General features: G+C 39.3%; 1 protein-coding gene and 1 long non-coding RNA gene across 2 annotated transcripts in view; one reads left to right on the top strand and one right to left on the bottom strand.

Annotated features, from left to right (window-relative positions):
* LOC120358939 overlaps positions 1 to 3,428 on the top strand; it is a 6,381-nt gene extending 2,953 nt beyond the window's left edge. Inside the window, exon 2 of the mRNA XM_039454834.1 lies at positions 1 to 3,428. This exon is cut by the window's left edge and continues 802 nt beyond it. The gene's annotated coding sequence lies outside the window, so the exon portion shown is untranslated.
* A 25,964-nt stretch (positions 3,429 to 29,392) lies between these two features.
* On the bottom strand, positions 29,393 to 71,649 carry LOC120358983. Its single transcript, XR_005575879.1, has 3 exons — positions 69,702 to 71,649; positions 69,341 to 69,473; positions 29,393 to 30,102 (listed from the first exon to the last, which is right to left on the bottom strand). It is a non-coding gene; the product is annotated as an uncharacterized LOC120358983 (long non-coding RNA).
* Positions 71,650 to 72,089: the final 440 nt, after the last annotated feature.

Raw genomic sequence — 72,089 nt, 5'->3', positions numbered from 1 at the left:
GAAATTCCGTGCTCGATTTAATGACCGTCTCCGTCATTGAGACGCTACGAATAAACCGCGAACAAGTTCGAACTCACGTCGTTTCGTAGAAGCTCAGATCTACGATCTATAATGATATGCATATGAATCAACCATATGTTCGCAGCCTCATTTGTGTCAGTCCTCGCATATGTTGGCGCACGCATCGTTTTCTTTAGGCGTAAGAGTCACGCATGCAGCCAGTCAGCGCGGTCGGACTTCCAGCTCGCCGATCTCGCAGATTTAAAACCAAGCCCTCAAGGTAAAACCCTTCAAAAATGCCCCGCTTTCTTTCTCGAAGAAATGTGCTGGTCGACCGTTCATTATACCTTCTGCTATTTGACAGTTCGCCAATAAATCCTGTTTCGTTCCTCAAGATAATAGAGTTCTGGATGTATGCACGAGACACGTGTGCATACTCTTATTACATCTGCATAAATATTAACATTGTAACGATTAAAGACACCAGAAAGAAAGATGCTAATGGAAGATATGGTTGTTAAGAATACTGTTAGCCATGCGATTGAGCACAATGATAAGCAAAAGTGGCGTGAAATTTTCCTCGGAACCATACATCGCGAAATGATCTCCCCTTAACGAGGGGGTCGACACGTATCGAATACCTTTAACTTTCAATTTTGTATCGCGTATGCTCATCGACTTCATTTACTCAAATAACCGGCGGCACGATCAGCGATCTTTTCGATAATCTGCAACTTGCGTTGCTGTGAAGCGCGGAACGATCAACGGTACCACCTGCGCGGTGGAATTAACTTCAGTGGCAAATTTTGCAACACTTTGGCCGAGCTTCGACGTGTGCCGTCTCTCCCTTTCAACTCGATTTTCTCATTAAACGTAATCGGATATATTCACGCGCGCAAGCTCGCGCACGGGACACCGGTTCGTTACGACGACTATTTCCTTTCATGCCCCGAAGCAAACACGCGATAAAGTATAAAAAAAAAACAACGAAATATCGCGCAATTTGTGCGGAAACTGAGTGGGATAATTACGCAGTGCTGATAATACAAATGACTTTTTTTTCCTCTACTCTCGTCGAGAACGACAAGACAGCTGCCATCCTTGCGCAGCAAAAGAAGCGAGCGAGTGCTGCGCTCACGCACGCACACGACGCGACGTCGTGTGCATTCCATTTGATCGATCGATTCGCGGATCGATGGATCTTACGTACGCGAGAAACCATATTTACAAGCGCGCCTCGGCTTCGGCGCGCGTTGACGATAGGACTCGCGATAATTAATTACGTCGCCCTGAAAGAAAATGAATTGCTACGGGTAGCAATAACAATGCTTAATGCCGCGGTTCGGTTATCGATGATGCTGCAAAATAAATACCACTTGTCAAAAAGATCATTTATCGGAGATTGATAATTGGCAGATCCATTCGAGCTTGTCCTAGGCTCCTTAATTATCACGACCTCGCCGGGATATCTCATTAACATGTTATATTTTCGCTCGTTTATAATCTATTATTATCCCGCCGACAATGCAGATATTCTCAATCTTCCTTCCCCCATAAGGAGATTATATATTTTAAGATTAATATAATACTGAGGAGATATTATTCGCACAAGTCATATAAATATCGTTTAAGATGTAATTTTGAGATAAATTTGGGAATATAATTAAAACTATAGAAATAATTAAATTATATAAAAATACAAGTGTATAAGTATATATACATATGTAATTAGTCGTACGTAAATGACCAAGACAAATGCTTGCTCACGTAGGATGCGGGATCGTCCTGGCAATAATGCAAAACAACGGCACAAACGAACTGGCTGCCCACGCTATAAACGTCACTGCTAACCGCGTCAGACGGAGTAAGACGCGCGAGTAAGCCGCTAATTAATACGTGAAAGTCACATAAGCCGTGGGCAGATAGAAGAGAGATCCTACGGATAAACCGTCTGATTAAGATACTAGCGGCTAGCGTTCCTAGAAATCCAGGAAGGTAGAAGGAAAGAGACGAGAAAGACGGTGGCGTTACGCTTTTCTTCACGACGATAGAGAATGACGCGTGAGCTTAGAGAGAGAGTAGATTAGATCTCGCGTCGAATCATTATCAGGGATCCCAGGATGAGCTTCCGCCTCGGCGACACGCGACGTTCTTTCGGTTCGCGCCGCGTCTCTCCAATTGGCCTTTGACATTAATTTGTCGACCGGCTGACCAACGGTGGCCGCGTGCTGCAGCGTCATGGTGCGAGAAGAGGGACGACGATCGTTCGTTAACCAGGAAATGGAGACGTCCACGCGTGTGCCCGCGTCGACCCAGGTATATCCGTGCGCGGCGGCGCGCGTTTATCACAGTCGGAGAAGAATAACCGACATTTTTCTCGGTGACAGACTTACGCGGTGGCGACGGCGGCGACGGCGGCGAAGAAGTTTCCTTGTCCATCGGGGAATTGCCGTCGAAACGCCCTGTGCGAGCCGCGGTCGGCTCGTAATCCCCGGTGATATACGAGGGGACCTCCTCGCGCAACGGGACCAACTTTTACCAAGAAACTTGGATTTTGAGGCGAGACGCGACGCGATGCGATATGTGCGGCGATGCGTTTAAAGCGCGGCTCTCTTTCTCTCGAGGAACGGTACGTGTCAGTGCTCAGTGTTCACTTTTCATTGTCAGCCATTTCGGTTGTAAGAGGCATGCCTATGTTTATATCTGCAGATATAAACACCACGCAAAAATATCACTTCTCTCTTGATTTGCATCTCACACAATTTCAGCTTTACGCCAAATAAATATCATTTTCTTAAATGTCATACAGCGAATTATTTCAATAGTACAAAGTCTATATAATTGTATAAAGAATTAAGCAGGCATCATTTAGATTTAGAATAACGTAATTTTATATATAAAATTTAAATTTCTTAAAAAAAGATCTCTAATGCATTGTATTTCTCTAATTTATTCTTCTACAATTCTATGATATTTGTAATTATATCAAAATTAATACATTATGTTGACGTGTGGATTCTTCGTGTAATTTCTCTAATAAAAGTATGTTGATAAAATCGAGAGATTACATTACAGAAATTATGTTTTTGTCTTACAATCCTGATCTCCACGATACTTCGATCAAGCGATACTCGCGCCGCGTATATGTTGTTGAAGATGGAAAAAAACGCGTGTGCGTGTACACGCGATAGTATACGAGCTAACGAGCGCATCATGCCATTCACGCCGAGTAAGATCAAAATAAGATGAAAAAGGATAAATTGGTAAAAGGAGAAAAAACAAGATAAAAAAGTGATAAAGTTTCTTTTTTTTTCATGCCTGAGGTATCCATTGACAGAATATAATGTAAGATGTCAAATAATGATAAAAAGTAAAATAAAATTTATTTAAAAATAAAGAGAGATAAAAACATTAATTTCAACATGCATATCAATAAAATAATTTCAGTTTGCATTGAAATATTTTTATTGGTTATTTTATGCTTATTTTTTTAATAAATATTTTTCTTAATTCTATTTTTTAACTCAAAATTAAAATAATAATAACGTGACATAATAAAGTATTTATCTTTCAAGCGGTACGTGGCAAACAGATCAATAATTTGTGACCGGTCCAACCATGTAGAAAAATAATTGGCGCGAAAGCTCAATGTAATTGGCGATCGATCGACTATCGATGATTTGACGATAGAGTGGTTTACTGAGCGCTGCCGATCGTTCCTTTCCACTCATCGCGGTTGCAACTTTCATGCAACTGCGTGCGCGTTTCTTCTTACCTTTTAGGTCGGGAGCAGGAATATACCCTGCGGTTCGCCGCAGTATCCAATAGTTATATACGAGCGCGTCATTATATCCAATCGATATCGAAAGTTTTGATCGGCTCGGCAGCTGGGAAGATCGCGAGAGCAACCAATGCGCGGCTTTGGTCTCTCGCGCGTAAGATACGTGTATATATATATATATATATTATATACGTATTATACGTATATATATATATATATATATTATATACGTATTATACGTAGAAGAGATGTATCCATCATACGCGAGGAGACGCATGTGGCGATTGAGAGACATGTGGCGTCGAGATACCTCCGCTTCGCATGATTATCTGCCCACATCATTCAGCCAGGACCCAGCTGGACTTATCCTTGCGTGGGATATTGGTTTTGAATCTGATAACTGCCATTAAAGCGGCTTTCCACCCGTCGTCCCCGAGCTTGTCCGCGTAATGGAATGTAAGATAAGACGAAAACCGTCTCGCGCGCGGCCTGCCACGGATGCTTTTTGATCGCTTATTTCGTGACGACTACACGCGAATGGCCATTAAACGTTGTTCGACTCGATCGACCCTGTATCTTTCATCTCTCGCGTCGAGAGAGGATTCTCAGTTGACTCTGTGGAATAATCGATTACACGCGCGCGACAATATTTTGCATTCGATACAGACATCATTCCTTTATACTATGATAAAGGTGTGATAATAATAGAATCATATTGCGTCAAGTAAGTCATTAAAAGATGCCTGTAAGCATGATCTATTACAAATAATCTATTCTCAGTCTGTTTGTTGTTAAAGAATGAAGTTTGAAATTTATCTTATCGTTATCTCGGTTTCAGTAAAAAAATTTATTTTTTAATTTTTAATTTGATTAAAAAGAAAAAAAGGGATAAATATTAAATAACTGATATAGTGTTTTATTAGCACTGATATTATGCTGTGTGTGTGTGTGTGTTAAAAATAATTTTAATTTTTTTATTTCTTTCCGTATCTTCAAAATTATTTTATTTTATTTTAAATTATTATTTTGTATCTTATATTCTATCGATTGAAAGATTATTCGCTATTTTGAATAATGACGAGATAAAATATTTACTCATCTTTATTTTTATAAGAGAAAGATATATGATAATTTATTGTTGATTGTCAACATTTGTCAACGACTCTTTTCTATGACGTCTATATAACTCTGTTGGAATTTTTTTGTATAAATCTCGAGATTTACGAGTATAATCGTTTCATTAACATAATCAGATAAATAGAAACACATATGTAGGTGTCAAAGTACTATATCTTTGAAAGCTAAAATTTTCATCGCAATAAATTTTAAATCATAGTAATTTATTAACAATTCCTTTAAAGATAAGACTTTCGTTAACTCTCGATCATTTTTTTCCATCGATATGTTCGTGTTCTTATTATTATACTATATCATCAACGATTTCTACATAGACTGTACTTATTGCGACTCAACTCTTTTATTTCTCATTACGAAATACCTTAAGTCACTACTGTCCAAAATCGTCTATGCCCGAAGGGCCGGCAAGTCATCTAAAAAGAGATTCTTTCAGACTTGAAACTTCGAGTTGTGACAATCTATATGATGGATGGTTGGTCAATCTTCAGTCCAATCTAAATGTATTGGCTCGAGCTGGATTTACGCATTAATGTGTTGACATGTTTTTCTCTATTAAAGTCCGCGATTACATATCGAGTGCGCTATATGTGACGCAACAGAAATGGATCCCATTTAATCGATGTATAGCGAAATAAATTCAATCAAAATTAGTTATCGCTACAAAGATCGTGAAATCTAAAGATATAAAAACATCGCGAATTTTTAACAGTCATCCATGATCTTCATTATAAATGGCCTGTCGGGACTAGCTTGAAGTTGAAGTGTCTCTGTACACGCGGCAATCGCGAGAACGGATCTCGAAGAGCGGGAGCGGTGGGACGAGAGCAGACCACGAGACAAAATTCGACGAGCGTTTCGCGATCTCGGGCGGACCGTACGAGAAGCAAGTGGGCGGAATGTTCAGTCGTCGTGTCGAATCGCGTATATGAGACTCGAGATCCTATCGAGATGACGCACTGCGTACGCACCTGATACCCGACCGCGTGCGCGCGTACGTAAAACGACAGTCGTGCGAGAAGAGAGTTATTTATCGGTTTAGAATACCATTTTAGAATACCACGAGACAAAACTAGCTACTCCGAAGTACTCTGTACAGAATATAAAGAGGTAGAAAGTTGTTTTGAAAAAATTAAAGCTTTGTATTTAAAAATCAAAAAGCTGAATTTTTTACATATTTATACATATTTAGTTTTCCTTAAAAATTAACTGATACTAACTCTTATAAAAAAACAATGTTTTATATTCAACGATCCTATATCTAAAGAAATAAAAATTACACGTAATAAATTAAAATAGCATAGTGGAAAATATATGTATATAATATTTCATATGAAACTAATTTTGATAAATAAAATACACGTTTGACAAAATTAAAGAGAAATGATATCTCAATTTACAGGAATATGACGTTTTGATTAATTTTATCAATGAGTTCTTTCCTTATATTCTCGGCTTCATTAATTCTGCGGTATGTCTGTTCGTAAAAATATGCGTTCTACCAAGCCATTCGTATAATTAGCAACATATTCACAACTTTATCACAGTTTATTACGTCGACGTGCGTACAAAGTCCGCTCCACGCGCTAATTAGGACTTAATACTCGATGAGTTTCTTCCGAATGGGGATTTATGTGCGGCACCAGAATAAATTCACGATTCGTTAGGAAATGCTAATCGTCTCGAGTATATGTACGTGGTAACATCGTGCGTAACCGGTATATACGCTTTGTAGAATTCATCGCTGGTGGTAAGTTTGCAGTGAAAATTCCGTATACCTCCCACAGACATCGTCCAAAATGATCTTAATGTAAAATGCAACTTAATCGTGACAACTTTAAAAGTTTTGTCAACTTAGCAATAAAATTATCGTCAAATCTGTATTACATTCGAGTAAACCAATCGTAAAAGTGATTATAAAAAAATTTTATCAGTCGCATTGTCACATTATACTTATTCTTTAATAATAATAAAAAAATCATTCGATATTGGTACGCTTGCGACTGATTTCCCCGAAATGGAATCTGCTTCTCGGCAATTTATCTGAGGTTGATTTATTCACCGTTGATACCGCGACATTAATCCAACCGAAGTGCGCAAGATTTATGTGCACGCCGCCGGTTCGGTCGTTGCAGCAGCCGAGTGCTGCCAACGCGCGAACAGGAGGATTAAACAAAAACGGGACAGGCTAGCAAAAAAATTGTACAGGTAAGGAAAGGAATCGGTGGTCGGTAGCACGGAGCGCTCGTTACCGAAACGAAGCGGCCACTTGTAATTGAGAATAACGCCGGGCGCAGCTCGGCAGGAGAGGGCGGGAGGGAAATATCAGTGATGGGATTTAGTGCCTTCCTCGAGCAAAGGGGGAGGGTTGATTATTATTTACGCCCGACAGGAGAGCGTAAATCGTTGTACGAAGAAACCCGCAAAACATAAGAAATTCTGCGCCAATCGGCGCGCGAGGCAAGGCTCTCGCGAGCCGACTCCAGGAAGTATCTTCCAATGCAAAAAAAAAGCGAATTCCTTTTTACGGCATCTGCTAATGAAAAATTTGTTCTGCCTCCGGAAAGAGAAAGAGAGAGAAAGAGGACGTTCGATTTTTGCTTCTACGTAATTCTTTGCATGCGTACACGTGTTACTGCATTTCCACAATCAAACAAAAAGTTATGAATTTGCTGAAACTCGATAAAAGTTACGAAAATTTCCACATTGCTCATTTGAATAATTATGATTTATGTCCTGTATGTAATTACCTCCCAACTTTGTGATATTTATCAAAGAATAAAAAAGGCAATGCTATTTCAAAGTTTGACAACTATCAAGTTGCCGTTCAGAAATTATTGTACACTATCACTTTTTTTTATTTATTTCTCGTATCACACTATCACCGTTCGAATTCCGCAGAGCACAACTTCATTAAATGAACTCAGCGTAATAAATCACATGATAAATAGACTTTGTAAGAGACGTTTCCATAGTAAAGTAATTACGTATTAACGTGGCTTCTCCGCGGTCGTGTGTAATTTTCTAATCAGTCGTTACAAATCTCTCGGACACTTCTCTCTACTTTTCTTTATCTTTCTCATTCAACGCACCTTATATCGACGCAATTAAAAAGTGGTGGGCCAATTTTTACCGCTCGTCGACGCATTCCTACTAACTTTCTCGTTAAGTCTTCAGGAGTATGTGCTTAACACTCTACCGGCGATCGCCGTCGATCGATCGTTTCGTAAACCAACCGGGGATCGTATTTCCGCGTACCGCTGAGTTCTCGCGTTCTTATCTGCCGATCCGATCGCGCAAAATTTATCCTTTATCAGCCGGTTACCGCGCCGCGCATCACGCTCTTTTTCGCTTCGCGATAACAGATCGGGATAACGCATCCCGGCAACCGATATAACCGGATGCCTTCCACGCGCCCGAATGACGCGCCTACCACGCGATGTTCTGGCCGATATCAAACGTCGGACTAAATATGGACTGCGGATCACGGTCATTTTTTCCCGTTGCAGATTTACTGAAATGCACCCGCCGCCGTTGTTCACGGCACGGCCGAACGACGCCATTAATTTTATGATATTACCACGTAAAGTCACACCGCCAGTCCGACTGGCCGGTCAACAATGTTAACTTTCGCACGTGGTGACGTGGCGCGCTCGACGAATGATGGAATGTGAGATGTACGATAGATCAAGATACAAGACACGGCAACAGCCATGTGTCCTTGCCACCTGCGCCATTGCTGATTAATTGCCACTGACGCGCGCTCGTTAACCCATCGGTTCTCGTTGCTTTACCTTGATGCTTTGCCTCCTCGGGTATGACAAGCGACAGCTTAGCGAACTCGAATTGCGGTTTGTACAACGCGCCGATAGCAATTATTGATACGTCTCTAAATATCATCGCCGTAACGATCTCCCGGAGTATTCAGACGATGGAAATGACCGAGACAACGACTCGACGCGAACGTTTCGATATCGATCCGTCCGTCAACAGACATCCTCTTTCTTTTACCGAGACTGACGGCACGTCTCGAGTTTTAAGGTAACACAGCTAAGATAGATGATTCATTATAATAATATTCACCTGTCCGCGGCAAAAGGGCGCGCACACGAACGACGGCGAGTTTCCTAAGGCGAAGAAACAGTCTCAGAATGAAGGTGAACAAAGAAAGGCGCGACGGCGGCGGTGCAATAACGTACCCGACTTTAGGGTCGACCTTTATAAAATAATTATGACAATGTAAGCGTAAATACGCATTTAAAGTACCTACACCTGTATGGAAAAAAGAAGCCGATCTAAAGGAGTTGGGGAACGTTAATTACCAGGGTTAATCGAGCTTACCCTTCCTCTTTACCTCTAGTCATGAGCAATCATCCGCTCGCGACGTGCTTCTTTAATGATCGAAGTCGCTCGAATATCACTTGGCGTTCAGTCCGCGATAAGAATCGTTTTGCCATGCGGCGGCGGCGACAGCACGTCAACGGATAAACATACGAGATATTCTGCGTTCTGAAAATAGAAGTCGCCTGTCGCCGTCGATCGAATAAACATTTTACAGAATCGACATTGAGCACTAAACTCAACGCGCACATCCTACATTTTCTTACGTTAGGTTACGTATGTTGACGTAATTCTAGTTGATACGTTCTCACGTAAACATGTTGGAACTTTTTAATACCTAATGTATTATCATGTTAGCTTCCACTATACATACATACATACATACATACATACATATATATATATATATACATATATACATATATATATATATATATAAAACACACGCGCGCGCGCACACGCACACACACACACACACACACACACACACACACACACACACACACACACACACACACACACACACACACACACATATATATATATATACACACATACACAATGGAGAGGATCACTGTCGTTTCTTTTTATAATTGTCAAGGTGAACATCGACCGATCGTTCGATAACCGTGCATACGGCAGGTGTTTCGCGATCTTACAGACGTCAAACCCACCGCGATCGAACTATGAACGTCGAGGGTGGTTGAGAGCTGTCACAATGTAATATAGTCTATTGTCTTTCATTGTAACGCGGTCAGTGGTCGAACCTTGGAGAGCTCGAGTGCACCTGCTGCCTACGAATGATATTTAAAAGCTTATCCAACTATAAATCCCCTGTGTGGTAACCAAAGCATCTCTATATTCCTATTTTAAATTATTCATTTTTCTGCCCGGTTTATATTAAAATTGTACGCGATCCTTAATAATTCAAATTTCTTTTCGAGCTCACTGGCTTGGAACATGAAATGTAGATACATCAATTAAAACAAGATTGCTAGATAATTTAATCTTTGTTAAATAAGAACTCTACTCGCCATACACATTTCAAATATGACAAATATAATTTAAATTAAAATTTGCGTCGTTGAATTTGTAAAAGGTACTACTTAAGGAATAAAAATATCCAGAATAATATATTTGGAAGTTAAGTTTCTTTAAATGTTACGTTATCGCGCATTTTCTAAATGTAATCCCGCGTGTAATATATCAAATGACGTGTGATAGATCAACTAAATTGATAAACGAATGAAGATGTACTAATATCATCATTGCCATTGATATATGCTGTAGATTTGTTAGAAAAGTCGCTAGCAAAAAATCGCAAGAAATTCACTCAAAAGGCCGCTCAATCGACAGGCGCGAGGGCCTGGGTTAATGAACCAACGATCCCACGGGACCTGTGTCTTTCGCAACGTTGCTCGTCCCAGAGTACGCCGAGGCCCACGGCCAACGAGCGGCGCCATTATTAATATTTCATACAGTTTATGGGCCGCTGAGTGGCAGCGCCCGCTCCGTTCTCCGTCTCCCCCTTTTCTCTCCGTCTTGCCTTTCACATCATCCCGTTTTTCTTTTTATCTTATACGTTCCTACTGCTGCCGTGTGTCATCCACGTGAACCTTGCGCATCTGCTGACCCTGGACTCTACGATAAAACTGCATAATGCACATTAGACGGAAACAAATTTGCAGTATCAAATCAGAAGAATCGAATGAATTATTAATATATTTCACCAAGCCGGGTGCGCGCGTTGTGTGTATTAATCGTGTTATTTGCTTCTATGCACTTTTGTCTGCCCGCAATGCTTATTAGTCGCTTAGCACCTTGTTGCTTCCTCCATCTCTTTTGAATGTCTGTATGCGTCACCCCGCGGATTTTTATAATCAATAATGTCTAAGTGAGAAAGATCATAATAAGTGGCGCTTTTGCGGTCATCTCATGCGTGAAGGTAGTGCACTTTGTACCTTGTTATTTTTGTAAAACAATTGTTATTCTGATGTGATCAATTCGCGTATCAAATAGAGCTCCTTCACGAGATTCAATTGCTACCAAGTGAAAAGCCAAAAGACTATCCAGACTGGACTTTCAATTTATATTATGTAATATAATGTGTTGAGCAAAAAACGTATTATTAAAGATAAAAATTATGTCATGTAAAAATTCTTACATTAATTTCCAATGATAATCTTATTCGAACGCAAGCATTCCTGAATCAATATTCGAAACATATATATAGAAACGTATAGCTAAGTTATTTGTTCAATGTTTGTATGTTAAAGATTGATGCAGATAATAATTAAATATATTAATCATATTAATATGTATTAAGAGTAACTAATATAATAATAAATTATAATACAATATATAAATATAGAATAAGTTTAAATGAGTACTGTAAATTCTTACGGATACAAAAATGTCTAATACAAAGTTCGTATATAAAAACGAATACAATAAAAACGAATACAGTAAATAATCTTTTAATCGTTTTCATAATTAAAATGATAAAATTCGTACATCTTTTTATGATCCAAATGAATGTTAAATGCTTCATCTGACAATTATTCAAATATTCATTCATCAGCTCTGAGTGAAAATTTTAATATCTTATTATTATTCAACTTTATTATTATTTCATACAATTTATTTCACGTCCAAGATAAAAAAAAATGTTGAAGCATCATTAATCTTTCACACACTGAGAAAGCGAGAAATCGAAAAATAGGTGTGAATACTTAATTTTATCGTGCGAACGTTTTGGTGAATTATCGAGAAACGAAAATCTTTCACCTCGAATTTACGACACTCTGGATGAATCGATTATATCAGTACTGGATACACTTTCACCAAGATACAAATATTAATCACCCACGATATTTATCAAAGAATTTTTTTCTCTTTGTTTCGACCAAAAAAAAGTAGAAAATCTTAAAAGTCCAATAAAAGCAATACTTCAGCATTAACGTACCATTAGTAAATTCAACACGAGTAATAAAAATTATCGCAAGATTATTAATGTATTGTAATACCACGTTTTAGTGCTGTTGGAAACATAAACGATAATCTCCATGAAGTCGATACAACTGACATCAGCCCATTAAGAACAGTCACAAAAATGTACCGCATTAATTGAATCAGCTGATCGCTACAGTTACAAAGCCATATAAAACCTATTCGCAAGTTGTTTACGAAAGCGGTAAAAGGCTGACGACGAGAGATCTAACGGATCGGTCTGTGAAACGTGGGTGATCTCTGAGAATTACTTGATACGAGCGTTTTGCGGAAGCCGGTCGCTCGCAAAACTGAAAATTTACGTCTCCGCGATTATGCGCCGTAGCTCGTTAAAACGCTCGTGTCCCGCGAGGTCAAAAGTGCAGTTTGAGAGCGCACGTGGAAGATGCGAGTTACCTCGGTAGAGAATGAGAGAGAGAACAAAAACAAGGCGGAAGAGTGGGTAGAGGGGAACGACGACGACGTTGCGCGCGAGAGACCGACAGATGGACCTGCATCGATATGCGTTTTAAGGTGCATGCTCGTGCTGGCTCGCCGCTCGCAGGAGGAGAGGGCGGTTCGTCCCATTTACATTGAAGGCGGCACGCGGAATGGCAGTCGAAGGCACGAAGGCCGGCAGCAATAAATAACGTAACTCCGCCCAAAATATAAATTGAACGCTACCAGTGTGTGGTCCCCCGTACATGGGTGCTTCCATACGTACGTGGAAATACTGCGCCGCATTATGCGTCCGCGGCAGCTACCGATCTCCTTTGGTACCGGCGCGCACTACCGGTACATGCTCCCGACGCGTACGCGCGATCGTGAACGACTTTAAATGCACCAATCTGAGTAACATAGGAGCGCCGCGCTTGTACATAATCGGCAAAATGGAATCTCACAAATTGCCATAATAATAGCTTAGTGTCAATTTCCATGTAGTGGAAATCTTTCTGATCTATCACATTATAACTTATAATTAATAGACTGAATATTAGAAAGAGAGAGAAGTACATAGTAATTATGTCATCACATCTTTACGATTTCATTGTCATCGTCAATTGAAGATATATATTATTATGTATAGCATTGTCTTCTATTACGCTTTATCGATTAATTGGATACGGTATCAAAATTTAATTATCATTTCATGTAATCCTAGTTGCACAATTTACGTAGCTCTTCCGTTAATTATAGAATAGCATTATAGAAATTGCGTTACGCAGAGCTACATTCTGTATAATACAAAGGAAGCTGAAGGGCAATCCTAGTAGTACGCTCGTACGCTCGTCGTATAGAAAACTGACGCGGCGCGGCGGCGACCGCGCTCGTATAGTATCGCGCGATCTATGAAAGAAGAGACAATGTGCTTCAGATCCCATCTGCGTTTCCCAGTTAAATCACTGATCCGTAACCTCCGCGGGGTACACAGAACCAACCATGAAGAACCTTCGGTACTCCTGTCGATCTGATTTTAAGTTCCCGCTGCATCTCGTCCGCCGTACGTAACAACGATATGTAACGGCTAACAATGAGGGCGCATTAAGACGTATAAGACCATATCCTGACTCCCCGCCGGCTTATTGTCTCGGTACAGTTATCGCGACTGTATGCATATGGTTGTATACGCGTGCGTTTGTATCGCCGCTCAGCAAGATGATACGAGTAACAAGACCGCGCGGGAAGAAAAGTAACAACGCGGTACTGTATTCCCTCGCACTCGCGAGTATACATTCGGTATTTAAGTGTAATTTAAGCATATTAATTTATGCGCGTCTGCCGTATAAATTTCTTTGGGACAAAGAGAGAGAGAGAGAGAGAGAATGTTTTATTATTACATCATATTACGCCGGTAATCGAAAGAAGTCTCTATTAGAAGAAATAATAGCTCTAGAGATTACAATTCCAAGAAAAAAATAGAAACTTGTTAAGTCACAGAAATAATTATTTAAACTAACATTGCTTTTGTCTAGCTTGTAATAGTGGCTTTATTATGACTTTAGGTCATTTTTTAGTCACAATCATTATGATATGCTGTAACTCAAAATAACTTGTCAGTGTATGCGAGTTAATCTAAAACTCGTTTCTAGATCGATAATATTAAATAGCAAATTTCTACGAGCAACGATAAACGTGGCATAAAAAAAAAACAATGACGCGATAAGTACAACCCAGAGTAATTAATCCGTCGAAAGTCAGTGAAAAAAAAGCGCGACGCGGCGGATTTACGATGCCGCAAACGACGTCTAATGGACGTTCGATTAAGATGGTCAGTAATTTGCGCCACTCATGGAAAAGAAGGATAAAAGAAAGGGTGCTGCGATCTCTTTTTTTCCACGTACGCAAGTCTATGATCTGGAAAGTGTGGTATTATCCAGTGATAACGACGCAGATGCCTCGTTACAGCGCGCGGTAGCACCGCATTAACCGCGATGGTTTCTCTATCGATGGTTTTCTAAATTACTGTACGCCTTATCCATAACCGAAGCTCCGATTTCCCGAGTCGCGTTAGATGAAGGCTGAAGGACGGTACCACGTCTTACAGGAAATAGTGTGGGCGCCGGGATACGGGCACGTCGAAGGAAGGTGCGGGGCAGAGAATCGTGAATGAAAAAGGGAAGAAATGCAACCGCGAGTTCCCCCAGCGTCCGTTGGCTTCGCCTTAATTGCCTTTCCCGGTTATTAGTCCTCGGACGTGTGTATGTATGTATGTATGTGGTGTGTGTGTGTGTGTGTGTGTGTGTGTGTGTGTGTGTGTGTGTGTGTGTGTGTGTGTGTGTGTGTGTGTATGTATGTATATAATATATAAAGCGTATATATTCGATATCGCGCGTGTACGCACCGTATCTGCGGCAACCGATAAGTGATTCGTATTAAGATCTCGCTGGGCGTGGTGATAAATTACACGGTGACTTACACGCATGCAACGCAACGGCGCGGCGCGGCGCGGCGCATGGCAGCGCGCGCGGCGCAACGCCGGCGCCGTACATGCGCAGCCTTCGGCGAAAAAGCGTCCGCATGAACGTACATACATACATACATACACACACCGTGGACATAAGTGGAGGCTCGCAGATAATTGGATAATCGATTCCACCCGATCCTTTCCAGAAAGCAGCGCGAGAGGGAAAACGCTGATCGGCACGCGGCTACCAATAGCTCGACGAGATTATCGACGATCTTTGTGTTCAGCGAGACAAAGCACGGAAGAAAGAACAAATCGCAGTTGCGAGTTTATTCTCTCAAACGTCCGATGAGAATATTAGCAGCGCGAATAATTGAATGATCAAGTGATTTCTCTCCTACGACTTATATTACTCATTGAAGATTGGAATATCATTAACGAGAGCGAAATGAAAAGAAGTAGTCGCTTGCGCCGCATGAATAACGTGAATAAGTTTGTTGGATCGCCGCGGCTCGGGCATGACAAAGCGACGATCGAGCGCAAAAAATCGCTGCCATTATCGCGTAGCATCGCATTGTCGCAAGAACAAACACGGCGCCATGACTGCACATGACTCGCATCATGACTCGTCCGATTCGCTCTCTCGGCCGCAGGATGTTTAATTAGTTTGGGCGACGAGGAAGACAATGTGAAGGGGAGTCAAGAAGAAGATGGAGAAAGAGAGAGAGAGAGAAAGAGAAAGTGGACTCTTCAGTGTCGTGTACTGCCCACGTCGTGGAGCGCCGAGCTCATTAATAAATAAATTGCCGATGACCGATCGTAAGATGGCGTCATTGCATCGCAAGAAGCGGCACCATCAAGCTGACGCCAAGGCGAGCGGCGGCGATGGTTTTCATATGGCAGGTGCACCGCGTCATAACTTGACGAGGCCTCGACCGGCAGGAGGTACCAGCTGATTACCAGAGAAAGACATAAGCGCCGTACTCGGCAGCGCTATTCCTCCTCTTAACCATCGTCCACCACCATCATCACCGGCACTACCACCTAGTGCGAGACTCGTACTTCACGCGGCACTGCCTGCTGCACAGGCAGCTAAACGTCGGCTAATATTAGATAGCTTTTCGCAAATTTATACTGCTATCTAGCGAAATTGTGTCCTCGTCCCCAGATAGCTTTCGTTCCTACGACTAGAAAATACGACTGGCGACACGTCGACTGCGCGTTAAAACTGACAGTAAACCAATGTACCTTCTAAGAGATATAGTAAAATCGTAACAGTAACCTGCTAATAAAGTTAATCCGTCCCGAATTAATCTCAACCCGTGATTTCTAATTGCATTAGAAAAAGACTTTACTTTAAATTTATAATTAAGTCGTGTATTTCAATTAAATAATTCAAAATTAATATATACATTTAACATTTATGCTCTGAAATATGCGATCGTATATTTTAGATGTAAGTAATAAAAATGTTAGTTATAAAAGTTTCTTTATAAATAACGTATAATATTCTTACGAATAAAATAAGTTTCTGTAAATTCATAGATTTTTACGTTACTATTGTCTGATATCAAGACATCACGATATATTGTAAGAGATTGTAGATACTTCAGATGATTTTGCTATCTTTCTACATTAATAAAGCTCTTGATACAGGATAAATAATTTAATACTTCGATGTAGCTTCACAAAGTTATGTCTGTTGCAAAGCGACATTGTGTCTCGTAAGAAAATATTCAGTTATTGTCACACAGCATATACATGGACAGCCTGCTATTTGCGTAAAATATTTTGTACTGTTTGCCACTAATGTAAGACGGCCTGTTCGGAAGGCGCGACACTGTCGCGTTGTCTCGTAACTCGGAGTTCAGTGCGGTTATATCCGTAACTTGTGAAATTAATGACAGATTTCCTGTTACAAACTGAGAATAATAACTATAGCGACGACTCGTTGTTAAACGAGCGCTATTGGCACCCGGAGCGAGGCTGGCTATCTCGAGGGATCGTGGCATACCTTTTACCGACGCGATAACGCGAGAGATAGCCTCTTTCTCTCGTACGTTTCCGGAAATGCCCGTTTCTTGTATCGGTGGTTTCGTGTTACAACGGGGAGATATGAGCGCCGCCGTAGCGCTGCTCTCTTTTAACGAGGCACCACCCGAAGCGAGACTTACGCTTTACATAGTGTACTCGAGCGCAGGAACGATGTCCCCATCGTTTATAGAGACTGGTATCCCGAGACTGCCGAGAACATCGTTTGAAAATGCTAACCAGACAAGACGCAGGAGCTATGAGTCTTTATGCGATCGTCGCCGCTGGGGTGTATAATTTTTAACGCTGTAATATTTTTAAACTCGAAACTGTGTATTCCTCTAACGTCGTACAGATTGCGTCTTATGGCACATGTATCGTAGTACAAGTGTAAAATTGTCAAATAAAAATTAAATATATAAATGCCAATTAAATTCTATGACATGAAAAGGATATATATAATATTTTATGAAACGAGTTGATTTTAATTTTCTCCGAAAAATGAATCATAAATGTATGCAAAAGAAAAAGTAATATCTTTATACGAAATAATTTAAGATGGAGAAACTAAATCTTTATATAATATATTACGCCCAAAAGTATGTATTTCAATAAATATAAAGTGAAATAAATATATAGAATAAGAAATATACATATACAAAGTATTATAAGTTTTAAGATTAAAAAAAGCGCATCTCGGAAGATTAATCTTTTCAGGATATTAAATAACCTCTACCTTTCTGCTGGAATATTAAATAACCGCAGTGCTTTCTAGATACACTCTTGTCAAACCTTCAAGAGAAAATTATTAAACGTCAAAGCAATAAGCCGTCCGTTCATTATTTCACCGGCGTGCAATGTGCAAATGGAAAGCGACATCGATCGATCTCTCTGCCGATTTCCAATCCAATCACGTAATTTGCCGATCAAGTTGGTGCGCTTTTCGGTGCACGCTCGTAGATCTCGTATCCGCCCGATTTCTAAAGCCGCAGCAAGATTTATGTCATGCGTAAATGGTAATAATTCCCCGCGGAGATTAATTATTCGCGACGCCGAAACATAAGGAGACTTTTCGCGTGTTGCTCACGCGCACCGATCGAACAATCCGGTCGTAGATTACTACCGCGACTGGCGGCGGGCGGTTGCTCAATTACCAGCCCGTCCGTTACTTTATTCGGCGCGATAACATCGACCGAGCGGCCGAGCGGCGAGAATTTAACGGGCGCACGATGGAAAGCCGCGTGATAACCGGCGATTTTCGTACTGAGGAAGCGCGTAGGCGACGCACTTCATGGGCGGAGTAGACGAAGGGTTTTCAATTTGGAGCACCTGCCGGCAAATTGTGGCCTGAACACGCTTCGAAGCCAGCATGAGGAAGGAGAAAGAGAGAGAGAGAGAGAAAGAGAGAGAGAAGAGTGAGGGAGAAAAAAAAAACGGTCGCATTGAAACACGCAGGTACATGGTTCATATACTACAGCGTTCTTTTTTTTACCGAGCGCAAATGATTTCGACCTTATCTCCGAAATAATATTGTTATGTCCCAAAATTGCTCAGAAACGCAGGCAGCCGGTAAATTGTAAAGGGTAATTAGATCTGTTTATTACGTGACATTTTTCCTTGATGTTCTTTTTCCCCCGATGTGTACGGCAATATATAGAAATGCGCGAATGCGTACGTTCTTTATTAGGTGATTTCTGTCGAAGATTCAGATCTTCTGAGTACGATTCGAATAAAGTTCTCTTCGCGGCGATTCGTGCCGCCCACGGATCCTGCGCGCACGCAATTAAAAAGGCCGTATAAATCTGAGAGATTCATCGCGCGAACGCCCTTAAAATTGGATCCAAAGGCCACCTGCTGTTTCGAGGCGAGCACGATGCGCGAGAAAATCGAAAATTTATTTGTAGACAACGAGCAAACATTTATCACAGCCACCGTTCAACGCGACGAAGTAATATTGGCTTCATTTAAAATAGCAAACGTATGGGATATACATAACTGGATATTTTTCCAACAACTCAATCTATAAAATGACAAGAAAAATATTAAGACATCTTTACTAACGAAACAGTTACATTGAAAAATAACAAAACGAAGTGAACTGTAATTTACGATTTCCGGTCAAAAAGAACGTGGTTTTAAAATATCCTATTCATATATAATATCGTTTAAACAATTTATACTTATATTTGTGCTTATGTTTATAAGAAATAAAAATTAATTAATTGAAAACAATAATATTGTGATCGATGGATAAAAAAAATAGTTTTGTTCGTGAGCGCAGCGCTCTCAATTGTGAATTGTGTTCGTGGAAAACCGCATGCTATGAGAGAGAAGGCAAAAGCGACATGTACCATCGCGCAAGAAATATTCACTGCAAGTTTATGCCGCGTCGAATTGGAATCATGCAAACTGGATATTTAATTAACGCCTATAAATCAGCACGTTATATAAAACCAGCTACTCGTTTAGCCGTTCTGTTGCGAATCAAGACGGTGTCACGCGATCAAACCGAACGTACTTAATGAAAATTGCATTTAGCAAGAAAGTTATTTCCGGACGATTAAATAAATTCGATGAAAACGAATACGATGCAACGGTGTTACGTGAAACTTCCGTGGGGATTCATCATTAATTCATTATTTCTTGACCAAAGAGAAGCCATCAATCTAACGATCAATCGAGAATAATTATATTAATGTCGAGGTGACTAATAATTTTATTAATACCGGTCATATTAATAGACACGTTTCCATTGGCATTTTAATTAAATAAGACACGTTATCCGTAATTTAGTAAAAATCATCCAATTCAGTTACTACATTTTTAAATAACTAATAACTTTATTATAAGAGAATTATTAAAAAAAAAATTATAATTAATTTTGTGTAAGTCAAAATCTCACAAGTAGTTCAATAAAAAAAATACAATTAATTTATTAATATTAAATATTACAGCATATCCTTTCTTAGTCCTGCTACGACTATTGTCTGTCTAAGGCCGAAATAACGTACTTATCGTAGGAGGTATATGATATCGCGAACATTTGCGAAGCACGTCCGTTGTCGGCTTTATACGCCGGCGGTAGAAAATGAAACTCGTCATAAAGGAGGTTTAACGGAATCAAGCGCGATTGTGGCGGCGATATATAAATCCTTTTATGTACACACGGCGCGAGTGAAAAACACACGCGCTTAGCCTCTATGAGAGCTACAGAGCATTGGACATTAACGAGAATCGCTCGCGATCGCCGTCGGCTGGGAACGGTACGGGTAATTACATTGAATGACGGTGGTACGCACGTTTCAATGAATTCCGCGCGGCAGTAAACCCGGCGTTAATACGGGACTAAGAGCTCGCTATTTTAATTAACGAGTATCGCGCGACCTCAAAGGATCTATACGTTCTCGATACGCGGACAAAATGTGAATCGTGCGCGTCCAGGGGGGAGGGAGGGGGTATATTTTCCGTCATTACACCTGTACGCACGTACTTGTCGTGTAAGAAACGCCGACGTAAAACCATATATAAGCATTACACCGTGTAGGTACATAGACCGTGTATTCAAGAACCACTCGATATGTCACTGCTAATTCTAAATTGCCAATTACGAAACTCACTCTCGTTTTGTCGATTCATGGAAACTGTAAGTGAAGCTAATAGACGATTCATGTTCGAATTAAATTGAAAGAAAGAACGCTTGTTCAATAATATTTCACAGAAGCTGTAAAACTTAGTTGATCAAATTTAGTATTCGGGATATGCAAGAAGTGTCTTATTTTCCTGCTGTTATATAAAAAAATTTCAAAGTACACATTTTATTTATTATACTTAAATTGTACTTGAGTCAGAATACTTTAGAGCCCCTAAGGATTCTAGAGGTTTCAAATACATTTGACTCCGAGAATGCTCCATATCTATAGAAAATCTTTGCGAAACATCTTTACGTGGTCGGTTACTTCAAAAGCGTCGGTCGGAGAAAACGAGATGCATTATGCCGAGCGCAACATGTAGAAATACCGAATGCATTCCTGTCGCGGCATTAACCCGTCGTGCAACGGTGGATATTTCTATAAATTATCCTGCATGTATGGCGGGTTGGAGCTGGGATATTGGCCCGAGGCTTATTCCTTCCTGGATCAACGCGAAAGCTCTCTTTCCTGAAAGGGCTATGATAATTTAATTGTGCAACCGATAAATGTATACCGACAGTGATTACGGCTGTAGCGTCGATGATAGCGTCCGGTATAATTGAAAAGGTGAACGTATATTCAAAGACATAACTACGAAGGAAACGAGATCAGGATCGTTTCGTATACAATTTGAAATAAGGCTTCTGAAATACGGAAGCCTATTCCCTCTCTATCGGAACTTTTTGGAATTTAACTAATACCAGTCACTATACGCTACGTTAAAATTTAATTAACAATATAATTTTTTCATGTTAATAACAAGAAAAATTAAATGTTGTAAATAAAATCCTTAAACAGGATTTATTGTATTAATAAAATTTAAAAACAATAACAGGGTGTACGCTCAAAATTTGTAAATCATTCCCTGAAAATTCCAGGAATTTTTATCAAAATTCTATCCAAATTGTGTACACATAAAATATACATAAAATTTAAATTTAGAAGTAGAACTTCAAAAATTTCCAGAAAAATCCCTGATTCGAGAGAGCACAGTTTCAAATCCTTTTCAAGTTTTTCTCGGTAGTGAACATCCTGAATAATATAATAGCAATGACTTAATGATCATTATTCTAATTTCTATTGATTTTCAAATATTATAAAAAAAAATTTAATGATGATTTTATGTTGAGCAGAAAGTTACAAAATATTTATATCGCTTCATACTTTATTGTTTATGTATTTTATCTTATTTATGGTTTCTGGCCTTGCAATAAAAGTTCATCAACTTGGAAATTGTTTAAAAATTCAAAGATAAACTCACGTTACTGAACATAATGGAACATAAGTAACGTCATATGCCATATTTCTTTTATAGCTGCCGAGGGCCATGATTACTGTCTTAAAGGCGAGAGGGAAAACGATGGAGGGTGACGCGGCATTGATAAAAAATCGAAGTTAAGCGTCTACATCCGTCTAAAACGCAGCATGTGACGATCGGACGTTCACGCGAGGCATTTACGAGGACAATGGAGACGAAAATCCCGCGAGAAGGACGCCTCCTTATAACGCCAGCTGGTAGTCGCCGTCATCGTCCCCCTCGTGATATACGCGCACGAGGACACGCCGTCTTGAAGGTGGCCAAAGTGGCACCCCTCTTAACCAGGGTTTACGAGGGTGGCTAATCGTGTACACGTCGTGTTTCCGCGCAGTTAGCACAATGCAGCGACAATACCGACAACACGTTGTATACTGACCGCTTGACCAGCCGCCCACCGATCGTTTATCAAACGAATAGCGACCGTGTCTAAACATGGCGCGAGGGTGGCCCCAGGCGCTTTTCCTATACAAGATAGGTGCTAACGACAAGCTTCTACCAGATGCACGTGGTAACAGTTAACCTTCAATGCCGATGCTTACAGACGCAAAACGTACACTTAACAAAAATAACATTTCATTGAAATTTACATTTACATTTACCAACTGCAATTTCATGTTGCATCTTGCATAATATAATAAAGAATAATACGCACAATTATGTGAAGTTCTTCAATAATATTATAATATTAAATATAATTTTTTTATTTGTATTTTATAATAATTGTATTTTACGAAATCATACCTAAAAAAAATATATATATATTTAATAGAATTATAATTTTTTGTTATAAAGACTCTTATTTATTTTTCTGACGTATGCTATTTTTACATTTTTATTAGAATTATAATTTCAAAAAGCCAAATACAATTGTTCCAACTTACAAAATATTTCTTGTGGCGACAACAAGTTATGAAAAAGGCAAAATAATAATTACGCTTTATTATATCATTTGGAAGAAATATTTCATCGTATATCTCCAGTTAAATCGATAATCTAACTGCTCGTTTAGAGACGACAAGGCGCGATACGGCGAGATATAAATCACGAATGCAAAGTCAACTTGTCGCCCTTTCGAGAATAGCAGGGGCCTCCAGGGAGACTAAACGCGGGCGCTGTTATTCGTTTTCGGATGACAGCGGGTCGGCCGCGCGGCGTTCGATACGATCGGGTCAAGATCGGCCAGGAGCCAAGCAGCAAAGAGCCGGCTTGGCTGCCAAGAGCAGAGAACCGAGGGCGCAGCTGCAGCTGATCGGGGCCACTACTCCCTTGCCGGTTAAGTTGGCGCGTGCCATCCCCATGCTACCTATCTTCCTTTTTTCTTTTCCCTCCTTCTGAAAGGTTTCAGGTAGAGGTCTCGAATACGTTGCTGAGTCTCTTGCGTAACGTACATTCTATATGTACCTGCCGCGAAAAAAAGTGGGGAGAGTGATGCGTTCAAAAAGAACGATTCGAGACTTGCACATTGCGTGCTGATACACGTCGAAGTGAATCTTCATCGATCGTATTAGAGCATGCTGCGAAATATTTCGATAGCTATACGTAAAATCCCAATTTAGCTTCTGGCGTTTGCTTTATACAGGCTACTGTTATATCAATGACATATATATATAATTGCAATCACTTATATTAGCTAAATTAATAAATATATATATATATAATTGCAATCACTTATATTAGCTAAATTAATAAAATATTAATTTAATTTAAACTCTAGTCTGTTATATTTAATTTTCAGAAGCTATTCTTTGTGAATTTTATCGAGTAGCTAAAAAAGCAAAACTTCTCTACATAATTATCTACATCTTACATTTATTTTAACTGACTTTAAAATTATCATTTTCATTTTGATAATTGTTCTCTATCCTAAAATTAAAGAAATCTGAAATACTACTCCATGTTATAATAATTCACGAAAAAAGTAAAACACATTAGTTAATTTCAGAAGCAATTCCATTAACATTTTTTCATATTTTATACTTTTTTATCGCATATAAAAAGCAAGATTCTACGTCCTAGCCAATAATCAAATTATAGTCTCATCACGCGAAACGCGTAACGTCTCTGATGCTGTAAATCTAACGGTTCCAACGTTTTTTGTTGTCAAAAGACGCGTGCCAAAATTGAAAGTTTAGTCGCCCGAGGCAAGATGGGGAGTAAAAAAAGCCGGAGCTCAAGCAGAGGGGCAAACAGCTGAGTCGCATTGAATCACGTCGCGTGTGTGCTCAAGGTGTTCGCCAACGGCTCAGATTCGAATTCAACGTGCAAGAGGATCTTGTCCCGTGCCTTCCTTTCATAACGCTTCTTATTATGCTCCCTACTAAGCCTGTCCAGGAGCCGGAATTTCGGTTAGACTATCTCCTACCGCCACCCCGGGGCGGGTGTCTTCCTTCGGGATGACTCAAGGATCCACGTGTCGTACGCTTAATATACCGTGACTTCTGAATAACGTACCGATCTGGTACATTAACCCTAGCAGAGAGAGAGAGAGAGAGAGAGAAAGATAAGAGTTGATATTTACGTTTTACAGTTCTTAAGTAGCATCTATGAAATTTACACTGTCATAAAAGCTTCTTAACGTTAACATAAAGCTATGGAGCATACCTTCTGATACAATCAAGATTAGTATCCGGGAAGCTAATTATAATTCAATATTTTTCATATTTACATATTTCATAATTTATAAGTACTCAATTCATAACTATTCATAGCAATATTAACATTTATTATAGTTGTCCGTGTATATTTTAACTGTTTTATCGCGTATATTTTTTTCTCCTATTTTTGTCCATATCGTCTGTAACTCAGACGACTTCCAAAAATATTCCTCTCCTAATCTACTTATATTTCGTCGTCTGCGTGGGAACGTGCCCACGCGTTCTCGTGCTCGTCCACAGCGTCATTTGGGTTCAATTAATAGGAATGTTGCCGTCCCAAATATCCACGCGGATATAATCGAAATACTGCGTTCCCTCGTCGTCAAAATATATATGCCCGGTGTAAACTCATGCCAATCAAATTTATAGCCGCGCGCGACCGCTCGCTAACGAGAAAGAGGTACACACGCAGGATAGGTGAGAGAACGAGTAGGCGAGAGATAGAGGCTAGGCGTGTTCGAAATACGCGCATGTAACTGGATAAGATAGCGAAAGACGCCTAAGAATCTGATTTAATTTTCACCGAGCGGGCGACCAAGGTGTACACCTCTTACAACATTGTCTCGTGAATATGGTAATCGCTGAAATAACGTCAGAGATATTGGTTCGTAAAAAGAAAATATTCGCTACACGACTAGTTTGAATTACCGGTGAACAGTTATCGATGATTGTCGCTAATGCTAGCTATCACTCTTGCGCCTCGTCCTGCTACACGCGCGTTCCGGATACATTTTGCTAGTTACGCGTCGCGGATTATCTACGACGAGCGCTCTGATTAATTGTCTGAAACGACTAGCATCGAAGGTATCGATCCACGCCACACTGTGCGCCCGAGATCCCGCGTTTAAACTGGATCTCTCGATCTCTCGCAGTCGCTTCCGAGATGCAGATAGTCATCGGTAATTATCGTTGGACCTTCGATAACCCGCGGATAAGCGGAAACGCCGAGGCGATAAGGAAACGTCTAGGCGCTATTCGAAAATAATTTCGAATAACGGATCGTAAACAGTTTACGTGTCGTGGTTTTAGCGCGCGTCAGTTTACCGGGTGGGGTTTATCTCCGGTTTTGTATTTCGTTCGATTGTACGGATCGCAATAAAGTATCTGAGATGTAGAGAAGCGTACCCGTTACTAATCGCAATAACTCGCATCTCAGATGCCCCCGATAGTACAACGGTAAGTAGGCATTCCGGCATATGTGAGCGATAATAAAATAGTAATAGGCACGCTTTCCATTATTACGTCGACCTCCGGGCGGATCTAGAAGCCTGCTTTCCGTTCCGGGGAGAGAGAGAAAGAGAGATTCATTATTATGCGCGGGCAGAGCAACCTGCGCCGATGCTCCCGTTTCAAGGAACAAACCAATCTCTCCCTTTTCACTCTCGATTCATCCTTTTGTACCTGGTTGGCCCATTTCGCGAGGTAAATGCACTCGCGGGCCGAAAATCGATAGCGCAGGTAGCGTGGCAGATGCAGCTTGAACCCTCGCGGATGCCGAAAATGAAACGAAAGGGAACGTCTTCATTCTATACGTTCTGGAATCTCTGGAAGCTCTTAGCATATTTATTCAACGTAAACGTCGTCAAACGAATATAATCGTCACGAAAAATTGAATACATTTCCGCACGGTGCGCAGGTGGTCGCAAAGATGCTTTCCGGTTTGTCTAATGCAAACGATGTAACCGGATTTCCTTCCGGAAATCACATCAACCTCTTTAAGCACAGCTTCTTCTTATGGCAAATTGAATCACAATTTAATATTTTATGTACTAGTCCAGATTTAACATTTTATATCTTTGGAAAATATACATACTTGCAAGAAGAATATTAGTAAATAATTTCTTTTTTTAATAGAATTTTTAATAATTTGAAAAGACTCGCATACGATGAAATTAGAAGATGGATAAATTTCAATCGAGAAATTTTGTGATTAAATTTTCAATAATAAAACTCATCCTGCGTCACAGCAAGACCCGTCGTCTTTTTTTTTTCAAAATCGAACGCGACGGAGCACAATAGTCTCATCTCGTTCTTACGAAAGTCTATATCGTAATACTGTCTCGGCACGTCGAAAAGCTATCGACTACGTGCAGCGTCACGGCGTTAAAACCTGCACGCGGCGGCAATACTCCGTTTATAACCGTCCAATCAGATCGGGATATTATCTCAGCAATATATAGCGACGTGGCCGCCGATTGGAGCAAGCCCACGCACCGTCGTCTCATATGCATATCTGCACGCTTAATAGTTAATGGTCCGCCTTGCCGTTACGTCGCGCTTCCCCACCTTCTTCAGCTCGCCGTTGCCCCCCCTTCAATAAACACGAGTACGCGACGACGATCGAGATCGATATAATCGAATCGGCGCGCTATCGGTGGACCACCATGTTACCGTCATTAACTTCATTATGCGGAGTCCTGGCGCGATTCTGTATTGCGAAGATAACGCGCAGAATTGCTCGAAACAATTCCTTTAATTGTTGTTTACCAAATGTCTGCGCTCGCAACACCAGATTACATCTTTAATCTTATAATAATAATGATTGTAATAATGATTTAATTTTGGAAACTTTTGTAAACATATACGCGGTTAGAAAAATAAATTCTACAAAATTTCGTACTGATAAATAACATGTATAATAAATTATTAGATTTAGAAAGAAAGCAAGAATCGCATCTCGAATGTATAATAAGCGATGACAGTTATAGTGAAAGCGACAGTATATAAGTCCTAATCCTAACTTCGCAACTGGAGATTCTGATTCAAAGGGCTAATCCGGCTTCCAAGCTGTTCGCTCAATCAACGCTTAAGCTACCTTAACCCTGTTGAGAGCTGAATCCAGAAATACTGACGATGGTAAAGCGGACAAAGCAAACGCATTAAGAGAAAGAATGCACGTGATGTATGGATATCGAATTTAAAATTTAATTTAATTTAAATTTGTTCGTCTTTAAACGATTATATTGTGTATGAATATTTCAGGAATTATATTGGTGATTTGTTTGTACCGCTTATAAAAATCAATAAAATGTTCTTTTTATAGCTATTGTTGCTTGTTATTTAAGTAATATTTAAATTCGCGTTAAACATCGCATTGATCGCTTTTAATGTTTCGCTATTTTGCAACGGGTTAAAGAGCCAAAAGATCGAGTACCTGTTTCGGTTGATTTCTCACGCGTGATTTGCGGCCTAAATTTATCCGATTCTCGACTTAGCAAAATGTTTGTGAATACAATCGCTCGTCTCGGTAACATCGTTCAATGTCCAACGGTACAAGGCCTGATGGCTAAAACATGTTCGTTGTCATGAAAGAAGTTAGATCGTAGATTGCGTAATTGGAATACTGTTCAAATAAAATCAAACGAACGACCTAGAGAAGTTCAAACATTTCGTAAGATAACTGGGCAAATACAACAATTATTTTGAATATATATCAATTGAATATATATTCGTAAATAAAGATGTCACAGATAAAAATTCTTAAAATAGCTTGGACATTTAAAGCAATGCAAATCAATCATATAAAATAGTTAATTTTATAAAAAAACGTAAGAGACAAATACCGGCGAGTTTGAACCATCCCCGAAAAAAAATAAGTCATACGCGAGAATTTTTACAGCATCAATATTGATTGGACTAATTCTATTATAAAAAGATATTTCTCAAGCATAGTCAGTGTGTTAGACGTCATAAAATTTTATTCAACATATATATTACGGACAAGGTGATTAACATGTCTACAGATAATGAAAAAGATGGAAATTCGAGTTATTCCGAGAATAGAAATTGAGAAAAGGACTCTGTCTCTGCGTGACGTCTCCTATATATTATACATTTTGATAGCTGCTTTATTAGTTTGTAAAACTATCACCTCTAACGACGTCTATAATATCAAAATGAATATGTATATTATTCAAGAAATATTGTATTAAAGCTGATTTTAGAATTTTTTACATAAATTATAATAAAGTAAGAACAAATTCACAAAAAAAACAATTTTGCTGAGATACAGATCTGAAAATAATTATGTTGAATCATTTAAAAAATCGTATCGAAACTTGGTTGTTAAAATGTTTAAACTGTGCTACATAATTATTTTAATAGCTCAACATAAAATTATTTTTTTTTATCTATATTTGGCAAAATTTGTAGATACTAACAATAAAATTTTCCTTTTCGTGTAGTAATACAATATATAAAATTATTTATTATAAATTCATTTTTGACTAAAATTCTTGTGCTAATTATTAGAAATTAGCAATTTACTAACAAAACATTTTTTTAGTAAAAATTTTATATCATAGTTTTTGTGTTTTTGTGATAGTAATAGATTAAATTACAGAATGTCCCAAATTTGAATTCTTACTGTTTATTTCACACATATTTGCATTACTGTCGCGTAGCACTTGAAAGAGCTACAGAAGTAATTAACTTTTTTGACAGAAAACACAATGTGGCGCGTCGCGCGCGCGCGAAACTAAATTAAATTTATTAGAAATATCTTTAGCGCAGACTATAGTCGTTCTGCATATAATTCCTAGAGGACATTCTTATTATTCCGAGGGCAATTATAATCTCCGATGCACCGTGCCGTCGAGGCTATATTAATTCGCGACGCCGTCTGAGAATGTCTTGCGTATTAACAGGGGCCACTGGACTCGCACTAGTCACAAATTTTAACCGATGAAAGCGTCGGTGTGTGGGAGCTCAGTCCCTAGAAGTTTTAATTTAGATATGGAATAAACAATCCTTTTATCAAACCAATTTTTCTTTACAGAAATTAATAGCAGAGAATATTGAGCTCTCCCATGAAAATTGTAAGAAAATCAGTATTTATATTTTAATTAATTAAAGATATTATTGAATTCCAAACAGTCGGATTCAAGATTAATCGATAAATAAGGATTGCGTGTTAGAAATATGATTTAGATGCTCGTTAAGATTAATTTGACAAACGATGGTCCCTTTTTTATAATGCGGTTTTATAACAATCTTGCTATAAATTATTTGTATTTCACGGACAAACGAAAGGACGCCCACATTCCAATCAGGAGATGTAAAAATACTATGTATCCTCTTCGCGCACTAATAAACTATATCGTTGTGATAATATCGCGATAATACGACCTCTTTCGTATGAAAAGAATGGATCTATGAGATGTATTATTTATCTGCATTATAGATCCACTTTACTTCAGATAAAAAAATTATTTAATCACTCACCGATACGATGTACTGCGGCGTTGAAGCACCATGTTTATCTGTAAAATAAAAATATATAAACAAATTATAGTTACGTCAAAATAATTTCAAAAACTAATTAAATAGATATTTATTAAAATAAGTATAATATATATTGCCCCAAAAAAAATTTTTTAATATAAATATTTGATATAAAAGTCTTTATCTCAAATTCTCCTTTAAATAATCTGAATAAATAACTCAAATAAGTAAGATTAGATGATTAAATTCGTAATTAATTAATATATGTAATAAAATGAGATGCAAGATTTATTCTTAAACTTCCATCCTCCGTCGATTCAGTTCTTATTTCGAATAAGTAAAACTAGAAAACCAAAAACGAAATATGTCCTTCGGCAAGCTATCGTTTTGATGGGCTTACAAATCGCACGAATCGATGCTCGATAAGAATTCGTAAGAAACAATCGCCTTTAGCATTTCCTACCACTCGTCGCTGTCGTATCACGAAGAGTAATGCAACGATGCGCTGAGCAGCTCGCGCCACTACCTGCCTGCTCGACTCTCGGCGTACGAATGGTTCAAGGTAATCGCATAACAACATACCGTACATTACCAAACAAGCGTCAAAACATTAAACATCGAGCTTCATGTATGTCAACAAACCCGTCACTTCGAAATATTTAATGTATTAGGAAATACGAAAATGTACAATGAATAAACATACAATGCTGCCTCTATATTTTGAAATATTATTTGAAATATTTCTAACTATTTTCAGATAATGCTTTTATTCCATATTTTGTGCTTTATTCTTTATATATATATCGTCTGTGACGGAGATATTGTTTGAATTTTAATTCGATAAACGTATGCTGCAAGCCAATCAACGAGTAAATAAATTACTAATTGCAAATTTTATCAGTCACGTGCAAATTATAATTACAAATATTAAACCTTTGTCTTTTTAATGAAAATTTGAATGGTTGATTATTAACTCTGGAATCTAATCTAATAACTGACAGTTATATTATAAGCCATAATTCTCAGTACACGTTGAGTCGATCGGGTTTGCGACTAGCAGCATATGGCTCGAAGGCGTCTTCTGTCAGACTGAAAGGTACATCCATTCACGCGAGTCCGGATAACGCGAACAGGATCTGAAACGCGTCCGCGGACTATGTCGCCAAGACATTATCGTTCGTCCTTCGCTCACTCGCGACTATGGTCCAGGAACGGATTGAGTTACCGAAAAAGCCATAATCGAGGATAGTGAATATCAAGTGTAAAATTAATAAGAATAAAATCTAAAAGTCATTTTAAAATTTAGCACAAAAAATAGAAAATTCTTTACTCTTTAATATAAATATGAATTTCTTTAACAGATTTTATAAAATTAAATTTATATCAATTCAAGCCTTACTTAAAAGCTGTTTTTCATTTGTTTGACATTTATAATTTTATATAAGTAACAGTTTTTATTTTAATAATTACTTTTACGCAATTTGTGTACGTTATTTCTACATTTGCAGATAAAGAATAATTATTTCGATAAAATTTCAGCATGGGTATGATCTCTTGTGAAAATTTTCTTATTCCGCCCCTGCCACGTCCTACGCGGCTTGTCTCAATCGGATGACCATCCGCTTTAATAGTGGAAGCGATAGAAGTCTTGATACTTCTTTTTTTTTACCTGGGTGCACGATACGCCCTTGTCTCGTTAGAAGGCGTTTTCATACGAGAAGGAAAACCCGCTCGCAACGTGTTACGACGGATTATACAGACGTGTGTCGATGTCGGGGATATTCACGCGATCGTTAGTGTCGAAGGTGGCTTACGAATGTCTCTCGAGTTGACTTTAAAGCGTCGATAAGTTTCGACAAGATCGTAACGCTAACCATACATTGGCCCTGATTCGCTTCCGCTTTACAATTGCATAATCCAATTAAGCTTTGCCATTTAAATCGGCAAGAGCACACTTAGCCGTGTTTTTCTGATTAAAAATAAAGCATATTATGAGAAGTTACGTTTATGGTCTTTAGATAGACTTGCATATGCTCCTCGATAAAATTAAAGAAAATGACAAGAAAATTATTTGTAATGAGTAATCAATGTAAAATATTTATAAAATATTAGAAATTCAAAAGTTTCTTTCTAACGTAATTATTTTATGTTGCGTATTATAATAAAGTTTTTAATACCCACGTATTTACAAAGAAAGAAGAATAATGAGTTAAATGTAGATGACTATAACATATAAAATCAATAAAATTTTTTGATATTTTATGTACAACTTCTAAATAAAGTTCTACTATTAATACATAATCAATCATTAGATCGTCTTTGTCACTAGAAAACGAAGAAGTGTATACCTTACAAAAACGCAAACGCAAATCGGCGAGGGTATTAGACCGTTTTTCAATGAAAGAGGCGAGCTCCGAGATGCAGACTCGTTTGCGACATCGTTGATCGAACTCCTTGATCCCTGGCTTAAACTGAAACTGCCGGCCAACTAAATATGCGCGCCACTACTATGCAAATTTATCGAGGTATGCATGGCGTGCACGATTTCATTAACGTCCCGCACCGGTAAATCGTACGCACGATGCGAAAGCATCTGAATATTTATACTTAACGCGCGCGGAACGTATAGACCGCGCTTCTCTCCCTGCTGAAAGCCGTTATTATAATAATTCAAATTCGAAATTCAAGCTCGTGTAATGCAGAAGCAGCTGCTGGGTTACAGAGAGCCATCGTAAAAATTATACCAGATTGTCGTTTGCAATAACGTAAGTTATGTTATCGCGGGAAAGAAACGCCACGCTCCTTCTATAAACGACTCTCTCGTCTTCAACGTCGGAAGAGGATCGAAGAAGTCGCTCATGTGGAACCGTACAAAATCAGTGTATCGAACATGTAAGAAAATACGAGACAGCTTGTCATTATTATTCAGTTAATACATGATTTAGAAATAGAATTATTTTTGCAAACGTACCAGAACGCGTGATAAAATGTACCTTATTTTCCTAGCAAGGTTTAAAATTAAATTTTATAGAAATCATTTAAAACTAATATTACATAAAGATAAAAAAACTAATAAAATAAAAACAAAAGTCCTTTCCTTAAATAATTTTCCCCTTCCTTAAGTAATTCTTATTAATTTATCTATAATGTCCATTTCCATTATTGCTTTAATTATGGGCTTTTAAACGTTTGTAATTATGACAAAATATTCAATAGACTTATCAATAAAAAATTATTTCCACATAAGTCCAAGAATCGACGAATAAAAGAAATAGTTCTCGGTAGATTTCGCATTATCTTTGAAGAATGTGCGTTTTTGAGGGATTTTTCGACAAGATGCTACCAGTGCAAACGATCGGATACGAGGGGGGTGATACAGGATCCTCCGTGTACCTACTACCTACTACGAGCGGCAGATATTAGTAGGAGGCGCGCGCGGAGTAGTAAGCGAGCGAGGGCCGATATTAATCTACATCCAGTGCCGCGGCGAGGGACGGCCGGGCATTCATCATCTTTATTTTAACCACACGACGCGGGCCGGGCGGTATATCTGCTCCGATCTGCACTAATAACATTCGCGTTATGAATGGCGCGCGCGATCCCTGAAACACCGCGAGCATTAATTCGCTGGGCGAAGGAAGGCGCGTCGAAAATTGCAAGCGGCGACGATGAGGGCGGGGACGCTCAGCAGGGAGAAGAGGAAATCCCGACGGGCACGACCGCGAAGAACTTTGATTGGAATGCACGCGAATTCGCTGGTGAGACGATTTCGATCTCGAGACCATATGAGCTAAGCGAATCTAGTTTGCATTTTAACTTAAAATTAACAAGCCAATCGTGTAAAATAATAATATAAAGATTTGTTTGAAGATAAAAAGAATTTTGTAGAATATAAAAACTTTCTTCTATATATAGTATCTCATTGCTAAAATATACGTACATTTCAAAATTAAATAAAACTTAAAAAGGAAAATATACCTAATATTTTAAATCAATAGAAATTAATATTTTAGAAATCTATACAAACTTTCTGTATTAAAATAATTTTTCTATAAAATTTAATGTTTCCAATTAGAAAACAGCAGCTTATTTCATCAATAATCTAAGAATAATTAAAAACGGCCAAAAGTACGGAAAATCCGAAGAATAATGAATTACAAAACAGCGGAAATTCAAAAGAGAAAACACAATCTCGAGGTTTCGCCAGGTCGTCTGCGAACAACTACCAATCCTCCCTTCATTAATCTGCCGTTATCCAGCAGATAGATCGGCGTCGATAGAAATTTCCGCAAACGAGCGCGCGCTGTCTTCGAAACGGCGGCGCGGCGACGGGCCGAGCTCGTCGATCCGGTAAAATTAGACGCGGACGCGTGTATTAACGTAACTGCGCCGAGGTTAATAGTTCGAAAATGTGAATTGCGTAGATACGGCTGGGTCCGTTTTACCAATCGACGATTCGTTAATGGATTCGATTGTCGTTATCAATGAGAATGGTCGGTGATCGATATCTCTCCCATGTGCTCCACTAGTAAGCAGGATATCGGGGCTACTCCGGCCGATCGGTCGTGACAACGTCAATCGTTGTAAAATATCGTTCGCTGTACCTATGCGGCTGGTGTTAATGAGGGGAATAATCGAGTCGAGTTCCAAGCAGGAAGGCACACGCCAGTGGATGCAGCGAGGCGTAGACGAAGAGGAGGAAGATGCGAGAAAGGGACATGGAAAGACGCGGGGAAAGAGAGAAAGAGAGAATACGTTGAATAAGAGCGCGGCTAAATTAGTCCGGAGAAAATCGCGCGATCTATTCTGCCTCGCGGGGCTTTCTTTCCTCGCACCAACGTGTCCCGAAATAATTGGCAAAAGAAAACCCTGGACTGCCTACCATTCCCGACGGACAATGTGAATTATTCGAGTTGGCGGCGTGGAGAGAGCAAACGCGCTCGCGAACGTCGTCGACCGCGTACCAAGTCTCCTTATTGCACCGCGTATGTACATCGTGGTGCATCGCAAAGGCAATGAACGCTATTGAGTGGAAGTCGCGTTGTCATAGATCTCATTGAAAAAGAGAAGCTGTGAGACTTGCGAGGGTGGACGAACGCTCAAGTCTGTTTATTCGAATCAAATGGAATTTAAATCTTCAAATATTATTAAGCATTCTCGAAGGCAAATTATATTATTTTCTTTTTATGTATTATTACTTTTATGTAGAATATATTATTTTCATTCTATTGTATGTTAATAATTTACACGGGACTTTAACGAGCTCTATCTCTCCTATCCTTTTTCCAATTGCTATTATCCTAATTTTACTGTAATTTTATTGTATAACGTATTGTTATCCTTGTACATGTGTTGAGGAAATATATATTTTACAGAAAACAAAAATAGTGTACAAACTCGAACTCTGAAACATGAAAATAAAATGACAGATAAATTAAGGCAAATAAATTTATGTAAACTTTCCCCCCAATGGCTTTGGCGTATGAAATGTTCCATGCATTTGGGATGCTCTAATTAAACACACGCCACATAAAACAATGCAAGTACCACAGAGATGGAATCTCTCGTCCGGAATGAAAAAGAAAAGGAGTTAAAGACTTCACCCCGCGCCGTTGCATCCGAAAGAAAGGCAGCCAGCAGGCTGGCTTTTGTTCTCCAAGGAGAGAGGGTCAGATCTGCTCGTGGGTTTGCGTGCTTGCGGTAAATGAAGGGAGCGAAGCGCCGCCGATGGAGAAGGAAAAAGGATGAGGCGCGACGAAAGAAGGAGAGAATATGTGGAGGAGATAAAAGAGATCAGAAGGCGGTAACGTACGTACCGATGTGCGAAAGCTCAGCATGTTCTCCTTTTGCGACGAGTCGACGCGCATTGTGACAATCTCCTCCTTCTCTCGCTACCCCCCTTTTACGACTAACGTGTATTACGAGGTAACTTATTTTAAGTCAGCAGTCGTGTAAAATTAGGAAGAATAATGGCAATCGACAAAAGGACGGAAGAGACGGAGCTCGTTAAAGTCCCGTGTAAATTATTAACATACAATGGAATGAAAATAATATATCCTACATAAAAATAATAATAAAACGAAGACAATATATTCTACTTCGCAACAACTGTTTAGATTAAATTGTATCGATATAAATATATATAGATTTCAATATAAAATAAAAAGATCATAATATTAGATTACTCTTTGCAGTATGAGAGAAAGAGAAAGAGAAAGAGAAAGAGAAAGAGAAAGAGAAAGAGAAAGAGAAAGAGAGAGAGAGAAAGAATTGTAGTATTCATTAAATTAACAAACAATATAAACGTAAAGAATGTAAACTCTTAACTTTCCCGCACATCTCACAGGGGAAAAAAAAATAACGTAACTTAGAAACTGAAGTACTTTTGTGAGGGAAAATGATACCTAGATCGAAATAGATCGCCGACCCACAATCCACGCAGCCACCCTGGTCAGTTAATCATCTCGTCTTCGACGCAATTATCTCAAGTGGGCGCGAGATCGGCGAGCGCGATTCGCACGAAGGCGTGCATACGGCTTCTGTTCTCCTTTGGTTCTATAACTGAAATCCTGTCTTACTCTTGAGATGATGTTCGATCGAGAGCGGAACTATATATCATAGCACGATCATCTTTCCGTAAATCAATCGACAGGTGTACACTTGAAAATTTTAAATCCGAGAGAATCTGAAGGAAAAATTTTCTCTCAAATATTCTAATAATTTTGTTACTTTTTTTAAAATTTAATTTTGGATTAAATTAAACGCAAATTTTTCAAATGTCTTAATGGTAATAATTTTGTTATGACAAAATTAATTCGGTTTATTTGTTCTAAACGAAACCATCAGAAATTAAAATGATAACAAACTATACAACATTTAAGTGTTAAAATGCGTTTCCTAGAAGAATGACAAATAAAATACATGATGAAAACTTATGTGTTGTTAGATTTATTATCTTACTGCTGAGAGCTAAGTATTCTTTTGCGATCCAACGCATGTCACATGACATCAAGCGAAATACTTGGCTTTTAGCTTACTCACTCTGCGACGTGACATTGCATTTCGAAACGAAAGCGTTGGCGCGAGATCTTACAATTGTTTTGTCTTCAGATTGTCCTTCCTTGATGACTACCGCAGATTTTACTGTCTCTCTTTCGTTTTTCTTTTTCATCCACGAATCCCCCCCCCGTTTGATACTCTTCTCCGGGAGAAGAACCCGAGCATTTGCGGATAATTTCATCCTTTCTTGCTCCATTTGTTAATTCGACGATGAGCTCCACGCAATGAGCGAAGAAGAAACGTTTCTCAGAGACTCAATTCTACCATTGGACAGTATTATGACTACATGGTTAATTAATGTCCCGGATTATGTTCTGCCGAGGTACTTCTTCTTCCAGTCCGTTCCTTCTGATTTAACCGCAAATTATAATTCTCCCGCGCTTTTGTGCAAGAGACAAATCCGTCGGACATTTCATTTCTTATTGCGCGTGCCCAATACATCTTCGCGGAACGAAGTTATTATGGCATGATTCCATCTTTAAGAGCACTGAGAGAAATACAACAAGGACGATTCTTCTTATTCCCTCTAACCACGCGAGTTATACAAAATATTAATATTATGAATTGTAGAAATTGCGCTATATAACCGAGAACCATTGCAAAGCGAGAAAGCAGCGGTTGTACATGGCGCATCAATTTATGTGACTTTACCGCCAACATTTGTCTTCGTGATACTATTCCATACACTTTGTGAGACTAAATTATCATAGAACGAAGAGATAGCAAGCGGAAAATAGAGAATGAAACACAGTTTAGTTGAAAAGTAGGTAAACTGTTTATACTGACGGAAAGATCAATACTCCTTTAATTTTAAAAAATCTGGAACAAACTTTATAAAAAGATAGTAAAAGAATATTAAATAATTAATAATAGAAAACATTCGTTCATTATTTTAAAACGTCATAATATTAATCGTGGATGTCTTTGGCAATTCTTCAGATCTCTTAAAGCTTCATGCTCATATATTAATTGAATCTGTACCAGCCGCACGCATACATAATCGAGAATTTTATCGATATTGCGACAATAAAGATCTGTTACCCCAACAATAATTCTAGTCCAATCTTTAAAGCTAATGTCCATGTAAATCATAACGGACCGTCAAGCCGCGCTCACAAAGTCTCAGTCGTCGTGCGAGTATAAAACAGATATTGCCATCGCGGTCGGCGTAAATTGTGTTTCTCAGCCGCCACCAACTTCAGACACAAAGGCAGCCTACGGTAAAACGTACATTAATCAAATCCAAGCGCAAGCGTACATCCAGCACAAAGAGCTAATTGAGATTTCTGACCGTTACAGTATGAACCAGTGACCTTGCGCCTGTTGTTTAGTACTGATTTACGATTATTTTCAATGAATCTATCTCATGCGTATAATATCTGCGAAAATCAAGAATATTGTCTTCGTTTCAATCAGCTATTCGAGAAATCAGTTGATTAAAAACTTTTTCTTTTTCGTTTATATTAGCTTTCCTATTAGCACTCTAACATTCTCAAATTCTAATATAAGCCTCTTAACGAAAATGATTTGTCTCACATTCTATAATTCTCACTTCATTTATTCAACAGTTGCAAGAATATTGAACTCACATATATTTAAAAAAATGTAACTTTATTAATACTCCAATTTTTATTCAAAACTAAAATATCGAATTCCTATATTATAATGGCAGGATATGATAATACTTGCTCCTTTTCCCGATACGATTTTCTGTTATCGATCTCGTCTCGACTTTCGCACCTCATTTGCACGAAATAAGACTGACCGACGACGCCCTTACTCACGTACACACGTTGTCTACGACACGTCTGACACGCATCAGGGCAATACGGCGCGCGTAGACGGTCGCTGTTGTCGGTATCGCACGCCCAATGCGACGCAGCCCGAGCGTGCATAATGCGTTAGTGCTAAATTTACGTTCTGGCGACGCGAATCTAGACGTACGTAGGAGGAGTCCGCCTCTTGCTCTCTCCTTCTCCCTATTTCTCTACCTCTCTTTCTCGCATTACGATTCCCCTTCGCGACCCGCCATTATCACTGTATCTTCTCTCTCTCCAACCTCCTTCAAACTTGTCTCTTCTCGCATGTGTATATTCTCTTTATCCTTTTCCTCCTTTCTTCTCTCTTCCTTCCTCTTTCTCTCTCTCGCACACTCGCCTTGCGCAAGCTGCCGACGGTGTTGCCACTTGACTGGCGATTTGTTACTCGCAACCATACGCGATGAATAATTGCGACGTCACGCCGCTAAGGCGTAAGACGCGGTTTCCACGTTGGCGACGGAATCGTTTCCTACACGGGAACGACGACAGCGACGAAGAAGACGACGACGACAACGCGACGACGATGACGCCGATGAGGGCGTCCCTTATATGCGAGAATTACGGTCGGCGGCTGCTGACGTCTGCTCCGATCTTAATCCTCTAACTTTCCATCGATTTATTTCATATATGTTCTCTTTCGAAAGCAAAAGCTGTATTGCTTACGACGGCCTCTAACGCTTGCAGCAAATTCTTTGAGCAATTTTCTACTTTTTTCAAAGCCATAACTTGATATTGATATCGCATGATAGCCGTAAGTATCCTTAATATCATATTTCTTACAAATTACGCCCGGGGGTTCTTTCCAGTGCTACTGTGTGTCTCTCTTATTATATAAAAATATCTTTAGATAGCGAATCTAAGATTTATATCACAATCATTTTTGTGTGCTTGTGATGGCGCTAATAATACGTTATAAACCTGCCCACACGAGAACGGGATCGGAAATTACTCATTTGCCATGGACGGTAGTTAATTTGTCAAAATTATATCGATATGAAATTTGAAGAGTTATGTAGTTCTTATATTGCAATTTATACATCATGCTACCAGTGCATTTTAGCTTTAACGATGTAAGCGTAGCTCTCTTTCACTGACATGAGTATAAAAGATTAATAGATTGCATAGCTTTCTTTAATGTTTTTACTCATTTCATTCCGAGTCTTCTAAAATGCAAAATTTTTTTTATAATAAAGATGTTATTTTCATGAAAACTAAAGATGTTTTTAACTGAAGTTCATTAAAATCTAATCAAATTAATAAGAGAAAATTCTCTAATTAATTTGATTTTCTTTATATAGTACACGTATATTAATATAATTCTAAAAAAGATTATTACTACATATAAAGAATGCAATTATATTGTAAATTACGTTACAGTGCCAAGTAATAAGTGACGCGCAAATAATCCTAATACCTGCTAATTTGGTATCGAGTATTGCCATCGACCTGCAACTATTAGGCGAGCGAGTTACAAAGTCTCGCCCGGCGACACTTTCCCCTCGAATAGAGCCGTCTTAAAGCCGCGTGTGGATACGCGAGGGGAGAAAAGAGGGCTTGGACCTCGGTAACGCTAAGTGCCAGCGAGTCATTAGCCGGGCAAATGGCGTTACGGTGCCTGGAACACGTGGTATGGAGTGTGTATTCGATGCTCGCTCGCTTGCTTGCTTGCAGACGCGACCAACATGTCATAATCAGCTGGCTGTGAAAGCAGACGGAGAAATGCGCAGCCCATTAGGCGAACAACGATGACCGGTGTTCCGAGACGGTGCCGGCCGTTTGTCGTCATATCGCGCCGCGGTGAGATTCAACCACGCCGCAATGATTACGACGCTGACAGAGGCGCGATTCGCGAGCGAGCGAGCGAGCGAGCGGATGAACAGCCGAAACGACGCGCCACCCGCCAGCCCATTATCCGCTTCCGCGAAACTCATTCAGTCGTTTTCTCGAGATTTCAATGGACTGGAGATACGGACCTTTCCCTGTCCGTCCAATGTCTATTCACGTAATTCGGGATATCAACGAGATCGAGGAGATATAATTAGGCGTCATAAATGATGGACATCTCGAGTGTTTAAACGGCACCACGGCTAATGACGATGTAATGTTATCCCGTTACTACTTATGTAATTATCACTGGTCGATTTTATCGTTCGTAAAACGATGTATTTAGGCTAATCCAGTTATATTATAAATTATTGCGAAATATATCCGCAAGTATTTCATTGAAAAGGATTTTCAGGTATGAAAATCAATTTTATTGGCATTTTTCTGTAAGAAAAGATTACTTCTTTAATTATCGACTTTAAGATTGTTAAAAAATAAACCAAAGATCAAATATTCGTATGTTATAATGTTTAATTATTTAATATTTAAATATCAGATAATATAAAATACTTAAAACATTAATATATACATTTATTACAGTTATCTTAATAAAAATGTATCTTTAAAAAAGTTCAAAATATGTGAATCATTAATTAAAAGATTAATAATTATTATTTGAGCACAATTGCAATAAAAATTACAATAAAATAACTAAATAATGTTCTATTATAATATAATGATCATGTGCGTTAATTTCTGCAAATATTTTACAATTTCATAGATGAAAATTCTCTATCACAGTTCATTTTTCTCCAGCTACGGATCATCACTTGATATCTTAAATTGAAAACATTAGAGATCCAATCGTATTTAATCGCGAGCCAACAGATTTACAACATTTCACCATTACGCGTGTGTGTATCTTTCAAGGCTATAAATCTCAAGATAAGCTCTCTTTCAAAGTTGTAAAAAAAATCAGCTCTCCTCCCGGTTTTGATTAGTACATATGAGGCACATTGGTCGGTGCTTCTCGGTTATCGCACTTTGCTCCGTACAGCTCCGAGAAGCAGACGGTTAATTCTCTCGATGATAGAGAAAATCGAGACGGGAAATGAGAGCAAAATTGACGAAAGACACACGAGAGACAGATGTTTGCGTTTTCTCCGGTGTCGAATCTTTCGCCTTTACCTTCAGCGAGGGATTTCGCATGCGGACGCAAACCTAGTCGTTTCACCTCGTTTTTTTTGTCCGCAAGACACCGCGACACCGATCGCTGACAGGTTTGTGGTTGTCCCCTTATAATAGCGCCACACGACGTGCAATGCCACCGTACAGCTATCTCACGGGTGCCGTATAATCTGCCACACCGACTTCTATTTATAATTGCGAGTGTGTACGACTCACACTACATATAAGACGTTACGTTAATATGCGGCAAGTACAATAGGATGTAAAAGAAATTTTTAGCTACAAAAAAAATCTTTTTTGTTCCAAGATATTAAAATTATAACAATTTGGTACATAGCTAAATGAACATTCTGTATAACAAGGACTACCTGAATATGTAACGTATATGAGCACATAGATATAACGACCGACATTTCCACATGACTTATGCGCTATTTCGGTGATGTTATATCCACGACCGAGCGCGACGACCTAACCGATTCACTCGGCAGGTGTTACTCGCGCAACTGCAGGTGAGTTAAGATGAGGTGAGTTGCAAAGTGATCTTGCGTCCGCCAGCGAGATCGGGCGCTCGGAAATGATTGGATATTATTGTCATTTAAGGAGAGAATATCTCTTCTTACCAACCGCACTTGGTGGAAAGTAAGAATCGAAAGTAATATAATTATATGTGCAGTAAGGATAAAATTATCATTTTTTATGTTGATACGATAAAACCTACAGCTAATTGCTGTTAAATAAAATGTTATGAGCGAAAGGTAGGTAAGTAAATCAAAATACTACGACACTACATTTCGATAAAAATAATATTCAAAATTTGAAATGATAAGCTTGACGCAGAATTTGTTTTCAAAATATCGATTTTTTCCTTAATAGCTGTCATAAAATCTACCGTATATGAACTTTTATTACAAGAAAGTAGCTAAGTAATATTCGATATCTATTTGCGAAAGAAACAGTTCACAGTTATAATTCAATTATTTGGTCGTGGAAATGGTTTTATTCGATGCTCCATTTCTTTCTCTAATTGGATCAAAAATTAATTCTTGTTTATACAAGATCTAGATAATTCTTTATACCTACATACGAAACATTTTAATTCCATCGCTGTCAATTATGAGCCCCTTTTAATAATAGAATTTTTACAATTGAAACGCTAATAATATTTTTATCGACTGACAGACTTGCAAATCTTTTATTGTTCGTTACGTATAAACTAGAAAAATAAAATAAAAAAATTATCACAAACTAAGATCGCCGAGTTACCTATATACTGCGGTATTTTCGTCACAGTTTATCGGGAAATTAATTACGTAGGTAACCGCTTCTCGCGACAGCTGTGGGACGAAATTTGACAAGCAAAGGGCATGAATTTGCAAAACGCGGCCCGATTAACCGACAATCTTAGTAGCTATTTCAGAACGAGGTAAAGCGTAATGTATTTTACGCGCGTATCAGAGAATTCGACGAAATGCGCTTAAGACAAGCATGGGACGCAAACTCCTAATTAAGGCGCGCATTTTAATATCATAATGATATTAACGGCAATAAATCTACTGTGTCAAGACCGGCCTTTCTCACCGTCTGATCTGGTGGGCAATACGCCGGTGGAAAATTTAAACCATCCAGGTGTAACGTCAAGACATTAACAGAGTCTTTATCGCTCGGCAGGTTTCTAAAATCAACATAAGGCTAATAATTTTGTCTTATCGATTACGAAACGAATTTCTAATCGCGAATGTAACAAGCTCTCTGTAAACAGCGGTTCATTACCCTAATAGTCACAATACAATACCTTATTCCTCACGACATAATTTTGACACATATTTACGTACACATAATTATATTATTGAAATAAATATTATAATTGGGAATGTGTAATGATGTTCTTTGTAAACAACGCTTAAAATCTATCGCAAAGTAACATATGAATAGACTCCAAATTAATCTAATTATAATAGCGTTCTTTCATTCAATTTTCAATATTATGACAACTAGTTGAATTATGTATTATGATTTTATTACATTTTTTTTAAAGATATAAAAATACATGTTCCATTTTATATACAGATAAATTAATTTACTAAAATTAACTTTATTAGAATCTCCAAAAGTCCAAATTATTTTTAAAATAATTCTAATAAATTATAATTATTAAATCCTAAATAATGATTCTTCTATATTTAAAGAAAAAAATTTCAAGGAAAACAATGCAGTACTTATCAGTAAAGTGCTATTATAATTAGATAATTTTAAAATATCACAAAAAAACACGCTTATCATAATTGTGTACGTAACGTAAATTAATCAGAGAAATCCCTTTCGTTATCTACCGGAAACTATACATACTAACACATTTTACAAACCATTAAACATAAACAGATCGCAAAGAATTTATCGCGCGAGCAGAGTGCGGAGGATATGCTCATTAATAATTGTCACACTGCCAAGCAAACGTCAACGTCATTCGTTGCACCGCTCGCGCAAAAGATACTTCTTGGCGACAGGGAGATGCACAAAGAAGAACGGTGAACGTAAAGGCGACGGGAATAGATTTATCGGCATTACACGCATTCGTAATGACGCCAATATATTTAGATGATTGATCCGACAGTAAGTAGCCCGGCTGCACAGTATATTCTTTGGCGCATGACTAACGGGTACGTCAATACGAAGGCGGCCTTTATCGTTATACGATGGTGTAATGCGAGTAAGAAGCTATTAATGTTATTACCATCATCGCTACTAGTAACTGTATATTCTGTACAATCATATGTTAAAAGTAGTCCGTATCTTAAATCACACCTTGCAACACTCATAACCGTTAACTCTTAAATCCATTTTCATATTCCACTTCACTAGCTATATGCAAAGCGATACTCGATCTTTATTAAAATTCTATGTTCTCGTTTGTAAGGCTAATCGTAATGTTTCAAATGAATTATTAAAAAATGATAACTCAGTGGCGAAATGATCTATCCTGTAAGGAAAGAACAGTTTCGCTATAAAGTGTCTACAAATTTAAATACAAATCTAAAAATAATTTTATTGAACCATTAAAATAATGTAAAACGTTTAACTGGTTGCTAGAACGTCAAATTTTTTTGCTGCATTGCTCATCATGCTTGAATATCCTTCATAGTTACATATTTTGATTTCAGTAATTATTTTCAAATTTTCTATCCAGCTAAATTTTTAGATGCTTCAGCAAAAACTTCTTCCTTCTATGTAAATAGTCCTACTTTACAATTACATAAGTTTGACATAAAAATCAATAATGTTTAATTAATAATATTAAATAAAAGGTAAATGAAAGTAAAAGAGCTCGTGTGCAATGAGTCAGAATGCGCGGCTTCCGCTACCAAATCGAGACAAAGACATTCCACGGTGCCATTAATGCAATCGGACGTTGAATCATCCTCGAGCACGAAGGCTCGTCCTCCACCTACACCTCCCACGTGCGAGCCGATAAAGAAACGTGGCCAACACTAATTGTTACGATGATGGATTGCAGGGAAAGAATGAGCGACAGAGATCTTTGTCCTGCGCGCCGAGCGTCTCCATAATACGAACGCGTGTCCCTCGCCAGATAGTAAATAAAACGAGATAAATTAGGAGATAAATTAGGCAGCCCACCTGTCATATTCGATGAAAATTCTCCCAGGTTTTCACGCTCGGCTCGTCGTCGATATGAAGTAATTTTGATGAATGCTTTATTCGCGCGCGTCTACACTTAAATAATTTCAAATACACTACTCTTTAATCAAGTTGAAAAAATTGATACGTGAGATTTTATTGACATTAATTCGATGACACACAAAACATTTTTCTTCAAAACTTTTCATATTATCTCATTGTCTTCGTCCTAATATCTCATCCTGCATATTGTCCTGCAATGAGATATATCTGTCGATTCTCATTACGTAACATTTGCACCCATGTACCATAAATTCTGTAAACGCTCGAGCAGCAATGTCGTCGATCATCACGTTGATCCTACCGACTAAGACACAAGCGATTGTTACTCGCTGTACGCAAGTTAACCGTCGCGTTATGCGTTGCCCACGGGCTATTAATTCGCCGAAGGACAATGGAGATATCATTCCGCAGCAGGGGAGCTCGCGCGGGGTGCAATAATAATTTATTAACGTCCCACGCGCGTAATACGACGCGTTATCTTGCATCCGCCCACGCTTTCGAGCTACCTCTCTCCCTCCGCCCTTTCCGCAGTTCCGCATCGGCCCGGCGTCGCGTACGGCAGCCGATCGTGTCAGCCGCAATTGTCATTTATCGTCTCAACGATTTACGATTCCGTTTACAACGGCGGCGACGATATCGGACCGTCCCGGGGCGTCCTGAAGTTTCGGAGCGATTCATCAGCGCGCGATTGCTCGTATATTCTCGCTGGTGACAGCGCGGCGCACCGTCCGTCGTTTTACCGCACGCGGTATCTCCGGTTCTCAGCAACCTCATCTCATTTCACATTGCGCAAATTTAGAGCCGTCCTTGTTGAATTATCCATGTCAAAATTACGTTATCAAGATTATTCTTTTGAGAAATCTTGATAAGAATTTATCTTGCACAAGAGAAACATTAGTGCATGAATATACGGGATGCACTGAAGCCATTTAGTATTTTGCGCCGCTTTAATAAAAAATACTTAGAGGACAAAGTAAGAAAAATAAAAGCATCTAATTACATTTATACTAATAAATTTACTTATTTTTTTTTTATATTTATCTCATCTTCTTTATATTTTAATAATTATTTCGAAACAAATTGAAACGATAAGGTAGCATTTAATAGATTGGCTTGTCAAAAGACTGTTCCGCGAATGGAAAGCACGTGGTGCGAACATACTCTTTGTGCGACAGCAGTGACACCGGTAGGCACTAGGAAGAAAGCAACAGGTTGTCAGTTCGGTTCGTTGTATGACGCAGTAATTAATGCCTGTTAGCTGTATCTGACGTTTGTTGCGCGACCAAGAGTCTTGTAATCAAGTCATAAATACGTGTAAAAATAAAAAATAAAAAAAAAACGCCCAACATGCGAAGAGACCCACGTGGCTTTCTTTCTTGGACTTCCCTTTGTTTCCGGCGCGTCACGCATCGCGTGAGTGAAGCAACAGGCGTGCAACTTACGAATGAACAAATACGCCAATTCCGCGATCTTTATATACTTGACCCACGCATGTTCGATTCTTATCGCCGATTAACACGCAGCCGTAATTTCGCAGCGTACTCAACTATTAAACGCAATGTTTTCGCAAATGGTTCCGATAAAGCTAAATCTGCCTGTACCATCGCGAAATGTAATGATACAGATGTACAAGCGTTTGAAAAACATAGATTCAAATGTGTGTGTGTTTAAAAAATCTTTCCAGATATAGATAAAAAATAAAATAACTATATTACACAGTTGTATGAATCAAAAGTATACTATGATTTTTAGTCATAACTTTAGAGTCTCGAACGTGACGATAAGAATAGAATTTCCACAAACGTGTGGCACGTCGATAAAAAAAGGAATCTGATAAAACCAGAGTATTTTAACACCTCTCTGTTAACAGTAAGTAATATCGAAAAAAAAAGTATTATAATAATAGTCACAGTATTCATCATACTTGTTTAATTCTCTACGCCGCAGCGCCGTTGTTTCAGATCAGATAAAAGAAACAAGATATGATTCAGTTTTATCAGGACAGAAAAGGAAAGTCAGTTTTTTTTCTAACGTATGTACACAAGCGTCTCGTTAACTTGTTCCCGTCCAGGTAAAAGAGGCTTACAGGGGATTTTACATGTGGCAACACAAAGCGGTTACACAAAGGCTTAGAAGAAAAGAGCTTAACGTTCGATAGTTGAGATTTCTCCCAGTATTATAGATTCGATTATATAATATCAATTTCGACTCGTGATACGTACAAAAGTGAATAATTGGCAAGGATCTATCTATTGAATTCTCGGGATTCGAGTGCCGATCCAGCCTATCTAACTTCCTACTCAATACATTATAAAGAAAATTATATTTTATGTAAGTTACTACATGTTAGTCCCGCGTCACGGTTCATCTATCATGAATAACATCGCGGCTGGATATCCTCGAGTTTGCCTCGTACCTCGAGAAACGACATTACCTTATCCACGATAATCTCTGTAGGCTGACTTTTAAGAATTGGAGCTGCGACCCGGGCCAGTTACTCCGGACAAGTTACTCGATGTTTCTTATCTGAAGAATTAAGGATGCCGCAATGACGGTGAGAAAGTAACAGACGTACGGTGTCTGTATACGCCATCACATGGAAGCGATACCCTTCGGCGTGGCGCAAAGGCGCCGACCAAGCCGAGCGAGGGTGTTAAAATTCTCATTATGGCGCGCCGCGAACGACCGTGAGCGAGTTCAACGACCGGTGGGATTCACGATCCACGTTATAGATCGTCGTTTCAGATCCCGCAGGCTCGCCCGTGCCCCGTCGACGCGTTCAAATATCCCGAATGCTCGCCCGAGCACTGGTTCACGTAGGCGTCATTCTCACGGTGCATCCACCCGGGCGATGTATTTGTTTCGCGCGCGGAAGGTGCGCGATATCGTAAAGCAAGGATCTTCTTGGCGGCCCGACCTTCGCGGCCGGGCTAAAGATAGGACATGACTCGGCAGATTTGTCGACGAGTTGAAAAACATTGCCGCGACGCGCACAGCAAATGAGCGCATAAACAACCGCGACGACAGAATACTAAACGCCACTCGCTTTCATGTAAATCGAATAATTTCCTAACCGTCCGCGAAACGTCGTTGCATAATAATATCGATCTTATCTCATCGCCGCGAGGAAGTTCGCCGGGCAAGTCGTTGCTACCGGAAGGCATGCGTCATTGCGTCTGGATTCTAATAAAATCATTTTTGAAGACGCGAACCGTTGGAGCGCGCGCGCGATTCCACCTTGCCCTCATAGATCATTCCGTTCGCGAGAAGAGAACGGGAAGGAGTGCAGAGCGAGAACGATCAGCCTACGCACGCTTAGTCTCGCAACCCCCGCGAGGAAACGGAATTACCTCGAAGAAGTTTCGATAGACCTCTCTTCATCGGTCACGTCTTAATCGACGACGAGCACTCCGTTTCTTCGACAGCCACGGTTGGGGGTCGACCATCAACGTAACCGAATCGTCCATGCGGGATCGATATACAGAGCGGTGGGAGAAAGAGAAATGTAAAAGAACAAGCTCGGAGAAAATGTTTGAGAACCAAAGGAGGGTCAAGGGGCACGAGCCCGTCTCGTACGCGCGATCAGCTGACGCGTAATAATGTAAAACCTACCTGTAGCCTCGATTAGAGGAGCTCTCTAATTGACGAGGTCGGTTATTAACTTGGAAGAGGAAAATATTGGCACCCGCGGAGAAACCGCAGTTTCGTGTCGATTAATTACTATCCCGAGAGAAAGAGAGAACTGATAGAAATAAATCAATTTTCCTTCCGCTATTCTCTCCTCGATTCTTTTGGACCGTTTTTCAGTTGTTCATTGCTCGCCTATGTTAGTTACGGTGTTAAATGTAGCAATTTCCAGTGATGATGATTATCTCGTTATAATGCATTAATTGTTGCCTCGATATTTTTCAATCGGCGCTTCAATCAGCAATGTTCCATCAGAATTTTTCGTATATCCCAAATAAATTTTCTGTTGTTTTAATCACATCGATGAAAGAGACTTTTAATTATATTCTAAAATTAACTGCAGCGCCAAAGATATATTAAAACCATATATATGTTCCAACATATATATGGTTTATCCGATAAACAGCTAAATTTAAATCTCTAATTAGTATGTTAATGATAAAGACGTATATTTTACAAATTTATGTTCGAATGTTTATCTTAAGAGTGTTCCTTCGAGATTGTATAAAGCTGAATTAATTATTCCAGAGGAAAGATAACAGGACATGGATATTAGTAATGACGGAGGAAATGTTCAGAAAAGTTTTTGAATCTCTTTCTATGAAAAAGTAGTTTGTCCGGAGTACGATCGCAGTAAAAATAAAGCGACTGTTAGTTGATAAAAAACGCGAATATACGATACGACTGCCTACAACGGAACGTGGCGATTCGACCTCAGCGAAAGAAACTGACGTAGAATTTTGCACGGCGAGTGGCAAACGGGAACTGGGAGATTGGCGCGACGAATTGTCAGTATTGTCGGATAATGCCGATTAATCGATTGCCAATCGCGGATCGTTCACGGCTGCGTTCCCGGCCATGCACGTGAAGTGGATTAAACCGTTCTAACCGCGTGCGGAGGAGAGAACCGCTCGCTTGAAAGTATTTCAATAAGATTATCCTCGCGAATAATTGTGTCTCTCACACCTCGCGGATTGCGTCAAATAAAATAAATCATGACGATGGCAATCACGTGTCAACTATTAAAAAATCGGGGATTGACTGTAATATTTATAAGATTGTAAGCGGCTTAAGACGGTTTGGAAATAAGCTCTTCAATTATTAAGAATAGTGAATAAGCTCTTTCTTATTTGAAAATATCCTTTTCCTTGCCTTTTCTCCGATATACAAAGGCGCGCCTCATTTAATTCAACGTAACTGTACTATGTGCCTTATCAGACAAGGACGGAAGTCGCATTTAGCGGCTTGTTTTTGGAGAACGGGCTCTTTTCGAACGTGCTTATCTCTCTCCGCGGTCGTATTATTGAATTAATGAGTTCCTACTTCGTCGACGATTGATAGACGGCGATAACTGTTATTACGATTCTTACACGAACGGGTGCTACGTAGGGCGTGTCGCGGGAACGATATCGCGCGATAACTCGTGCATGGATCATGCGGGCCACTTAGCCGAGCGAGAAATCGTCGACCTGTTCTCGAGACGGCAATGGGCTAATGGGCTTACCTGAAGCCGATTTTCCGATACACACACTTTCCCTCGGGATCAGGTCGCGCGCCACGCCGAGTGCATCGTGACGTTTCGGGAAGATAAATCGCCCGATTAAAAATCTATTTACGATCGTACTGAATCGATGGTGAGCGTAATGGCGTATCCTAATTACAACGCAATGACAAATATCGACCTTTCGAAGGAATCCAATTACTTGGCAGATCTCGGATAAATTATCCCGCATAATAACCAGGCGAGAATTTGTCCAATATAAAAAAAAAATATTCACGGAGCGTAGCCCCTATTAACAAGGACAAGACAATTGTTGTAAAAATAAAGCGAGGATTTTTGTAAATCTTTTTTTTATTATTATGTATAATATTGATTACCGCCTGTTTGTTTGTTATTTATTTTATTGCTCGACACAAATTGCTATTATTTTCTTATTGAACAAGCACTAAATATTCATGACAAGATGGAATATAAAAGAATGATTACTTTACATTTTTGGAGTTTGACAGTGAAAAGAGTTGACGCGCCGTGATTGCAAAAGTCCGCCGAGTTCAAAGTGTTGAAGTAACTTTAATACAATGTTAGCGTACCTCCTACCGGCGCACCTTTCACGAGGCTCTCCGGTAAAGTGAAAATGATATTCTGAGCTGTCGGCTGCGCCGAGTAGTATTAACGATCTCTACGGTGCACAAAATGGATACTCTTCTCCGCCAAGTAATCCATTATAAATCCATCGACAGCTTGGACGTGTGTCTCGTAAAATCGATACGTCTGCCTCCCTCTGGTTCGCCCTGCAGGTTTCCACCCCGGATCGTTCGGTAAAATAATAATTGACATGGGAGAAAGAGGGGAAAGAGAGGAGAGGGGCGCCACAGTGCGTAGAGCTCGCGTGTGACGCGCATTAATTACGCACAATCATTAGCATTTAAATCGCTTTTTAATTGCAAACGGTGGTGCTATCTTCTTGCCGCTACGCGTCCATGATACTTTTGAACGTGCGCGTTTACTCTCGATACTCATGCCCCGCTGATCCGTTCTCCCTACCTACCGTCGAATTGCAAGCTGGAACGGTTTCGAATAGCGGTCGTCGCGAGATCATTCGTCGATTATTTATGGCTGTGATTGTGATATTAAATACTATGGTATACGAGCAAGACTATGCAAGATCTAATCCCCTGCACGAATATCATTTTTCCTGTCGCACATACACGTGCCTCCTCTCCTGTCTGAATCGCTTTAGACGATTGTATACATTTATTATTATAGAAGCTATATCGGACGCTCGTTATTTCTTTTGTATGCTCTTTATTATTACTTTGTTATTTATTTTCCCATAATAATCCATTGCATCGATGACAAGCGCTTGCATCGACGGCAAGCGTACATTAATTCGGCACGTGCTTCTTCGTGCAATACGGTAGAATTTTCTCGGTGTTGCATCGGTGGATCGCGTGAATCGCATCGTCGTTCCTCGAGGCATCGGCTGAGTTTCGTTATAAATAAGCGGATAAGCCCGTAGTACCTGTGGTGCGCCAGCAAGATGCAGCATGAAAAAGGAGGTGGTATGACAATACAGTGGCTCGTATTAATTTATCTTTCGCAATAAAGAACGCAAGCGCAGAAGCGGCTGCGCGAAATCAATTACAATTACGGAAGCCTGTGGTTTTTCACGAGATGCTCGACTACATACGCCCAATCAATGAATTATGATTTTGCGCACTTGGCGTAAATATGCACTATTTCTTTTGCCGCCTAATTAATGTCCGACTGCCGCACACTTTGTTGGCTCGTGCCTTTCTTCCATAAATGTTTATTATCCGCTGGCTAGCTCACGCTAATTATCACGCGCAAACCTTTTACGCGGCGCTGGTCGATCCCTTTCACTATTTCTTGTGCTACGATATTACTAATAGAAGTTTATTGACTCTTGACGTCGCTTTTCACAGATCTATATTTAGATAATGGCAAGTTACATTGATTTAATCTTATTTTTAAAAACTCATTTCTGTAATATAAAATTCTTTTTTTAATTAAAATTTTTAAAAATACAATTTTTTATTCTTTCGAACTGTTGCATGTAAAATCACACAAGGAATATCTTTCAGCACTAAGTACCTGGCTGTGACCATAGGCATATCTTTAATTGTACATATTTTAAAATCTATAATAAAATAGATCAGATTCTATTGTGATATTTTCTTCGCTCTTTTACATCTTTGCCAAATTTAAATTTAGATATTCAACATCCGTTCCAGTGAATAATCAATAGTGTCATAATTCACTGAGAAGTTGTCAACTAAACTCGACGATCTGAATATCCATTTTGCGTAATAACGAGGGTGACGCCTCGTTATAACGTATTATTATTTTATGAGATGTACGCCGAGTCGCAAACTACCTGCTGCGCGTCGCGGGATTAATTTCGCGTAACGCAGGTAACGTCTCGCGAATGAACGAGTTAACGCTGCCGTAATAACTCTGGTGGCCGGTTAACGTTTACACAGGTGCACCGCGTCGCGCGCAAACGTGACTTCGCCGAGATGCGCGTGCAGTAATGCCGGTTTGCATACGCATTCGGTGCGGCAGAATGTGCACTGTTTGCGGCACAGGATCCGGCCGATACGAGGAAACGCAGTATATTTACGATGGCCATTAATCTCAAAGGGATACTCGCGGACGACGGAAACGAGCATGGCAGATTCTGCCCGACTTTACGACGCAGTCAGCGTCGACAAACGAACCTGTGTGATTGCAGGTAAGAGCGAGGCAGTAACTTGCACTCAGACCTATTTGTTTGTTCTTTTAATCGTTTATATATCTAATCCATAATAATGATAGACACGCATCGTGAAATATTATTATAAAAATTAACATAACATTAATTAGCAAATATTTTTCAACTTATAATATTAAGATGCATATAGAGATATGTACGAAGCAACTAATCATCCAAAATTGCTAAAGAGTGGTTTTTACACAAGTGGCAAAGATGTACAAATTACAAAAGTTTTCAGCTAAAGAGATATTAAATTTGATTTAAAAATGTAAACCGCGACCACGCATTCAATATGCATGGACATCATGTGATGTAATTACGCGGATTATAATTTGTACACATATTAGTTATAGCGTATGCCATAAAAATTTCGAAATAGCATAGTCCAAAGTTTTGCTTTCACTTTCCAGTGTTCTTCGTTTCAAATTAAATTCGCGAAATTAGCAACCCGCGGAATTTTTCTTTCTATACACAAATACACACACGCGCGCGCATGCACACGCATACACACATATGCACGCACACGAGCATTGGGATTTAGCCGTTTTATCGCGCAAAGAATTGTTGATACAAACGATTGTCAAACGGAAGCGGGTAAGCTAAGCAAATATTGATCTTAAGACTTGTGAATAGTAGCGATGATGAAGCGAACGAGTAGGAGGAAAGAGAAAAGGAGCAACGTCGACGGCAACGTCGAGAAGTCGATATTACCGGGACGAGAGACTAACCCTCGGTTAGCTGATTGGATCGACGTATATGAGAACGAGGATGCGGCAAAAAAATCGGTGAATGGATCGGGATCCCTCCTTCTGAAGATGTACACTCAGGATTCAGAGACTTGTGATAGCTATTAGTAAAGTGCTGCGCGGCAAGAAATGCTCGCGGAAAAGAGATGATCCGCACCCAAGCGTGATACCGGATTGACCGATCAAATTAGCGTGCCATTGAATCTTCGATTAGGTATATTCGTACCGTGCCGGAAGTAAAATTCAATCGCGCGAACCCGCACGAACTTGGTTTGCGAGCGGAATCCTGTGGGCAACATTAGCTATCACATGCCCGCGAGGATCACGGACGGTTATAAAGTTTTATTTGCTCTATTTGCTCTAGCTAGAGCAATGATCGCATATACCATAGGCTCGCGCTCGCGTTCAGATTACACCGGATAATCACGATATTTGCAGAGCGCGATTATCAATCAGGCTCAGAGAGCTCTGCCTTCGAGCAAACTGCTTTCTCGGTCACGCTGTCGCTTTCGAGCACTTTGCCACTGTGCCACGATATAGCGACCTGGAAAGTTAAAGGTGGAACGAGAGGAAAAAAAAGATTTTTTACTATTAATTTAAGTCGATACTTTTAAAACAAAAATACATATGTAAGAAAATTAGCTAAAATTGCAATAAATGTATTATTACTTTAGTTTTAAACATTTTCTTTGTTCTTTGCAGCGTTTTTTCAAGTTGTACTATCTCTTGTTACATGAAACATATCTTTTTCAATAATTGAATCAAATATCGAACATCGAAGAATAAATAATTATATAAAATTATTCGCGTAATAAAATTATAGTAGATAAAAGATAGTCCTAAATTATACATTGTCAAAAATGTTTACCCTGTTATCAATAATAATTTGCGGAACGTACTAAATATAACGCACGAGGTTACACAACGAGAAATAGCCGATTGTATATCGTCAGATTACACAACTAAAAATGATCGCGTTTGAACAAAGTAGCTGAGCACTATGGCGCACAATAATCACAATATTTGTGCACTGTGATTATCATCGTCAAAGCGTTTCGATTTCCTCAAGCACTTTAATCCTTCGTTTTCTAACGGGTCTTTAAAATTCCAGTTAGTGTCTCAACCAGAAGCATGAAATTGTCCTAGAAACGATGTGGATTTTACACAACTCGCGAACCAATTTAACAAACGTCATGAAACTTCTATGTAAACACTATTATCTTAACTCCAAAAATATTTACCAATTATCTATTTAAAAATTTTACCAAACAGAGATAAGCACATAGTAATTTTTATCCCGCATATGGAGAAGCGCTCATTTTATTTTCAACTTCATTTTTCATATCATGAACTTTCATATAAAATTCTTGAACAAGTTTATTCTCGGAAATGCTATTCTATTATAGTTTAAAGTGATTTATATTTTTCTAAGAAAATTAAAGAGCGACAAGGTACATTGATTCAGTTAAGTCTGTAATCCACGCTACTCTATTCTTACCGCTTCTGATTATCATGCTGCCGGGAGGCAGAAGGCCAGCGAAAGAAAAAGAGTTGAAATGTGCACGTCGAGTTTCCAATATCGCGCGCGTACACCTGTTCCTTCTATCTCTCCCCGGCTTCGTTAAATTCAATATTTCGCAATACGCGCGAGCCTTTCTCAGGGCGCCGTGTCACGCACGTGCGTCGATGCCGTAACACGACGCACTATGACGACTGTAATATAGACAGTACAAAATACCAATATCGCGCGTGCGACTAAGAGAGGGAGAGAGAGAGAGAGAGAGAGAGAAAGTGAAACGCAAGAAAAAAATTCAATGATTATCTTGCGGCTAAATTGAAGTAATTTTCTATACAAGCGAATCGCAGTTTATCGAGATAAACACTCTCATTTTTGTAGCAAGGAGCGATTGCGTCGCGTCTGTGCACGGCCCTACGGGTCTTGTCTTGTCGCGTGGCAAGAATATCTCGGCACGCTTGAACGTGCTTCCTGTTCGTATTGTTTCGTAAGAAGTAACAATCGACATTGAGCTAATTCATTTTTTTTTCTCTGAATCGTTTTTACTACTTGTTGCGTCGGCGAATGATTGAACCAATCTAAATATTCTGATTTCGTGCGTAACAAAATGTAAAATTATTGCACATTTTATTATAATCAATGCAAACACATAATCGTAATAAAAACATCATAAAATCAACATGTATATACATGCACACAATTTAATCAAAATTATTTAAATTATAAGTTGTCTTCTCATTTCAAGATAATTTCTTTTTATCGCTTAATATATATCACGGACCGTGCACAAATCATTCATTCTTTTCGAATTCTTCTAATTGCGTGCATTCTATTGGCTATTGGCAATGTGGCAGAGAGGATATAGATCGGAATAATTCAAGGTAGGCGCGCGTCGTTAAGAAACAAACGGCAGTCCTTTGTAAAGGGCCTTCCGTTTTAATAAACAACAGAAATTCATTATAGAAAACACCTTCCAGCACAATATACTTAATGGCTATAACGATAGCGATGTAACCAGGTCTGAACACACACAAACACATACGATGCTCAGCTTGCATCGCGTGTGTACGTACGTGTGTCGTAACACACGAATGCCATGCAAGGGCATATATGATGGTTTGTGCACCTTACGCTCTCGCCGCATATCTACACAGCATCACATCGCGCCACATACTGGGTGAATAACTTTTAAAGATAACACCGTCCGATAGCTATCGTCTCTCTAATTGTTCATAGCCGGTGTAAGCGATCACGCCGTTTATAATTTTCGGAATATAGTTTCTTAGATAAAAAATAAATAAATAAATTTTTGAAATTGAACTCAAACATTGATAAAAATGAAATAACATCAGGGATACTCAATGTTACTCGATGTATTTTATTGTCGTAATGTAATAACCGTATATATCTCTAAGTATATCCTATCAAATAATTTCGCAGATTGATCAAGATGGAATATAAATCAAAGTGTCACATAAAATTAAAAAAGAAAAAAAAATACTTTTCATGCGTGAACACCCGTTAGGTGTTAGTCTCGGTTTCTTACGGTACGTGGGTTAGGTGTATCTACCTGTCCGGAGCCCCTCCCAGCTCACCTGTAGTGAAAAAGGGTCAATAGCACACACCGCCAGAGAACGCGTACCGCAAAAGTCTGGACCGGGATGCTGCACCGAAAGCTCGTCGCGACGAAGAAATTCGAATTTCGATCGACAATACTTTTTCCAGCAGCCGGCCCAAAACTTCGAGCGCCGTCGAAAGCGAGTGTAGAGGAATATAATAATAAAAAAAAAAGATCCAATCGGGAAATGGCTTCTTCGTTTTTCTCGTCGCATTATGAATAGCGGCTCGTCCCTACTCACTCACGCCTCGTGTCGGCGCGATGTCATTCTTTCGTGATCCTCGAACGAAGAAAGAAAAGTTTGCCGAGATAAACACGTCACGATAATCCGACGAAACTGTGAGAAACAGTTGAAATCTTCAACTGTTGAATATAACAGTTATTCATGAATTACGTAACATCGGACATTGTATAAAATTAAATTTCGTGTCCACGAGACGAGATGTTTCCGCCATTGAATCGTCGTAAATATCGAATCTACCGTTCATTTTTAAATTCCAGATGCCCGTCTTGAAACGGAATTTAAATTAAACTGCAGTTCCTAGGATAACTAAGTCTTCACACATACACACACGAAGTCGCATCGTTTAACGTCGCTGGCGAGGCGAGGCTTCATTAGCCCAAAGTAATCGGAAACAAAATACTTCGTATTTTGGGATACGAAGCGGTATTCATTTCCAACCTTGGCTAAGGATAACAATCAACAAGATATCACGATGTACTTAGAATTCTCACATTTCAATATATCCAATAAATTTATTTCAAATTTTCAGTGAATACTACTTCTACAGAAAATATAAAAGATTTGTGTGCATAATTAACTGCAATCAAAATGTCAATCAAATATTAATCTATCAAGATAACAGCATAAGATATCATCAAAAAATTTTTTCAAAAATTTCTCTTCATCAGTTAAATTTTTCTGCTACAGTAACTTTATATAAAATAAAATAATCAATCCCTTATTGTCTAAGAAAATTAATTTCTCTTTTATATTATTCTTATCGATTGAGCAATTAAAATATAAAAAAAATCTATTTCTATATTTATCATTTGTATCTTTCTTTGAATAATAACTTGTATTTACATACTTTAGTTTAAATTATTTACTTCTTTTTCTGAAAAATAAGGGCAGGACTTTTGAATGCGTGTTTCATGCTTACTTTGGAAAAGGGCGACGACTCGCAGGAGGTGAAAGACCGACGCGATGTCACGGACGGAATCGCGGCGACGCAACGCGGACGAGCTGAACGACTGCGCGGTGAGAAGCGGCGGTCGAGGAAGTAGTAAAAGAAGTTTATTGGACGCCTTAATGACGTAATAGCGCGGGTGCCTCTCGTGAAAGACGCGAGAAGAGATGCGCGAGTGTCTCCCAAGGGCGATCCGAAACCGGCCTGAGCCGCGTTATAATAAGGGCGGCGCGATCGCCGTCGTAAAGTCGACGGAATCGTTAAATTCGTGGTACCGCTCGCTCGGCTTCCCTCCCCCCGAGTCTTTACCTTTTCCTTTTGACCGATCCCTCGCGCTGTTATCCCTCGTATGCGCGCACGAAATTACCCGAGAGAAGCGGTAAGAGAAGTGCGTTTCTCTCTCTTTCTTCTCGCCCCCGGAGGACTCGGCGATTACGTGACGTGCACTCGCGTGTGCATGTCTCTTTCGGCCGGCAATCTGGAGCACCTCTGTCTCTTTCTCGCTCACCGAAGAGAGAATCTATCATGCCACAAATCCCGCTGAGTCGAACGAAATTCGATGGTACTTGAAATACGAATCTTGACTGAATGCGCGATGAAATTGCTGCCTCGATAATGCCTTCTCTCTCGTTCTGTACGTTTCAACGAAACCATTACTGCGGTATTTGAGGATTTGTGTATGTTCCTTTCAGTGTAATATACACTTGAGAATTTGAAAAATATTTGGACAGTTGAGATTTCTTAAATACGTAAATGGCTGTTCGTGGGTATATGGATGTTTGATTGGCCAATTTGAGTGTTTAATTTTAATATTTATAAATTACTCGGGCATTTCAATATTAATATACATTAGCGACGTTTTGCTTTAGAGACAGAATTTATGATATTCAAATAATTATTTTACATATAATTTACGTATTATTTGTAACATCTGAAAGAATCTGAAAAGATTTGCACTTCACTGGATTTCGGGGGGGTCCTCTTTACTGTCCGAAAGGGTGTGCGGTGATGCACCGAAATTGTTATAACGAGCGCCGTTAAGGCTTCTTTCGCCGGAACGTAACGGACGGCGGTTAGGCTTTATGGACGAAAACATAACGGAATTCGTCCCAAGGCAATTTTGAGTATCGGGGCATAAGCATAAGTATTGGTTCCTACGACTTCGAAGACTCGGAATTACCTTTGCTGTTTATGAGAACAATGTGGCAACAAAACGCATTGCCATATCGTGCGGAGGTATATTTCTCGTACAATTATGTAATTTTTTATAGTATGTAAAAATAAAATGATTACAAACTCGACAAGAAATAAAATATATGCTGTCTCCATTAATTTACAAAAAAAATTATAAAAAACGCGATTGTTATAATAAAATATCAAATCATCATAAATACAATAAACGATTAATGAGTTGTGGAAATATTCTAAATATTTTTCAAGTCCTCTAATTTTTATACATATGATTTTTATATATAAAAATATTTTTTTAATGTAACCAACAAAGCGAGACTATAGAGTAAAAAGTAACGATTGTAATGAAATGTATTGTTCTCGACGTAAATCTTTGGTTAAAATCGCATTTTAAGATGATAAATTTCGTAGCCGTTTGCCTTTTCGTCTTCTTCGTCATCTCCAAAGCGAAACGCATGCTATCGGCCGGTGCTATCGATTGCAGCGCGCTTACCACGAGTCCTTGGACACGTAGAAGAAGGTGGAAGGTGCGTGCAGCACGCAGCGAGAAAACCTGCGTTATAACGAACGCACGATCCATCTTGATTTCTTCGCCTCCTTTCACTTTCGACAATCTCTTCGGTTTCGCCCGCGGCCGAAGATATCGCGGGACACGGGAGAGATCGACTCTCGATACACAACGGATCGAAGGGCTTTCATCCCACGCGCGCATATTTGCCACTGTGCTAATTTGAAATCGTTCAATTCTTGCAAAAAGATCAACTTCTACAATATATTTATTCAGTACAAATTGTTACGTATGTAAACTTTCCTTCTCTATCAATGACACCAACATACATCTCAAATATCTAAGACAATTCAAGTTGATGACAAAGATATTATAATTGTATTTTCGAACATTTTTTCAGTCATCATACAAAGGAAAAAAGAATACTTTGGTTAATCAATACTCTTCATTAAAATTTTGAGTATTCTATTCAGATATTTGTATTTCCATTTCCAACATTTAACTGCTCGACATAAATAAAAAATCGAATTTTATATGATCTTGTTAAAAATTTACATAATTTTGGATTTTTTAATTTTGATAAATAATAGTAAATTTAAAGAAATCCCCATGCGAAATATCTCTGGATATTTTAAAGATCAGGTGCGAAGAGCAACCGCAATGTTCTTTTCAGCCCGAATCTAATTCGTTGCTTCCGCTCGATGCGTGACGGACGCGTGTCTGAGAGGCCGATTCGAGCTGCTCGTTAAATTATCTCATTATAATCTGCGAGCTCTCGATCGATCTCTGAACTATCTTTTTCTTTCTCAGTTGGACGCGACACGGAGCTGGGAGAAATCACGGCTGCTGAGCAGACGTCCCTCGCGGAACAACCGCGAGAAAATTAGCATAGGAAATTGCGCGGCGCGCGGCGATGAGAATCTTAAAGCGTGATTTGTCTTCACCGGTCATCCACGCGCCAGGCGCGGTAATCAATATACGAGGTGCCGCGATACAAAATTATGCAATTAAGCTCGCAGCGACTCTTGTGAATTACAAGCGACGTACTTGACAAACAAGCCCCACGCTAGAACTTCCGGTATTCGTGACGCCATAAATTAATTTTGTCTACCGTTTTTTTTTTTAACTTTTATATGTATTTCCAGATATTATAAATCCAAAATCTCTCAACGTGCAAAAAAATCTTTTTTAAGAATTTAATGCATTTTTCATTCAAATTGATTAAGCACCCTCAAGGAAGTTTTCTTATCTTCTATCAAGTTATGTCATTTTTAAATTTAATAATCATATATATAAATTACTGAATTCTGATAATAAAAAATAATAACTTGTATTATTACTGTAATAAAATTTGTAATATTTTACACTGCCGATAAATTTCGCAATACGCGTCAAAGCCAAGAGTCGAGACGCAATATAAATGTTCGTAACATTTTGTTATCAGGTACTCGACACGGCACTAATCTTTAACAGACTTGGCCCTCGAGTAGGAGTCGATCCGTCGCGAACGATAACACCACCTATTACGACAATACCGGTCGTTACGAATCGGTCGGAATCGGCGGGAGAGGTTTTTTTGCTTTAGGCGAGCTCTCTCGCGCGTAGTTTCTTGCTCCCGCACGCACGCACGACCTCTTCCACGTCCGTCTGTTCCTTCGGAATCGATTTACGAGCAAACGCCGTTGCGTCAGTGCTCGGTGGTCACCACCACCGTATTGGCGTGTGTACGTACGCACCACGTTTCTCATCCACACTGACGAGACGAGGCGATATGCTGTGGTACGCGCGCGAATGCGTACCCGGTGGGCAAGTGGCCTTACAAGGACGTGGTGCACGACACGGCGGCTGCGAGAGTATCGCGCCGTGGTCCTGAATGTGCTGCACGGCGGTAGCCGCTCACATAGAGCAACGATTTACATGCGCGCGTACGCACATGCGTGCAGCTTGCGCTGATGCTGCTGGCACGCACGTATGTATGTGCGCGCTGGTAGGTCGGTCTAACATACCACGGAGCGACTCGAGAGCTATCCGCAATGGCACGTGCTTAGAGCGTCGATAGAATTAGCCAGTTTTCTCTCAAAGTGCTAAAGATAATGGCACTTCTGGGAAAACAAATAACTATCTACCATAAAGTTTTTAATTCAAGTTTTCGCTCAAGTTGATTTGATAAATTTGATAAAAGCAAGTCTCCTTTGAAATATTCTACAGTTAGGTTTGATATGTCTACTAAATTACAGTTAGGTTTGATATGTCTACTAAATTACAGTTAGGTTTGATATGTCTATCTTGTATTTTACTTAAAATCTCAAACTTTAAAGATTTAATATTAAATAGATAACTGGTATTGCGTGCTTAATACATTTGAGTATCTTTTTCCACGCAAGTATTTACAAAACTTTCTACCGAGATATAAGATTTAAACAAGATAAAAACAAAATTAATTTTTATAGGTTTATATATTGATTCTATAATTAAAAAAATATTTTAAAACAAGAGAAGAACGTAAAGATAAATTTACAAATAATGGAAATTACGGAACTTATTCTCCTTCCTTATGTAAATCGATAAAAATCCGTATAAAATTCATAAAGGTTTAAAAATAGCGAACAAACTAATCGCTTCAGTGATTCTAGCATTACATAGCAAATAAAACACAATACGTTTGAGGTTCGCGGAGTGGTAAGCAGTTGCATACTTTCGCAATAACATGCTCCACTGCGGTATGCAACGATAATGCTGAAAAAAGTGTTAGCAAAATAGGTCTGATTAATAAATCAAACGAATGTTCGTTTGAGAACAAATAGGGCATGGCGCGCACAATCGCTGGAATAATGAAGTCTTTTCTCTTTAAATGTACTTTAATTGGTACTTAAACCGTGCTATGACCCAAGATGCGCCCCGAACCATGGACCGTACACCGTAAAATCGTCGAGCGGGCGGACGCGTTTCATGCGGTAGGTAACTTCAGCTATGGCGCGCAAGACCTGTACTTAAAATTTTATTTTGGCGAGAGTGCGAAGCAAGAAAGGAAAGAGGAAAACAAGAATGATCCGCGTATAGTGAGCGTACTCGACGAAGACTCATATGAAGACAGAAATTACGGCACGCATAGAAGTACGCGGAAGAGGAAGCGTTTTATATAATTAAAATAAATTCCGCGCCGCAGCGCCACGATTACGATAAATCAAATATTTAACAATTTCAAGAATACTTCACGTAATAAGTACAAAAATTTCCGCCCACCATCATGTTTGGAGAAGCATGGGCGTGTTTGTAATATCGGATATAAAAAGAAATAAGATGGAAAAAATTTCATAATTGAATTTATAATTATTTGAAAGCTAAAATGATAATATTTCCGTTTTGTAAAATAACTGTTATATATTTTTTTTGAATGTATTTTATTCGAGCAAAGAATATCTTGTATTTTAGTAACTTGCATTTAATCTGAAAAAAATTATACGTGTGGCTTGTAATTAGTACATGAATAGACAAGCTATTTATTTATTCACGTACTCTTGTCCTGATTAAAACGATGTTTAGTCACAGTTTCGAAAAAAAAATTAATTACCTTGATCCTTGATAATAAGTACTGTAATATGATGAGCACTTCAGTACAACCACAATCAAAAAGGAATGTAGAAATGGGCGCAAAAAGCAAGAATGATCAGTAACGGACAGCAGGAAGAGGAAACAGGCGCGCAGCGCGAGAATTTTTCCGGAAAAGTCGAACGATGACTCGTTCCTTCTTCGCTCGCTCGACTCGCTTCTCTTACTACGTCCCCGCTCGCGCGGTCCGCAGCACGTGTAAAAGAGACTGCGGGAGCAGTTTTTGCCGTAATCTTCGCGGCTCGTTTCCGCCGCCGCGACCACAGAATTCGCCCAAGAGGAGTGATTTTGCGCCGAGACGCCACACTGCGGCGCGGTACGCCTCACCGACGACGCTGATCGTCGCGCGGTAAGCAGTTTCGCAATTTCCGCGATAATCCGCGTTGCGGAACAGGTCGAACGTCGGCGAGCGCGCGTCATGTATGCGCGGTACCTACTACCTTGGTCTGATAAATTCACCGGAGATGTTTACAGCCCAGTTAGGGGGACGACGACGATCGTCCTCTTCGGACCGCGAGGCACTCTATTCTCTACCCTAGCTCACAATCATGCCCTCATAAATATCGTTGATGTTCGCTTTTCCAAGACGATAAAGCGTACATAAGCATCTACTTCAGAATCATCGTGAAAACGATAAAACCTAACGGTATCGTGTGATGCCGCGCGCGCGACCCGAATGGTGTGAATTGGTGTTTACCATCGCTTAATTAGCGCGTACGATTTATGGGTTGATCCGGCTCTCGGATTTGCGACGCAAATTTTGCCAACTAATACGTACGTGGCGATATCCGGAACATGATTGTAGAACAATAAATGTCATAGTCTGTCTATTTATTTAGCCTTTTACGTTTTTATCGGTATTTTTATCTCGCAATAAAATTCCAAGAATTTTACTGCCAAAAAGTGGTTATAACTAAAAAACGAAGTTATATTGAAAAAAATTAAATAAAGTCTTTATTGTTCCTAAAAGAATTTCATGTAGAAAAAGTACTCAACTTATTCAATCTGTCTAAATGTTTAAGCATTTATCTTTGTAGGAAAAAAAATTGGCAACGTTACTTTGAAATTAATACATAATCAAAACATTCTAGCATTCAGTATAGATATAATTCAGAGATTTACAACACGTAAATTACATGGAAAAGTTGCTCGGTGGGTGTAGAAAGATTAGGCAGTCATTATATTCTATATGAAAGAGGTCAAGAAAAAACGTACTTGTCAAAGTGGCAATACTATGCGCGCCGGAAACGCACTTGATCGACTCGATTTGGAAATACCGACACGTACTATCGATAGCACTGTTCGAGGCCTCATGGTTCCTTCGCGTGGTGAAAGTCGCAGAAGTTTCGCGAGCGACTCGCCGCAGAAGAAGACGAGACGCGCGCGGCGGTGGAGAAGACTATGCCCTCGCCTATCGAGTTGCAATGGCAATAACCATAAAACCTATTGGTCGCGTATTTACATTCCATCGCCGGTATTATGCCTGCAAGAGGAGTGCCTCGTCGTAGGAACGAAAGAAAGACTCGAGAGGGAAGGTGGAAAGATACAGCATCGATCGTACACCGGAAGCAACCAAGTTTTTTCTTCGACCGAAACATTCCGAAGTGAGAAACGTCCGGAGAAACGCGAACGCGTAAAGTGGAAAAATAATTGTCGGAAGTGGAATATTAGTAATACGCGCGATCGCCTACTGCAAGGTATATCGAAAATTTTCCATCGTGATTGCATTCATCGTTAAGTTATATGATCATGCAATATGAGAGAAATTGTCTAGATAATTAGGCGACTTTGTTGATTTACGATAGCATGAACTGTCGTTTATCGATCTCTATGATAAGTATCTCTCATTAGACCTAATCCTATAAAATCTAAAAGAGCAATATCTCAGATATCGAAGATAAAAACATTTTATCCGTGGCTTCATGTCTTACCCACGATATTTTAACAATCTCTCTTTCTCTCTCCTTTGGTTAAGAAATTTTATCTGCACTATAGCAGATTTATGCCATCAGATACGCGTTTCGTGCGGTTTCACAATAAGATAATATTATACAGCATCATTTATGTGTCACAATTAAATCTGTGCGCGCGCGCATGGATCATTTATATCACTGAGCCGGGACCTTTATGAAGCATTACGCGCTAATTAACGGTAAAATATGACGTAATAACGTTAGATGCACGCTACATTGAGCAAGTAGCGCGCGTACCGACACCACCGCGCCCGGTTCCGTCGAGTCCGCCGCGGATGGGATCGCTCAAAATCGTATTTAACCGTAATGGTCAATGGCTGGCCGTGATTAGAGGGCATTACCGGGTAGCGTCGAGAAAGAGAGAGCGCGGGGCCACCCACCAACCTCAATCAACCTCTCGAGAGCGAGAGCACTGGCCATCTCTTCATCCTTTTTCACTCAGAAAGAAAGAGAAAGAGAGAGAGAAAGAGAGAGAGAGGCGTCTCTCTTTCTCTTTCACCTCTTCCACGGCGATTGCTACGGCTCTATAACCGCCCTGGTCGCCGCTCATCGTCCGAACGGAACGAAAGCGAGCCGAACCCACTTCAACAACAACAGTACGTACAGACGCTACACGGTTCGTACTTTGATGCACCAAGCGAGCGCACCTCGGCTCTCCTCTTTCAGCCGCGAAAGTGAAACCCGGATTTATTCTCTCCTTTATTTCCCGAAAGTAGTAATTACTCTGAAAGTGTGCAAAAATAACAGTTTCAAGTTTCTAATACTTAACTCTTATCAGAATCATCAAGATTCTACTTATCGAAGGAATTTGCATGTGTGAACAACAATGTCCAATATAGAATGGTCAGAGAAATTTAATGATTAAGACGATACATTATTCACATTTCTATTATGTTCTGTTTCTATCGATTCACTTTCCTATCGATTCAGAAAAGTAAATCCATGCAAGAATGTGAGAAACAGATGGTTGTACAGACTTAAAGAATCACATTATGTTCTTATTCAGATTGTGAATGTATGAAAAGATATTTGCGTCGCGATAAAAGCCACTAAAGTCCATGAATATTGAAGCTATCCGAAGGTAAGGGGCTACTCTCTTTCGGCAGTCTTTAACTTCTCGCACGAAACGACGCTGAAACGGCTGATTCGATCGTTTTAGTGAGGCCGTATCTACCAATATAGCTCTAACCTCGCGATTTCGATCTCGACGCTTCTCGATGAAACAGCGAACTTTATCGGCGATATTTTAAATCCCACGACCGTGTACGCGTTCGCCGACTTTTACACACCTGCGCGACTTAGCCTCATACCTCGTGCCTCAGCCGAGCATATTTACAGCTTAATATAAAATCGTATCGGTAAACACGTGCACAAACGTTTATGCGCGTGGTCATACTTTAGCAAAACGGATAAAGGGACGAGAGGAAGCCGTGAGAATCGGAGTCGCGAATTAATAGATATCGGCGTGGGTGTTATTGTACGAAAGAGTATAATATAAGGAAAAATTGTGCTAAACGATTATATCGCGATTTCAATGTATCTGTCGTGAATGTTGGAAGCTATAAATAACGTAATCTTATATGTAAGATCTGGAGGAGAGAAATTCTGCCATTGGACGAGAAATGGATGCACGACTGCGATAGTTTTTCACTGCGTATTTAACTATATCTTTATTGCGGTACATGTACATTCGCCGATACGGGAATGAAGTCGCGCAAAATAAATCAGGATCCATTATAATAAAACAGATCAATATCTATCTGTAACAATCATGGCGGTAGCACGTTTCCTGTTTACTCGCGCTTTAAATAATTTTAGCACCTTGCAGCTGCGAGGTAAGACTTTATTTACACGAGTAATCTCGGAACAAGTAAGTTGCGAGTCGCATCGTGCAGGCATCGCACCGATATCGACCGGTGTAAAGATTATAACAAATAGCGTAGCGTGCCGCGATAATTAATTAAAAGCAGCAGCATCGAAAAGAAAGATATACAATATATACTAGAGATACGATAAGAGCTAATATATAGTTGGCAAGAAATCGAAAGAAATGCTAGTGGTAATAAATTTTGAGTGACTCTATGTGCGCGGCAAACAAATATCATATTTCTCTTTGGCATATACATGTTGCGTTTAAAACGCGCCTCCGCTCGATAGTTTACCGTTATCAAGATTAGACTGTTCAATTATCTATCCTTAAAAACCTTTAGAAATACCTTTTCGATATCTGAAATAACAAAGATAGAAATTCTTTGAATTGTAGCATTGCAATTTGTAATTTTTACACGGAAAAAATTAAAGTGTCCAAAAATTTAGCTGGATACAAATCTGAAAATAATTTTGATGGGTCATCAAAATAATTGCGTAGGATAGTGAAATTAGTTGCTGAAATGTCAAAACATTTTGCAGCTTTGCTCATCACATTTAATGGTCTGTATAATTATTTAGATGGCCCAACAAAATTATTTTCAGATCTGTATCCAGCTAAATTTTTGGACACTTTAGCAAAACCGTTGTTTCCGTGTAAATAAAGCTACTAACAGAATTTTCATATTTCTTTTTCTAGATTAAAAAATGCATATACACACAACGAAGTAAAATACAATTATAAAATAATCACGAGTTTAATATGTAAGATCTAATATATACTTTGTGTGCATACTGCACATAAAATTAACGGTTAACCAGTCTGTTTTTCAAAGCAAAGATCTATGTTATTTTTATCCACAGCATTCTTTCTTTAGATTTATTACCTCAGATTGATAAAAGCTAATTTAACTTATCATTGCAATGTGCACAGAGCAGCAAAATTGTAATAAAATATTATACATATATAAATAAAATAAAAATATATATTCAAACTTTAGTGTGCACATAAACAAATATCACTGTACATACACACAATTAGACAAATCTGTGAATCATGTGAATTTTTTTTCTTTGAAAAGGACATCGTATAATAAGTTATAACGTTTATATACAAGATTTTTTTAATAAACAAAACAAATATTTTTTTAAAAATATTAAAGTATATATAAGAATTATTGAAAAATTCTTTCCTACTTATAAAATTAATCAGAAAATTAAACGTAAAAATGGACAACCTATCGCGTGTAGAGAAAGTATCAAAAACTGTGTGTACAGAGTATACATCAATATAAATATTGCATATAAATATTGAATTTTTGTACATCAACTAAGTATTTGATAAATTTTTTTTTCAGAAAAAAATTTTTAAAGACTTTTACAAAAACTTTTATAATACACACATTTTATAAATAGAAATCCTTTTCTCTTTTCAAAAAAATCCAAATAAAAATTAAACAATTAATTCTAAATATTGGATAATGTGTAATAAATTATACACTCACCACGGTTGTTCCACGCTGTCGCCTGATGTCTGCAAAGACTTCCTTAGGTCGTTCGAGATTCTCTCAGGTTTCCTTATCTCAGATTTTTTCAGATAGCTTCCTCTCAGGTATACACATAACCAGGATTGGGTAACTATAAGAAATTAGAAATTAATAAATTTAAAGTCAATAATTTTAACTTACTTTTTAAAAATTTAATTTTTAACTTCAATTAGTTATTTTTAAAAAAACGTAAATTTTAACTTATTAACTTGTTTCTTAAGTTAAAAATTTCGTAAAAAAGAAAATTGTAAAAGAAACAATATATTCTCACACAAAAAAACAATATTTCTAATTTAGATAAAAAAAAAGATTAACTCACCAATCTAGCATATAGATAATACTTGTGTGAAAACACTCGATTGATTACACTCGCGAACACACTGATCATTATAAAATACGACGATCGATAGAACGCGACACTTGTACAACCTTCTCGATGCGATGGGCGACGAAAAAATATAACGCTTGCAAGAAGCACAATCTGTTCCACTAGATTGTGCTCCTTGAGGCGAAAGTAATATCCGCTCGCTGTCCGCGATATTCCACGGCAATGTAACGAGAAATTAAAACGATGGGACTTTGCGTAAATCGCGGAGGATCAACTTGACACGGCCAAAAGCGGTTACCGTCGGCGACAATGCCTGTTCTGACAAACGACACTACTCTTGCATTTTCCGGACTACCGATTATCGTTCGCGTTTTATGGCGATTGCTATCTCGCGTCACAACATAAATATGCATATCCGCGTGTCGCATCATTCGATACGATCGTCGCTTTACTGATTGCTCGAACGAGGGACAGGTTAGGTTTCGATCGCGCGAATCTCGCGTGAAGTATACGTTTCAACAATCGCCAATTCACGAATGCCGAATCTATCGTGTATCTAATCGCCAAAATACGAGTGTCAGCACGATACTTTAAGCGACACAGCCGACGTGACGGTACGAAGCTATAATCCGCTCGCTGTGTCCGCGACGTTCCATACGCACTGTAACGAAAACGATGATATTGGCGGGAGTCGCGCGGGAAGGGGCAGGGAGGGCAACTTTACGCCGTCAACAATGGTTACCAACGCTATTTACTTGCGAACTGCGGGGGAGAGGTTACCGACGCGACGATGCTACGCCTATTGCGCGCACCGAGATTGACCGTGTGTTTTTCTGGTAACGATCAACGTTCGCGTTTTTATTATGATTGATACCTCGCGACGCAAACATGAATACACAGGCATCGCGTCGTCCGATGCGGTCGTCTCCTCACTACTCTCCGACGGGTTTCGCGTGGAGCACGCACTTTTACAATCGCTTATTTACGAATGCCGAATCTATCGTGTATCTAATCGCCGAAATACGAGTGCCCACGCGATACTTTGAGCGACACGCCCGACGTAATGGTACGAAGCTGCGATCTGTTCGCTGACCGCGATGTTCCACAAACACTGTAACGAAAATGACGATGATGTTTGGCGGGAGTCGCGCGGGGAAGAGGCAGGGGAGGCAACTTTACGCCGTCAACAGTGGTTACCAACGCTATTTACTTGCGAACTGCGGGGGAGAGGTTACCGACGCGACAATGCTACGCCTGTTGCGTACATTTCTCGGGTAACGATCAACGTGTTCGTGTTTCGTGTTTTTATTATGTTCGATACCTCGCGTCGCAACATAAACATGAACACACAGGCATCGCGTCGTCCGATGCGATCGTCTCCTCACTACTCTCCGACGGATTTCGCGTGGAGCACGCACTTTTACAATCGCTAATTTACGAATGCCAAATCTATCGTGTATCTAATCGCCGAAATATGAGTGTCCACGCGATACTTTAAGCGACACACCCGACGTAATGTTACGAAGCTGCGATCCGCTCCGTTGTCCGCGACCGCCCGCGACCGCCCGCGACGTTACACAAGCACACGTATGAAAATGCGGCGTAAGTGGCAAGGAGAAGGGGAAAGGGCAGGGGGAGCAACTTTACGCGCTCGACACTTCGTCAGCGGCAGCCGACGCGACGAGACTACGCTTGTTGCGCTCAGCGGAGACTGTGTATTTTTCGGGTAACGATTTACGTTTTCTTGGCGATTGCTATCTCGCGTCACAGCATAAACATAAATACTCGCGTCTCGTGTCGTCCGATACGATCATCGTCTCACCGATTGCTCGTGTGACGGGTTTCGCGTTTAGTACACACTTTGACAATCGCCAAATCACGAATGCCGAATCTATCGTGTATCTGATCGCCGAAATACGCGTGCCACCCCGATTCTTTAAGCGACACACTCGACGCAATGTTACGAAGCTGCGATCAGCTCGCTATCCGCGACTTTCTACAAGTATACGTAACGAAAATGACGATTGTATTTTTGGCGAGAGTCGCGTAGGGAAAGAGAAGGGGCAGGGAGGCAACTTTACGCAATTAGCAGTGGTTACCGACGCGATTAGTTTATGAACCGCGAGGGGGCGGACTCGGGACTACCGACGCGACAATGCTACATACGTATGTACATACGCCTGTTGCTCCCACCGAGATCGTGCTTTTTTGGGTAACAATCCATGTTTTTTATCGCGATCGCTATCTCGCGTCACAACATAAACATAAATATTCGCGCATTGCGTTGTCCGATACAATCGTCGCCTCACCGATTGCTCCGTGCGACGGATTTCGCGTGGAAAATACACACTTTAACAATCGCTTACTCACGAATGCCGA

The sequence above is a fragment of the Solenopsis invicta genome, chromosome 11 (genome assembly GCF_016802725.1).
Source record: "Solenopsis invicta isolate M01_SB chromosome 11, UNIL_Sinv_3.0, whole genome shotgun sequence".
In the NCBI taxonomy this organism is placed as follows: domain Eukaryota; kingdom Metazoa; phylum Arthropoda; class Insecta; order Hymenoptera; family Formicidae; genus Solenopsis; species Solenopsis invicta.
Note: the sequence above shows the minus strand (reverse complement) of the source record. Positions and strands in the feature narration are given on the sequence as shown.